Source organism: Hemiscyllium ocellatum, chromosome 39 (assembly GCF_020745735.1).
Source record: "Hemiscyllium ocellatum isolate sHemOce1 chromosome 39, sHemOce1.pat.X.cur, whole genome shotgun sequence".
Taxonomy (NCBI): Eukaryota; Metazoa; Chordata; class Chondrichthyes; order Orectolobiformes; family Hemiscylliidae; genus Hemiscyllium; species Hemiscyllium ocellatum.
This window is the reverse complement of record NC_083439.1, coordinates 25,902,490-25,974,578: the sequence shown is the minus strand read 5'-3', so window position 1 is coordinate 25,974,578 and position 72,089 is coordinate 25,902,490. Positions and strand designations below refer to the sequence as shown.

The 72,089-nt window shown below is 40.8% G+C and overlaps 1 protein-coding gene across 1 annotated transcript; it reads left to right on the top strand.

Moving 5' to 3' along the window:
- The first annotated feature begins 40,964 nt into the window (after positions 1-40,964).
- Positions 40,965-49,024, top strand: LOC132834287 (arrestin domain-containing protein 4-like). The gene is made up of 8 exons (XM_060853009.1): positions 40,965-41,487; positions 43,561-43,630; positions 43,722-43,869; positions 45,481-45,583; positions 45,662-45,918; positions 46,113-46,275; positions 46,456-46,610; positions 46,763-49,024. The coding sequence occupies exons 1-8, from the start codon at positions 41,217-41,219 to the stop codon at positions 46,820-46,822; spliced, it is 1,227 nt and encodes a 408-aa protein (XP_060708992.1). The 5' UTR covers positions 40,965-41,216; the 3' UTR covers positions 46,823-49,024.
- The last annotated feature ends 23,065 nt before the right edge of the window (positions 49,025-72,089 follow it).

Genomic DNA, 72,089 nt, shown 5'->3' with positions numbered 1-72,089 from the left:
TGTAAAATAGAATCAGGTTTAATTTCAGATATCATCAGCAAATACACAATGAAATTGTTTGATTTTGTTAAATCCAGCAGTTAGAGATAAAGTAAATGAAACAAACCTGGTGGTACAAAGTTTAAATGTTTTAAACCCATCAACGCCAAGATAATCAACAATAAGGAAGACTTCAACTGGTGTACTGCAAAGAGCAAATATAGAAAATTTATTTTAACTATACTATACATCATATAAAGTAAATAATGAGCAAATATACAAACATATTATATAAAACACAGTCTGGAATTCAAGGTTTGTGTAAAGATTTGTAGCTCGGGTGCCTGTTGTCATGGTTTTGGATATTCTCACCGAGCTGGGAAGTTGATTTGTAGACATTTCATTCCCTGTCTAGGTGATATCATCAGTGCTTTGGAGCCTCCTGTGAAGTGCTGCTGTGTTCCGTCCTCTGGAATTTATTTGGTTCCATTTCTGCTGCTTCCGGTTGTTCATTGTAGTGGCTGGTATATTGGGTCTAGGTCAATGTGCTTGTTGGAGTCCATGGATGAGAGCTATGCTTCGAGGAATTCTCTGGCTGTCCTCTGTTTGGATTTTCTTACAATAATTGTGTTGTTCGAACCAAATTTGTGGTTCCTGCCATCTGTGTATGGCTACTAGGGACAGCTGGTCATGGCATTTAGTGGCTAGTTGGTGTTTGTGGATTCACATTGTTAATTGCCTACCTGTTTGTCCTACGTAGTGTTTCATGCAGTCTTTGCATGGAATCCTGTAAATTATATTAGTGTTGCACATGATGGGTATCGCATCTTTTGTCATGGTGAGTTGTTGTCTGAGCATGGCTGTAGGTTTATGGGTTGTCATGGATCCCAGTGGTCGGAGAAGTCTGGCTATCACTTCCAAGATTTTTTTTATGTAAGGTAGTGTAATGTGTTAGGTCATGGCATGTCCTTGTCACATTGCTTTCTGTTAGGCATCTGCAGGCGAAGTTGTGGGGATATCCATTCTTGGCGAATACACTGTAGAGGTGTCGTTCTTCTTCCTTTCACAGATTGAGAGTGCTGCAGTGTGTTGTAGCCCTTTTGAACAGGGTCCTAATATACCTTCTCATGTGTGTCTGGGTGGTTGGTGTTGTTATTCGGACATTGGGGTGTGTGTCTTTTGTGGTGCGTTCACTGTTCCATGTTCTTTGTACAATATGTAACATTTTATATATATACACACACACACATCTTTAGGAATGGGAGTTGATTGTTGGTTTCATCCTCCCTCATAAATATAATCCCTGTGAGAATGGCATTGATGATCCAATGTGTGTTCTCGATTTCTGTTTTCTTAATAATAAGAGTGTCGCCTACATATCTGATCCAAATGTTGGATTGTGGGAGGGCTGTTTGGATCAATCTTTACATCGCTGCTTCTGCTATGAGCTCAGAGATGGGTGAGCCCACAGGCATTCCATTGATCTGTTCATATCAACATGTTAGATTTTCTGAACAAATGCAACTCCGCACATTACACAATAACAAATAGTGTAATTTTGTTTTAGAGGCATCAAACTAGGCATCACAAGCCACCATTGTTTGCATGCTATGGCCAAATAAGTTAATCTAAAAAGAATATAATTGATAACTTCCAAATTTACCAAGAGACAGCAGCAATTCACTTTTCTACATAATTCATTCTTTATCACTTGAAGCAGAACAATTAAAGTAATCAATCTGTTCTTTATGGATATTACAGAATCTCATAAAGATCCAAGACTGTACACATTTCTGTATACATGAATATATTTGGTAATGTAGTCCATAGCCTCTGAGTTGACTCTATAATTACTGGTTGATTAAGCTTTGAATGAAGTGCAAGGATTTTTGGTTTCATGCAACATCGGATATTGTAGTACTTTGGGATGAGACAATATTCCAAACTTAACAGTTTGGAATTATAAATTACTTCAGATTGGATAGAAAATTGGAAACCAAAATTAGACTGAAGAGAGGATAATCAGAAGGAATACACTTCCATTCCAGTTGACAGATTTAGAACCTTTATGTAAAGGAGATAATCTTGTCTTTTCTAAAGGGAGCTTTCAGATTTTTTGAATCTGGAGTCTTAACTCTTTTTCTTCTAGAAAAAAACTTTATTCTCATCTGCATCAAAATTACAATGAGATAAGTTCAATGACCTGAATCTTCAATTGTAACAAAGCCATTCGTATGAGCAGATTAGGAATTTCAATAGAATATGGAGGCAGATGGAGTTTAATTTAGATAAATGTGAGGTGCTGCATTTTGGGAAGGCAAATCAAAGCAGGACTTATACACTTAATGATAAGGTCCTGGGCAGTGTTGCTGAACAAAGAGACCTTGGGAGTGCAGGTTCATAGTTCCTTGTACTATGGGCCTGTGCAAGGTAGATAGGATAGTGAAGAAGGTGTTTGGTATGCCTTCCTTTATTGGACCAAGCATTAAGTATAGGAGTTGGGAGGTCATGTTGTGGCTATACAGGACATTGGTTCAACCACTTTTGGAATATTGTGTGCAATTCTGGTCTTCCGCCTATCGGAAGCATATTGTGAAACTTGAAACGGTTCAGAAAAGATTTACAAGGATGTTGCCAGGATTGCAGGATTTGAGCTATCGGAGAGGCTGAATAGACTGGGGCTGTTTTTCCTGGAGCGTCGGAGGCTGAGGGGTGATCTTACAGAGGTTTATAAAATTATGAGGAGTATGGATAAGGTAAATAGACAAAGCATTTTTCCTGGGATGGGGGAGTTCAGAACTAGAGGGCATAGGTTTAGGGTGAGAGGGGAAAGAAATAAAAGGTTCCTAAGGAGCAGCTTTTTCATGTATAGGGTGGTACATATATGGAATGAGCCGCCAGAAGAAGTGGTGGAGGCTGGTACAATTACACCATTTAAAAGGCATCTGGATGGGTATATGAATAGAAAGAGATGGGAGAGATTGGGGCCAAGTGCTGGTTAGGATATCTGGTTGGCATGGATGAGTTTGACTGAAGGGTTTGTTTCCTTGCTGTACATCTTTATGACTCTAATATGCGCAATTAGCTGAAGTTCCTGACTGGGAACTCCAAATTGCCTGAAGTCCTGGAGGCTTGACATACAACCATGCCAACAAAGATCCCTCCCAGTTGGGGAACACTTCAGTGGTCCAGGACATTCGACCCCGGACCTTCAGGTGACCATCCTCCAAGGCGGACTTCGCAACAGGCAGCAGTGAAAAGTGGCCGAGCAGAGGCTGATAGCTAAGTTCTGTACATATAGGAGGGCCTCAACCGGGACCTTGGGTTCATGTCATACTACAGGTGACCACCATTGCACTATATACACACACAGAGACACTCCTACACACACATACACACGGACACACATATACACAGACTCGCACACAGACACTCACACACACCCTTACAGACACACACTCTCACACTCACACAGGCATCCTCTCAGAGACATAGACCACTCTATACTCATGCACACACATATACACTCTCTCACACAGACACTCACAACCCCCCACCCCAGACACACACACACACTTCCACACTCACACATGCACCCCCTCTCAGACTTAAGACACTCTACACTCACTACACACACACATATACACTCTCTCTCACAATCACAACCCCAACCCAGACAGATACACACACAGATAGACAAAAACCCACATGCACACATAGATTTTGTGGGGTGAATTTGTACTTGCAGAGTTACATTGTACTTTGCTCAAAAACTGCGTGAATTCATGTAAAACTCTGTTATCTCACTTTTTAGAATCAATCTAAACATCATGGCATAGATAGAGAACACAGGGGGCAAACACCTTCAACATATTGTCTTGCTAACACCATTGTTACAGCTAACCTGGGAATGCAACTTTTAAAAAAAGGGTTTGTGATTTACACATGAAAGAAGTGAAACTATCATGGTATTCAAATAGATGAAAGACTCAACAGACAATCAAGGTATTTTTCAATGTGTAATTTCAGTTAAATTTTTGCTATAAATTCTGTGCCTTACAATTGTGTCCTCCGCAACCACCTGATGAAGGAACGACTCTCCGAAAGCTAGTGTGCTTCCAATTAAACCTGTTGGACTATAACCTGGTGTGTGATTTTTAACTTTGTACACCCCAGTCCAACACCGGCATCTCCAAATCATGTTAAGCCATGTTAGAGTGCAAAATGATGGGCAAACCTACACAATGGCTGCAAAACAATCTCACCCACATCCTGAATGAGAATGCATCAACAGACAAGTTTAATGCAGATGAAACAGAGCTGTTTTCCTGTCTTTTATATTTGAAGATGAAGCCTGTAATTTGTGGATGACCCTGAAGAGTCCAATGGATGCCTATCCTTTCACTTGCCCACTTCCTTGATTGAAGCTACAAATGCTGGAATTTCACACTGCAGCATGAAACAAAGGAAAACATCGATGGCATAGTGGACTCAGACAGCACACAAAACAGATCACATTTACTGAGTTTCAGAGTTTCTCAATTCCATTTAACGTACAAGGTCAAGCCATCGTAAAGCATCAACAAATTGAAAAATAGACTACTTTTCACAAATTGATAGCATTGGGAAAGCAAATCTTAGCAGGACTTATACACTTGAATGTAAGGTCCTAGGGAGTGTTGCTGAACAAAGAGACCTTGGAGCACAGCTTCATAGCTTTTTGAAAGTGGAGTTAAGGTAGATAAGATAGTGAAGAAGGCGTTTGGTATGCTTTCTTTTACTGGTCAGAGTATTGAATACAGGAGTTGGGGGGCCATGTTGCGGCTGTACAGGACATTGGTTAGGCCACTGTTGGGAATATTGCATGCAATTCTGGTCTCCTTCCTATGGAAAGATGCTGTGAAACTTGAAGGGGTTCAGAAAAGATTTACAAGAATGTTGCCAGGGTTGGAGGATTTGAGCTATAGGGAGAGGCTGAACAGGCTGGGGCTGTTTTCCCTGGAGCGTCGGAGGCTGAGGGGTGGCCTTATAGAGGTTTACAAAATTATGAGGGGCATGGATAAGATTAATAGGCAAAGTCTTTTCCCTGGGATCCGGGAGTCCAGAACTAGAGGGCATAGGTTTAGGGTGAGAGGGGAAAGATATAAAAGAGACCTAAGGGGCAACTTTTTCACACAGAGGGTGGTACGAGTATGGAATGAGCTGCCAGAGGAAGTGGTGGAGGCTGGTACAATTGCAACATTTAAGAAGCATTTGGATGGGTATATGAATAAGAAGGGTTTGGAGGGATATGGGCTGGGTGCTGGCAGGTGGGACTAGATTGGGTTGGGATATCTGGTCGGCATGGATGGGTTGGACTGAAGAATCTGTTTCCATGTTGTACATCTCTATGACTCTATTTGTGTTTTCTGTTTTTAAGGAGAAAAAGTGCACATTGGTCAATGAATCAGTGTACATACGGTTTCCTCAAATACCTTAAAGTTCCGCACAGCACAGATTCATAGATGGGTTCCCTGCAAATTGACTTATTACAGTTTTACTTATAAATATCTAACTGAAAGCTGCTGTATTAAAAATAAATTCTAGACTGCAATATAACAGGTATAAACTGTAGGGTTTCTCGCAGAGGGTGGTACGTGTATGGAATGAGCTGCCAGAGGAAGTGATGGAGGCTAGTACAGTTGCAACATTTAAAAGGCATTTGGATGGGTATATGAATAGGAAGGGTTTGGAGGGATATGGGCCGGGTGCTGGCAGGTGGGACTAGCTTGGGTTGGGATATCTGGTCGGCATGGACGAGTTGGACTGAAGGGTCTGTTTACGTGCTGTACATCTCTATGACTCCAAGATTGTTTGAGAAACTGAGGCACAAGTTCTATGGAGACCTTTTTTGAAAAGCTTTTGCTTGTTCTTATAGTTAAGACATTTTAATAATGTTGCAAATCCAAGTCTGAATTTTGATTGGTCCCGAGAGTAAACCATAATGCAGTTGGTGAAAGGCAAACGAAAACAATCCCGTTTACCTGGATGCCCAAGACGATCAACAGCACTCCATTTCCAACTCTCCTTCCACCCTACCTCTCCTAAGAGGTACCAAAAAGCACTTTCAGCTATTCTTCCCATACCCCATTGATTCCTCACACTATGGTTTACTATTAGTCCTTCCCAGATCCACCTTCCCATCAATATTCCAGCACCAGGAGGGGCGGGACAGTTTTTGGCATTCCCTACCTCAAAAAAGACTGTGGTGGCAGAATCTTTAAAGTATTTATAAAGGCAGAGTTAGACAGATTGTTGGTTACCAAGGGGATGAATGATTTACTGGGATATACAAGGTTAAAAAAAATCAGCCCAGCCATGATCTTATTGAATGGAGGAGCAGGCTTGAAGTGCCCTGTTCATAAGTTCTAATATTACATCCAAATGGTCAGAGACCCTAGGCTGCGAACCATACAGATTAATGGCCCGTCTCCTGGTATCAGATATGATGCCTTTCATTCTGTGGCAGTCCAGATGCGTTTGGTCGCCGTGGACAACACAACAAACAGGGGTTATTTGGTGGTGGCATGGCTAACAACTCTGGCACACAACCCATATACCTTTCTGCAGCCTGCATGCATGCAGTATAAGGCATCTGCATTCTGAAATGTGAAAGAGCAGATCATTGGTGAGCTGAAAAAGAATGTATTCATTGCCTAGATGGCTGAGAGAGAGCACCCTATATTAATTAGCAGAACAAATATGAAGATGTACAGTGGCCACCCATCTGCTGCATTATAAAGGGTCAATGTTTATCATGAGCCACATAGTGAGCAGCTTAGGTGTAAAAGCATGTGGAGGGGGAAGAAGAAGTGCAAAAAGGAGGTGGCAAGCTAGAGGTGGCACCATGGGCAGCACGGTGGCTCAGTGATTAGCACTGCTGCCTCACAGCACCAGGGATCCAGGTTCGATTTCAGCCTCAGGCGATTGTCTGTGTGGAGTTTGCACTTTCTACCTGTGTCTGCGTGGGCTTCCTCCGGGTGCCCCGGTTCCTCCCACAGTCCAAAGATGTGCAAGTCAGATGAATTGGCTGTGCTAAATTACCCGTAGCGCTAGGTGCATTAGTCAGAGGGAAATGGGTATGGGTGGGTTACTCTTTGGAGAGTTGGTGTTGACTTGATGGGCCAAAAGGCCTGTTTCCACACTAATCTAGATGATTTTTTTTTTGTGGCCCACCTTTCTGTGAAGAATTTATCGAAGTATAATAGCAGTAACCATAATCCCATTCACTACCAGTCTCAAAGCTCGCTACCATCTGCCATTGACCATCATATTGACTGGTTAGCACTGCTGCCCACAGCACCAGGGACCAGAGTTTGATTACAACCTCGGGCGACTGTGTGGAGTTTGCCCATTCTCCCCGTGGCTGCGGGGGTTTCCTCTGTGTCCTCTAGCTTCCTCTCACCATCCAAAGATGCCCAGATTAGGTGGATGGGCCATGCTAAATTGCTCATAGCATCCAGGGATGTGTAGGCTAGGTGGATTAGGCATGTGAAACACAGAGTTACAGGGCTTGTGAAGGTGGGTCTGGCTGGGATGCTTTTTGGAGAGTCGGTGTGGACTTAATGGGTCAAATAGCCTGATTCCATACGGTAGGGATTCTATGAAGCATTACTTTGGCCATAATGACATAATAAATGCCACCTCAAAATAAATATTCTGAGTTTATAAAAGAAACTATGCAATAGCACACACTAAAATCAAGAATCTCACTCATTCGTTTAAGCTTGTTTTCCATGTGCAGTTTTGTCTTTCCTAGTTTTCCAATCCTGTTAGCTGCAGCCTAACTGGTAGAAAGCCACATTCAGTATTGCAGCCTGCTGATTGAGGCCTCGAAAAGATCCTAGGCCCAGTTGCAGATTGCATCATTTCAGCTTGGGTAGCAACATTCTGGGCTGATTGGCTTACAGACAATACCAAGGGCATTAGAAGAGGGATAGGGAAATGTTGCAAACACTCAACAAGTCTGACATTGGGAAGTTTTCTTTTTAGAAAAACAGATGTAAAATCAAAGGTCCAATTGCCTGTTCTGACAGACATTAAAGGATTTTATGACACTATTTGATGATAACTGAAATACTCTTGGTGTCCTAACCAGCATTTTGCCTGGAAAAGATTACCATTAAAAACATCATTCATGGCTCTACGACTTCTGTACCTTTGTTATGCAACATTACTGACAGAGCATTAGGAACTGGAGCTTCGGGTAATTCATTATAATTGAAGTATCTTGGAAAATTCTGAGAAATGTGCTAAGGGACATGTGTTAATGTATTAATGAGAAAAACATGATGACCTGCTTATAAAGAACTTTCAATTTATCATAGACTACGACAAAATTGTCGAGTATCCCACTGCTTCAACTCCCCCTCAAAGTTTGCAGAGTGAAGTGAAAAACATTAATAAGATTTTATACCCAAGTAAATATCATAACTATGAGTGAAGGATTATATTATGATCATATTAAAATCCGAGCTCCCAAATTAAATCCAGCCAAAAAATAATAAGACTTGACAGATCTGGTTCAACTTGAGAAATATACACAAATACAGTAAATTGGTATTAAGTCTCCAAACTAAAGCATACAAATTTAAAAATAAAAATAAAAATAAAGTTACAGTTTGAGGTGATAATAACAATAATTATTATTATTAATGTCCTGGTACTCCATAATATGGTAATGAACAAAAAAAGTTAACACAAGAGGAAGTAACTGCTCTTGACATTAAGACAGCATGTGACAATGTGCGTCATTAAAGATCCCTAAATAAAACTGGAGGTGGTGGCACTCAGGAAGACAGTTCTCCATTGGTTGGAGTCATACCTAGCAGAAAGAAAGATGGTTACGGTGGTTGGAAGTTAATATTCCAGTCCCAGAATATCACTGCAAAAGTTCTTTAAAATAGTGGCCGAGGCCCAACCATCTCTAGCTACTTCAACAATAACCTTCTTTCTGACTTATGATCATGATTGGGGCTATTTACAAATGATTGCTCAAATGTTCAGCACTATTTACAACCCTGAAGATACTGAGGCAATCCTTGTCGATATATGACAAGATCTGGGCAATACTTTAACTTGGGCTGGTAGGCAACAAGTAAAATTCATGTCAAGCCACCACTGTCTCCAACAAGAGAAAATTCAACCATCTCCCATTGACATTCAATCGCATTACTGACACCGAATTCCCCCACAACCTAGAAGTAACCACTTTATTGACACACCATGCACTACTTTCACTCTAACCCACTGTGTCTGCAGTATGTACTATCTACAAGACACACTGCAACACCTCTCCAATGCTTCTTAGATGGCTTCTTGCAAACCTCTGACATTTACCTCAAAAGACAAGGGCATCAGATGCTTGGTAACACCATTACCTGCAAGTTCCCTTCCAAGTCACAAACCAATCCTGACTTGGAACTTTATCACCATATCATCACTGGGTCAAAAAATCTCCTCACTACTACCTTCCGAAGAGCAATTAAGGATGGGCAATAAATTGTGACCTAAAAACTGAGGCACACACTATCTCCTCTTATTTCCCAAATTGTAAGATAGTGAAAACTAAATATGAAAGCAAGTAGTCATGTTGTGAGAAATTTAGCAAATGAAAGTTACTATTCAAATACTGTGTTGCAAAATCATAATCTATTTGACAATTTTTAAAAAGAAAGTTTGAAGAATTGGTAGTTAAGATGCAAATATTTTCATTATTTATAAACAATGTATTTTTAAGTTTATCATGTTAATCAAAAATAGGCATGGAGCTGGAAAAATAGAAATACAGTTAAGTGCATGGTGAAGATGGGTAAACCTAAGAAATGATTGAGAAGAGAGGCGTTTAAATGTTTTTATCAGATACTGTCCCAAACAATTATTTATTAGCAGTGTTCTCTGATACGAACACAAAAGAATAGTGCTGTATTTTTGGAGAGAGTGCAGGATGCATATCCAAGAAATGGAATGCGTATTGGACTGAGACATCATTTCTCTCCTCAACAGTTTCCCTCAAAAACACTAATGGGCATTCTCCTCATAGGGAATGGTGGCAACCGTTAGTCTCACGAGACCAAGGATCTGCGCCTGGGAAGTCTTGCTTCAATCTTTGTTTGTAGAGCAGAGTCTGTTGTGGCTTTAGAGGCCAACACGGGATTGGCAGGCTAGGCTGCAGCAGCTGCGCTTGAAGGTGCTGTCCTCCGGTGTTGTCTGGTGCTGTTTTTTTCAGTGGGTGCATTCTTCTTTAGCAGCAAGCCTCAGGTTCTCTTCTCCTCTTTTTAGACCTCCATGTAATTCCATCCTCCAAAGAGAGCGATCGCTTGCAATGTCCTCCCACTTCACGACATTCATGTTCAATGACTTCATGTCTCTCTTGTAGACATCTTTGAAGCAAAGATGGGGCCACCCTTGTGCTCTCTTGCCGGAGGCCAGTTCCCTGTACAGCAGTCTTTCAGGATCCTCCCGTCAGAATGTTGTGTACATGGCCCAGCCAGTGGAGACAGCACTGTTGGAGCAAGGTCAAGAGGCTGGGTATCTGGATGCAGGTCAGGACATTATAGTTGGTGACTTGGTCAGTCCACTTGATGTCCAGGGTGCGTCTCAGGCTGTGAAGGTGGAAGGCACTGAGGTACCGCTCTTGTCTGGGGTAGAGGCTTCAGGTCTCACTGCCATAAAGCAATGTGCTGAAGGCGCAGGCCCTGTAGACTGCAACCTTGGTGTGTGTCATCAGCTTTCTGTTCTCCCAAACTCTTATTGTCAGCCTGACAAACATTCAGGCTGATCTGTTTGTTGATCTTTGAGTCTAGGAAGGGACTGTCTGTGATGATGGAGCCAAGGTATGTAAACTCATGGACCACCTCCAGTTCGTAGTTGTTGCTGGTAATGGCAAGAGGGTGCTCAATGCCTTGACTCAACACATTGGTCTTCTTCAGGCTGATGGTCAAACTGAAGTCCTCGCAGGCTCTTGAGGAGCTGTCCATGAAGTACTGCAGTTGCTCGAGTGTGATGCCAGTCCCGCGTCATCTGCAAACAACATGTCGCTGATGAATACTTCACAAACCTTGGTTTTCGCCCTCAGCCAGGACAGACTGAACAGCCTCCCGTTTGAACTGGTATGGAGGTAGACATCATCAATTGATGTTCCAAAGGTGTGCTTCAGCATGACTGCCAAGATGATGCCAAACTGGGTGGGTGCTACAAATGCTGAAGGCCTCCGAAGAAGAGCCAACAAACAGATCCCTGTGTCAGGGGATGTGAGCACTAACAGATCCCTCATGTCAGGGGGTGTGGGCACTAACGGATCCCTCGTGTCTTCAAGGCAGAGATTGATAAATTCTTGATGTCACAAGGAATTAAGGGCTATGGGGAGAATGCTGGTAAGTGGAGTTGAAATGCCCATCAGCCATGATTGAATGGCAGAGTGGATTCGATGGGCCGAATGGCCTTACTACCACTCCTATGTCTTATGGTCTTAAACTGAACTACACCTTTCATGTCTGTTTGGAATGACTGAACTATCCTGAGGAGCCTCGGGGAACATCCAATCCTGCCAAGGATTTTAACAGGCCATTCTGCTCACAAGGTTGAAGACCTTTGTGAGGTAGCTGAAGGTGACATACATTGGTTGTCTTTGCTCTCTGTATTTCTCTTGTCGCTGTCGAAGGGAGAAGATCGCGTCAATCATGGAGGGTTCTGACCTGGGGCTCAGGATATACTCTTGGCAATTTTTTGCAGTTTGTTCAGGACCAGTCGGGCGAAGATCTTCCTAGCAATGCTCAGCAAAGAGATCCCCCTGTAGTTGTTACAGTCGCCTCTTATCTCTACATAAATAAAATTTACATATTTTAATTTATTGTAGTTTATGACTAGATTATGTTACGTGTAATTTGATACATATTTCTTTCAAAAGAAGTCATGTTGGATTAGGTTCAACTGACACAAGAAGGATTAGAATAAAGAGAGACTCTGAACCAGACTTAATTACCATGAAGAAGAACAGATTAGAGTCTTCAAACATTTAAAAGTGTGTGTCCTAATGACTTAGCCAGTTCGATAAGTGAGTAGAGCTCAGGAAGGTGCTAGGTTTTCTATGCAGGTTATCTTGACTTAACTGAACTCAGAGTGGTGACAGCCGGGTTACTGAAAATAGAGTTGATACAATTATCCAGAAAGTTAGCACATGAAATATAGGACAAGATTCTCAATTCAAATTAACTCCTGATGGAAATATGTGTGTGAATATACAGTGGACACGGGATGGAGCTTGGCAGTGATACGAACCATGATTATATAGCCTGTTGTTATTGAGGACTGAGCGGAGACTGGGGCGTAGTGCTGCCTGGAATCCAGGCACATCGTTAAAAAAATTCCCCCTCCCTAGGAATGGACTTCCTAGGGAATGCGGGTCTCAATATTCTGGGATCATTGCTGCCTTCATCCCTCTGCTAGAAGTCGTGTAGCCCTATTTTACATGTAGATCAGTGATTAAAGATTTAAAAAGAGCCTCACTTATATTATTACTGTCTACTTACGCCAAGAACACCTTCCCTCTTAAGAATGTGTTAAAGATTTTGTGATGGGAATTCTGAATTTCATTGTAATGTCAAGCACTGAGTAAAAGATATAATATTCTTCAGCATGTTGTGTTCCTAAGAAATATTCAGTGTCTGCTAGAGGTTAAGAAAATTAACCTTATTTTTAAAAAAAACGTTAATGTGGCTTCATCTTGCCACAAGGCTACAAGAGAGAGCAAGATTATGTCATAATTCCTACAGTACTGTATCCTGTGTCTTATTATTTACCACACAGTCAGGCTTACCCTTTATACCTCCAAGGGCATCAGTGATACTCACAGAGTAGATGCTGCATCCTGTACTGCATAATAAAGTTCAGTAGAAAAGGATTATGGAGGATGTAAAACCCAATTTCTATCAGGCATAACTCCCAGATGGAAAATAACTTGCATGGAAGCTTGCATGCACTTATGCTTGCAATTCCTAGGATGCCTGGGATTCATCTCATTTAGTAGTAGAGCTGAAAATGTGTTGCTGGTTAAAGCACAGCAGGTCAGGCAGCATCCAAGGAACAGGAAATTCGACGTTTCGGGCCAGAGCCCTTCATCAGGAATGGTTCCTGATGAAGGGCTCTGGCCCGAAACGTCGAATTTCCTGTTCCTTGGATGCTGCCTGACCTGCTGTGCGTTAACCAGCAACACATTTTCAGCATTCATCTCATTTATCTTGCCAACCTATGAGACAACGGTGACCTGCTCACTACTTCCCTTGCTTGAGGTATAAATATTGCCTCGACCACAAAAACAGTGTACTTTACATCCTACATCTCTCAGGCTTTGTCACTGAATGGGCTTTTCCATTCACACTCCTCCGTGCAAGCCAGGCTTCTGAAATTTCAGTTCCATTTAACATACTAACTACTTCTTAAAAGCTGAGTATTCCCATCTTCCAACCTTTGGCCATTAAGAAGGACTGCAATAGGACAAGTGCAGCAGAGACATGGGATACTCAATAGGTGTAAGTTCCCTTCCAAGCCACACACCAGCCAAACTTGGGACGATATTGCCATTCATTGTCACTTGGATCAAAACCATGAAGTTCCCTTCCTAACAGCATGTTGGGAGTACACCATATTGAATGCAGTGGTTCAAGGAGGCTGCTCATCATCACCATTGCAAGTTATGATGGATAGGCAACAAGTATCTCACACACACACATACACACATTGCAAAAATCAAAAGAAATCTCAAAACATCTCCTGAAAGTATCACCACGTTATGAAATTCCGTCATTGCACACATGCCATCATTGTAAGGATGTCATAACATTACAATGACGTTTATGCATGTCATGATGTCATCTGTTGATGGTATCATATAAAATGTCTTTATACAGTTAGAGTGGATCATGTATTACTGCCCATTTGCAAAGAATTTTGCTGCAGGTGTACAATAAGATATGAAGGGCAAGTACAGTATTAACATTAGTGACAAACTGTAGGTGGGTTATTTCATATGATGGATCCTCACTGTTGCTCACCATGTTGTATGAACTAGCTGGACTCTTGGTCACCATAATGCCGCCACATCCTCTGTTTAGGTTGGGACCTGAAAGATCTGCTTTTTCCAGTATGGAAGAGAAAAACAACAATATAATCTGATTATATATCTTTGTAGCAAGATATATTGCATGGTACCAACTAGGTACAAGTTGTGTTAATAAAACTAAGACTAGACCAAGAAATGCATCACTCTGTAGGTCTATCCCCTATGAGATCCAGGCATGTTCTCTTGGTTAAGTCCATATGACATCATCATATTGGGGGAAGGCTAATGGTCTCCTCAGCATTAACCCTTTGAGAACCAAATGCCTTACACAAGCAGTTGCGGTTGATTGGAGATAGAGTTTTAAAATTAAGAAGTGAACTAAAATTGACCCTCAGGTCACACACACACTTCCCACTGAAATGGGGTGAGGAGAATGACAGAAAGTTGTGTTTCAGAAAGTTGTGTTTCCATTTTTATTTTTAATCCAATAAGGCTGCATTTCCCAGGACTCAGGAAATTAGAACAGGTGAGAAACATTTAAGAAAGAACCAGGTCCATGACGTAAAAGCATTTTTAGTATTTCTTGTATCTGAGGTGGAAAGGAGCATTTCCTCTGGTTCCCCAAAGCCAAGCTCTTTATAGCCCATAGGAGCAGATCTCAGGGTGTCAGAATCTCATGGTCTCCAACATTCCTCTTCAGCATCAGGCAAGAAACCTACTGAAAAAAATTAGAAGACATCCTAAAACTAATTTCATGAGGACATCTTGGGAACCCAGGCTTGTGGATTTTTAATTCCTGACAAGATGCTAAAATTAAGGACCAAATATCATAAAAATTACTGACAAATTCACACTTGTAAGTGCAATGGTATTCGTTAACAGCATTGTCCAAAGCTAAATTCAAAACAAACCATAGAAAAATTGAAGCAGGAATGTCCATTCGGCCCTTCAGGCTTGCTCTGCTGTTCAATATGATCATGGTGATAATCCAACACTGCACCCTGCTCCTGCTTTCTCCCCATACCCTTTGATCCATTTAGCCTTAAGAACTAGCATGGGGGTTGAGAGGTGACATTATAGAGGTTTATAAGGTAATGAGGGGTATAGTAGATGAATGGCAGGTGCTTTTTCCCTTGGGGTGGGGGGAATATGGGAAGTGTTCAAGACTAGTGAACATATTTTTAAGGATCAAGGAGAAAGATTTTAAAACTACATGATGGGCAATTTGTTTTTTTTAAAACACAGTTGTCTGTGTGTGGAATGAACTTCCAAAGGAAGTGGTGGATGTAGTTAAAGTTACAACATTTCAAACGTCTATTGGATAAGCATATGAATAGGAAATGTTTGAAGGGATGTGGGCCAAGCACATGCAGGTGGGACTAGTTTAGTTTGGGATTATGGTCAGCATGGACTGGTTGGACCAAAGAACCTAGCTCCCTGCTGTGTGACTATATTTATCTCAGACTTAATAACTTTGGCCTCAACCCATTTCTGTGACAGAGAAGTTCAAGGTTAAAATGTGAGATGCTGTTCAGGCAAAGCTGAAATGCAAGCAAAGGTAGACGTCAGACAACCACCTGATGAAGGAGCTGCGCTTCGATAGCTAGTGCTTCCAAGTAAACCTGCTGGACTATAACCTGGTGTTGTGTGATTTTTAACTTCAGTTAAGCTGCATCAGCTACTTTTTCACAGCAGTAAATACTAAGTGTAAATTGTCTATTCAAAATATAATGGGGTGTTAATGATTGGAGAATTCTGAAAATATTAAATTAGGTACATTCCAGAACAAAGTCCAAATACACACGATTTGTGGAAAACATACCACACAATTAAAAAAAATTAGAAGATAATAGGAGCGAAGATTCTCTGCTTTGCTAAACACAGAAAAGTAGTGAACCAACTGAGAGTACATTATCAAGAAATTGCACACTATGCATGCAGTGATTTTTTTTTCGTCCTTTCATTTGAATGGATGCAAAATCACTGTTTCCCCAGTTGCAATCCCAAGAGGCAATGTTCTGTGCATCAAAGCGAAAAGTGACCCCAGGGTTTTTCAATATTTCATGGTAATAGGCATCATAGGACGCAATGCCCCTTATATTTAGAATTTGTGCCTTTTATTTTCAGGTTAACAGGCAAGCCATCTGCAGACAACTAGACACTGCGGACTAAACTCACCCCAGTGAGTCAGATTTTCAAAAGCTGGGATGCGAACTCAAGTTTCTAATCAAACATTAACTGTTGTTTACTGTAGTGACCATGCTCCTTAATATGGAACAGTCATTTGATTATAACGTCCTTGTTAAATTATGATGTGAATCTGCCAGTGTTGGACTGGGGTGGACACAGTTAAAAATCAGACAACAAAATCATCAACAACAAAATCAGTCCAACAGGTTTATTTGGAAGTACAAGCCTTCAGGCCCAACCTGTGAGCAGTCATAGTTCATGTGACATTTTGCGGACTCCTACTTTGGAAATGGAGCCAGTCTGACTCAAGTTTGGAATACATACGGATTCTAACCTCATACCTTTAATGCATTGTCCGAGCTGAGATGTTCCCTTGTTTTATAAAACCTTAAGTTATATCAGGAATGTGACTTGAAAAAAGTTCTGGGATTTACATGTTAATGAACTGGAACCTGTAACCCATTCTAAAGAAAGAAAGGCTTAACAGTTATCTAGGGTTATTCAATATATCGCATCAGTATATGATATTAACGATTTTTTACTATAAATTCTGTGCCCTATGATCCTTCTCCTACCTGATGAAGGAGCAGTGGTCTGAAAGCTTGTACTTCCAAATAAATCTGTTGGACTATAACTTGGTATTGTGAGATTGTTAAACCTTGTTAAATGGGTAGACACAATGCATTTCTGTTAATAGTACTTGAAATACTTAAATACAGGACCAATTGTACTCTGAACACAGTGTACTTGAAATGATACAAGTATTGAATGTCAATAATTAAACAGGAAATAGACATTTAAACATCACCTTGCATCTGGTATAATCACCAACATAAAAAATAAGTAGACATTATAAAAAATGTCATAAGTATGGAAAATCATAAATTGTCTCATGAAATGTAATAGACATCTCAGAACAGTATGTGTGTAGATAAGCGTAGCCTATCAGAATGTTTTCAAGATGAGGCTGCAGTTCTATTGCCTCAGGAAGGCTTTGCCAGGGATCAAATGGATTGGCAACATTTTGTACGAACATGAGATGGCGCAAGAGAGCTGCTTCACGTAGCTAATTCACGTAATGTCCACTAGGTGGCATATTTGAACAAACAGGGAGAACAAAATTTATTTTTCAGACACCAGTGGAAAAACAGTATCAGTTCTGGGTCTTTTATTGCACTCTGAAGAAAAGTGATTTACCTCAAATAGAAGAACGACATATAGAATGAATATACCACACACGTCCTGTCTTCAACTCTTACATGATGAGTAGGGTCTGAATATGGGATGCAAAATGAAAAGTACAGGAATCCTTATGAATCTAGTTAAACAATATGATCATCTGGATTATTCAGCTGCCTCTCTTTAAATCCATCTCCAATAATAAAAAGGATTGACAGGTTTTACTTATCAATTTTTTGGCACATAATGTCAGCAGTCATGTTCTGCAAAAGTCGATTTGAACAAGTTTTGAAGAATAAGACATAAAAAAAAATCAACTGGCAATGTTCACATAATTAACTTACTGACAGCACAACCTTCAGTGAGCATCCCTCCTGGACGCATGACTCCCAAAGTCAATGTATACACTTGCAAAACGTTTGGGAGCAAGAGCATCAACAGAAGATCCAAAACAGGTTGACAAAACAACTATTTCTAAGAATTATTATACAGGACTCAAAATGTTAACTTCATTCATCTCTCCACAGACTTGCTGAGTTTCCCCAGCATTTTCTGTTCTTATACCAAAATCAGTCACTCAGTAAATCACCTTTCTACTGTTGATTTGCTGGAGAGAACAGCATCATGTTGAATTGGCTGCATAGCCTAGCTACCTATTTTTCTGGTTTTTTTGTTATGGTAACCCACTATTTATCAGCTGATCTGATCAAATTTAGAGCTGGGTCTGCTGTCAAGTAAAATAGTCTAGATCTCTATGACTTCCCACACCTTCCAATAAAGGAGAATCCTCCAACCTGATTGCAATGTGAATTATTGGTCTACCTGAAAGTACTACTGCTTCAGGCTGTCTACTACTGAAATGTTGATTCTCCTGCTCCTCGGATGCTGCCTGGCCTGTGCTTTCCCAGCACCATGCTCTCAACTCTGATCTCCAGCATCTGCAGTCCTCACTTTCACCCTGTCTACTACCCTGCTCAAATGAACCCAGCGAAAATTTAGACCCACACCCATTTCCAATAATTCAGCTAATGGCTGTATTCTAGTTATTTCAGACCTCAATTTACGTTTCCTCTGTCCGTCCATCCATCTTCCCCCTCCCCCACCTAGAGTTCCTTCTCCAACACAATGAGACTCTAAGCTGCTGAGCAGGTTACTCTTGAATGGTGCAGTCTGCATCAAATCCCAAATCCTTTTTTAGCAACAAAGCATTTTACAGGCCTAATAGAAAGGGTTCAGAGAAGATTTACAAGTATGTTGCTACAACTGGTGGGTTTGAGCTATTGTTGTGTCACCATAGCCTTACCAGACCATAGGGGCTACTCTCTTATTAGAGAGAAGTGACTGGTGGTGATTTTAACCTGAGGGCCCCAGATCTCAGGCAAGGGATGAGGTTGAGAAAGAGAGTCCTTCATGGTAACTTCAAACCGGTAATGGGAATTGAACCCACGCTGTTAGTATCTCATTGCTTTGTAAACCAACAATCCAGCCAGCTGTGCTAAGCTGGTTGGTTTGAGCTATAAGGAGAGACCAGATAGGCAAGGGCTATTTTCCCTAGCGTGTCAGGGGCTGAGGAGTCACCTTATAGAGGTTTAGAAAGTCATGAGGGTCAGCGATAGGATGAATAGCCAAGGTTTTTAGAGGGCATAGGTTTAAGGTGAGAGGGGAAAGATTTAAAAGGGACCTAAAGGGTAACTTTTTCACGCAGAGGGTGGTACGTGTATGGAATGAGCTGCCAGAGGAAGTGGTGGAAGCTGGTACAATTACAACATTTAAAAAGGCACCTGGATTGGTATATGAATAGGAAGGGTTTAGAGGGATATAGACCAAATGCTAGCAAATGGGACTAGATTAGTTTAAGAAATCTGGTTGGCATGGGATGAATGGGACTGAAGGTTCTGTTTCCATGCTGTACAACTCTGACTCTAACACTCGAAGTTGATCATTAACACATGACGGTTCCAGTGGCCTTGTCTTCTAGTTTTCAAGCTATGAAAAAGGAGCTTCAAACAATTGAAAAGCTGTGTCTTTCATTTAAAACATCCTAATGGTATAACAAAGCTGCAAATTAGTATTCAGATAAACATGGCAATTTTGAATTGATGCTCAATGGGACCTAGATGGACCAGAGAAATCAGAATACCAATAATCTCGGAATGAAAATCTTCTTCTTAAGCAGTCTTTTAGGGTTAAGAATGACTTGCTTCCACACCAGTTCATTGGGTGGTAAATCCAATGCATGATTTGCAGACTCTGTTGGAGGTTTATGCTCCTGACACATCAACATCATCTCGATGTTCCCAATTGTAATGAAGACATCTCTAAACATATTGATTCGAAAATATTATTCACTTGAACCAAGGCCACCTGGTTCAAAGATTGGAATACACCACAAAAAAAGAAAAAAACCCTCCTATCATAGTGATTTTACAATGTCAGCCAGGAGGACCTCTTAGAATACAAGTTCCTTGAATGGACCAGGTTAACAGCCCCAATCAGGGAGCACTGGCTGACAGATATAAATAGGAGTGTGAAAGGTTCTGTTCACTCAAAGAAAGCCAGACCAGTGTTAAGTACAATGCACATATAAATAAAGGGAGACAGGATAGCAGCCTCTGTGGAGTTATTACATGAACCAATAAGTCTTTCCTGACAATATTTTAGCCATCATCAGATTCACTTTTTTATTGATTTCAAATTTCACCATCTCCTGTGGCAGGATTCAAACCAGGGTCCCCAGCACATTATCTGAGTTTGTAAATTACCAGGCAATACCTCTAGGCCATTGTCTCCCCACCCAAAATGTTTGTGATTTGCATCTCTCTAAATTCTATACACCTGCAAACTCCACCTACAGTCAATATATTATACACTCAAATTTAACTCCAATTACACTTTGATGAAAGGTGAATGAAATAAGATTTGAACATAGCAGGATTGACAAGCTGCTGAAGTTAATCACTGTGAGAAAGTGAGGACTGACTGAACAAGGGTTATGCCCAAAATATCAACTCTCTTGCTCCTCACATGCTGCCTAACTTGCTGTGCCTTATCCACATCACGCTTTATCATGCCTGAGATGCAGACAAATGCTGAAAAATATAAAAAGTGTGAAAATAAAACACTGTCAGTCCAAGTTGAGAATGAAAAGTGAAATGAAAGATTAAAATGCCAGAGGGGTACAGGCTGTGATATCAGCAAAGGAGATGAAAGATTTCAAATTGGCTGCCGTATCCTCCAGACTACCAAATTCCTGAGAACAACATATAAATAAATGTGATATAAAAACACCTTATTATGTGGGTTCTGTAATGTAGGTTTAAACGAATGTCCAATTTATTTTAGACTTGCACTGAAGCAAAAAAAAAACCACACATTGGAATATTAAAACCTCAAAAGACTAAGTCAGGGTACTTCTGATTTCACAAGTAATCCCTCTAATAATTGGTAATAGCCAAAGAGTGGTAATTACTGCCTGAAAAAGGCGGTTGAGTCAGAAATTACTTGCGTTGTCATGGCCCATAGCCCTGAAGGCTAAGAGCTGGAAAACAAGATTAGTGTAGTCAGACAAGGTGTGAACATTATTTGTCGAATGGCCTCCTTCTGAGCTGTAAATGTCTATAAGCATGTATATTATACAGAAATTGATATTGCTTATTGGGAGAGGGTTCTGGCCAAATCATTAGCAACCTGATAGAAGGAAAATAGACCCTGGGGGAAACAGGCCTAGTCAATACTGATTATGTCTGCACTTGCTGATGCACTGCCCGTGTTAGCATGTATGAATGCAATGCTATGGGTATTTATGACAAATACTTCCAGTATAAGAGAGCTTGTTGAAATATTGTAATTTTTCTTCTGTAAAGTATAATTCAGCCCCTGAATTTAATCTTCTCATAACTTTCACAGAAGGCTGCCCAAGGCTGAGGTGAGGGCTGGAGATTCCTGGATCCTCATTTAGTTAGAAAGCAGATAAGACTGGAGACCTACGAGATGATGCATGGGGTCTTAACTGGAGGATTTGACCAAGGGAGCAGCTTGTGTCTGTCCAAAGGAAATAAAATATTTTATTTGGTGGAATTTCAATTCCAGCCTCCATATAATGGCTTTCAGCAACTAATTGGAGAAAATTCAGGCTTGGAAAAGCTGAAAGTAGGAACAAATGCAAAGATTAGTGATATTTGTGCAGTCTTCAGCTCTTAAGAGTATGGTATGAAGTGCAGAAAGGAAGGAGGGAGTGTGGTTGACATAAGAATGAGAAATGTTGCAATTAACCCATATTATTGCGTGCTAAAGATATATGATAGACGAGAAAGGATACTCGAGTATTGTCGAGGAGGGGAAGAAAGGTTTGTTCCCAGCTATTGTTGTGAGAAGGGGAAAGGTCAAAAGGTTGTACTCACCCTCACTGATTCTATGAAGTCACTCAACCATTTCCCATAAGTGCAACTCTTAGGAGTGATGTCGCTGACTCAGACCCCCTCAACCAGTTCTACATTTGAATAAATATGCATCTGTAGGTGCTCTTGTGAGTGCTAAGTAACAGTACTGCCCTTCCTTCCTGCCAGAAACACATTTGAAACACCAAAGAGTAACTTTCTAATTTACCTTGAGCAAAGTATGATGAAATTCTCGTCAATTACACAGATGAAGGATTTCAAATACTCTTCCAAGTTCGTATACAATATTAATCGTATCTTTATAAACTTTTCACTGCACTCATGTGAGTACATCTGACAATAAACCTAATTCTAATTCACATTCTAACAGCATGAACTGGTTCTGTACATATAGCAATGCACTAACAGTAATACAATTCTAACATTATGGCAACTAACTGCAATAATTCAATTATAGTACTAAAGACTTTGGCAAAACACTAAAGGGAGTGATTTTTGTTAATAAAATAAAATGCCTGTTTTCATCACAACTAAGGCTCTAAGAAAATTGCAACCTCAGAAATAACACCTTTCCAAGCTACACATTCTGTGATTTTGTGATTAGGTTGTTAATTACAGAGAAAAGTGAACATTCTCTCACTTTTAAATTAAAAGAGCAGTACTGGCTCTAACTAAGTGACTTTTCTAAATGACTACTGCACATGTAATTAAATATAACTGTCACTAAAAAACGATTGCCTGTCACTTCAACACACTATCATGTTCACACACCAACATTTTTGTTGCAGACCTACCACAGTGTTCCAGTGAGCCTCAGTGCAAGCTCAAAGGATAATGCCTCATTTTCCACTTGGGGAACCTGCAGCCTCTAGGACTCAACATAGAGTTCAATAACTTTAGAGCCTTCTGTGTTTTTTACCCACCCCCACGCCCAGTGTGAATATGACTTGGCCTGCTTTTAGCACAGTCACACATTCCCACTCTTAGGCCCACTATCACATTATATGGTAAAAACAATGACTGCAGATGCTGGAAACCAGGTTTTAGATTAGAGTGGTGCTGGAAAAGCACAGCAGTTCAGGTAGCATCCCACTGCCTGAACTGCTGTGCTTTTCCAGCACCACTCTAATCTAGAATCACATTATATGGGTTGAATTTAATAATGCTCACCCATTTTTTCTTTGCTGTTGGCGCTTACTATCACTTGTTCAACTTTTCTTCTGTATGACCTCCTCTCCATAATCTCCTTGTTTATCTGCCCCTTTCATATCTCTCTCCCTCTACATATCCGCTCATCATTCCCAGCAACATCCTGGTAAATCTTTTTGTTTTTACCAAAATGCAATACCTCCCATTTATCCAAACTGAACTCTACCGACCACTCCTCAGCCCATTGGCCGAACTAATCAAGATCCTTTTGTAATCTTAGATAACTTTCTTCATTGTACACTATACCACCAATTTTGGTGTCATCTGCAAACTTACTAATTATGCCTCCTAAATTCTCATCCAAATTGTTTATATAAATGACAAACAAAAGCAGACCCAGCACTGATCCCTGTGGAATACTTCTCAGTCCAAAAAAAAATCCTCCACAACCACTCTCTACAACCTACCATCAAGCCAATTTTGTATCTTATTGGCAAGCTCTTTTTGAACCCCATGTCTTCTAACTTTACTAAATTAGTCTACCATACGGAATCTTGTCAAAGGTTTTACTAAAGTCCATGTTAACGACGTCTACCACTCTGCCCTCCATTGTTTTGGTTCTGTCCTCAACACTTAATCAAGTTTGAGAGACAGTTTTGCAAAGCCGGGCTGACTACCCCTAATCAGTGAGGTCTGCAGATGCTGGAGATCAGAGCTGAAGAAGGGCTTATGCCCGAAACATCGAATCTCCTGCTCCTTGGATGCTGCCCGACCTCTGTGCTTTTCCAGCAACACATTTTCAGCTACCCCTAGTCAGTCCTTGCCTCTCCAAATGCAAATAAGGACACTCCCTCAGATCCGCCTTCAACAACTTACCCACCACTGATGTCAGCCTCACAGGTCTATAGTTCCTGGACTTTTCCTTACAGCCTTTCTTAAATAAAGATACATTAGTCAGCCTCCAGTCCTCCGGCACCTCAGCCGTGTCTGTATAGGGTAGCAATATCTGTTAGGAGCTCCACACTTTCTTACCTAACTTCACAAAACATCCTAGGATACACTGGATCAGGTCCCAGGGATTTATCCACCTTTATGTTTTTCAAGCCCTTCAGCACCTCCTCTTTTGTAATGAGGACTGTTTTCATCAATATTTATTTGCTTCAATTCCCTAGCCTCCATTTCTTTCCCCACAGTAAAAGGTGTCACGAAATATTTATTTAGTATCTCTCCCATCTCCTGCAGTACCACACAAAGATGACCTCGTTGATCTTTAAGGGGCCCTATTCTCTCACTAATTGCTCTTAATGCACTTGCAGAATCTCTTTGGATTATCCTTAACCTGATCCGTCAAGATTATGTCTTATCCACATTTTGCCCTCCTGATTTCCCTCTTAAGAATTCCCTTACACGCCATATAGTCTTCAAGAGATTCACTTGATGCCAGATGTCAATATCTAATATATGACTTCTTCCTATTCTTGACCAGAGCCTCAAACTCTTTATTCATCCATTTTTGAGTTTCTCCAGCAATTTCTCTTTTTATAACTGTTACTAAGTTCTGTATTTAAATATCTAGTTACTTCAAATAAATGTAAAGCTACTAGAAACTGAATTAAAAACAGGACGTGGTTCCATAGTGTAAAAAATAATGATGTATAAAGAAGGGTCGGTAAATGAAAGGTTATATTTATGTTAATCAAGGATTATGTGAACATACTACAAAACAATATACATGCAAACCATGTCATTCAAGCTCCACCAACTGGAGTTGAAGTAGCAGTGAATGTTGTCCAGAGCCAGCTAGACACTAGTCAAATTTCGTAAAGACATGACTGGCAACAATTATCTGAAACTTGCCTGAATTATCCAGCAAGTCTTGTGCTGACATCTGCAGCCATACATTCATATATCAATTCCCTTTTCCCACCATTTTCTGCTGCTACATGAATTTCCTCCCCACAATTTCAGCTACTACTACCTTCAGTGTGACTTATCAACTGTGAACTGACAATAAATATATCAAAAGAATTGTTAAAAAGTTTGCAGCTGATTGGAAAAAAGTCAAATTTCTTGAATTCCCTGCCATAGCTTCAACAATAAAATAAGATACATTATCAAAGTAGACTGTTACAATGCTATAAATTTTATGCAAAATTATTTATTTTTCATTCATGGGACATGCGTATTGCTGGCAAGGCCAGTACTTAATTTCCTTCCTGAATCATCTATCAGCAGTGAATATGAATCATCTTTCTTAAACTACTTCAATCTGTGTAATGCTCCTACAATGCTGTTATGCAGGGAATGCCATGATTTGGTTACATTTGAAAACGAATGAACAAAGTTCTATTTCCAAATTTAAAATGTATGTAATGTTAGTTTACCATTCGGAAGAATTAGAGACAAAAAATGGAAATTATTCCTTTGGTGCCTGACACCCTTTAACCTGGATAATGAGACAGTGACATCAATGATAATACAACAGCAACAATGTGCTAGACTCCAAAAAGAGTATAACAACAGTCAGCTGTACTAACTCAGAGTATGCATGACAGTGTAAATAAAGTTTTGCAGAAACCTTCTGGAATCAGGCTATTGTTTGTACAGACATTAGAGTTATATAGCTGATCAGATAATTCTGCACCACTTTCACCACTATTCTTAAATCTCTTCACGTCAATCAGAACTAGAATTCTATCATTTTTCACGTTGGACATGTTAAATTGAGCATCAAAAAATATTCCAAAATTAATTCAAACAATCATGCTTAAGGAAGTACCACAAACAGGAAAAACATTTTACAATACGAGACAGACAATCTTCCAGACTTCAAAAGATTTGATTTATCATTGTCACGTACCTAGGTACAGTGAAACGTTTTGTTTCGCATGTAGAAAGGCCATGAAAGTGGAAATTCTTCATAGAATCCAGGATATTCACTTAGGAAGCGTACAGCTCAGGCACGTAACCTGCCTGGTAGTCAGAAATTTCCAAAGCTGTTGAAGACTTCACAATTAGCTTCCCCACGTGTGCAATTAGTAGCTAAGCACCAACAAAACCTCTATTACCATCAAATTCTCCAGAAAGGACTTGGTAAAGGTTGGGACTTGAACTCTAACTCTTTTGATGGTTTAGTGTTCAGGATGGTTAGAAAGTACCAGATTACACACTATAATAGTTAAAATCGCAATAAAAGCATTATAAAATAGCTTTATCAATCCATGGTCTTCCAGACAACGTTGCCTCTGACAATTAGATTACTTACAGTGTGGAAACAGGCCCTTTGGCCCAACAAGTCCACACCGACCCGCCAAAGCGCAACCCACCCATACATTTACCCCTTACCTAACTCTACGGGCAATTTAGCATGGCCAATTCACCTGACCCGCACATCTTTGGACTGTGGGAGGAAACCGGAGCACCCAGAGGAAACCCACGCAGACACGGGGAGAACGTGCAAACTCCACACAGTCAGTCACCTGAGTTGGGAATTGAACCCAGGTCTCAGGCGCTGTGAGACAGCAGTGCTAACCACTGTGCCACCGTACAATGGTCCACAGTTCATGAATGAATGCTTCAAAAAGAGGAATGTGGCATTAATCATGTTACCAGTTCTGTTGTTCACTGGCGGGCCAATGATAACACTGAAAAAGTGGAGAAACAAACACTGAAATGCCCATGGCTGGCAGTAGTGATTGTGACTTCAGCCTTGCTGATCTACAGAACATCCCACTTAAGCAATGGGCTCTCACCAAGAGTTGCTTATATGCTGAAGGTTAACAATACTAGTGACATTACTGGAGAAGAATATAAGACCAAATATTACCTCAGCTGACAATAAGTAAGAAACATGGAAAAGATTCAATGAGAAAAACAAGAGAACAGGCATAACTCCAGACTTAGACTGAAAACTTTATCAAAGTTGGTACCTGATGAATAGCATGGGTCAGCAATCAAAACCTTGAAGGCATAGTTCCTAGACTGACTGAATATACCTGATCCTAACTCATTCAAACTGTGTTTTGAAGTGCAAAAGAAACAGCAATGTTTTCAAATTATTAGAGGCTGCAAGGGCAAATGAGTGTGAATATTGCAGGCTCTGGGATGATGTTAGGACACTGTATCAATCACATCATGGGATGGTGAGCTAATATACTGATTCAAGATTGTCACCCTCAATCAAGGAAAGATGTGAAGGACAAGATAATGGGGAGTTTTGTAAAAACCATAAAGGCTTGGATTGTAACGTTTAGACTTCAGCAGGCAGGCTGGCATGGCATCAAAGTTAATAATTCAAGCAAATAATTTAAGAAAATATCTTAACAAAGGTGATAAACGTGTGACTATATTGGGAGGAGATGTAGAATAATAGGATAACAATGTCTATTATGATTAACTGACATCAGCAGTCATGTGCTAAACATCAAGAATAGAGCAGCGACAGAGACAGAGCTACTTAGACTTTATTGTCACGTGTACTCAAGTACAAATGTACAGACGTACAGTTAAAAGTTTTCAATATCACCATACAATGCACAATCTTAAATACAAGTGCCTAGGTACAAAGAAAAGTAGAAAGAAATAAGAAACAAAGTTAAACATAACAGTTAAGTACAGTACAGTTATTAAGTTGAAAAATAAACAAAAAAAGCTAAAAGTTCAATCGTTGCAGTCTTTAAGTGCTTAGCCATACTGGGACTGCACTTCCTATAAGGGCTCTATCCCCTCGGCTTTAGCACATATTCCTCATGCTGACTCCATCTCCTCTTTTCTCATCATCACTGCAGATGTGAAGGGGAACCTCCACCACCGCATTGGGCTCGCTCCTAGGATCTCAGAATGCCAAAGTCACGATCCAGGCCTTCACATGCACACTGGACCGCCAAAGCCCTGATCCACGTACCATCCGCACCAAACCTTAGCCTCATCTTCAGTCTGTGCATTGGGAACGTACGGAGTCCTGGTTCAGGCTCCTTGGAGATCTAGCCAACATTCAATTTAATGCAAATGCAAATGAATTGTTCAATAACCTGACTATTGTCAGACAATAGTCAACCTTAGATAGAGACAGGCCACAGTTACCAGAAGAGACATCCACAAAGGATTCAAAAAGTGGAAACTCTTGGACCGTCAGTGTTATTGTCATTTTAGTCATTCTAACAGCATGACACAAAATTAAAGAAAGTTGAGGAAAAAAAAAATATCAAGGTGAAGTTATTACGGGATCAATTGAAAGGGTTCTTGGACCCTGGAGAAATTGCAGTAATGTCACACAATGTAATAATGTCTACTACCATACATAGTAGAATTTATTCTAAATACATATTAAAGTGTTCTAAGAAGGCTAAGCCTGAAAACAATTCTTGACTTCACCTTCTCCTTGAAGAATCTATCTTGAACCCTAAGTGTTGGACGTGGCCATAAAATCATGCAACACAAGAATTTTTTCCACAGATTATTTACATATTCCAAATTTTTTAATGCTCCTCATTTTAAAAGTATAACTTAAGAATTGTTATGTAGAATCATAGAAATTTATCAACTGAAGGAATTCTATTTACTTTAATGGTCTCTCTCAACCATTCCTTGTTTCAGAGCATTTCATATTCAGTGACTGGGGAAGCAGAGTGAAGGCTAAAATATTTGCATACATCTTCACCAGCTCCCATCATCAGAGAGACTAGCCTTTTATCAATTCCATTCATTCCATGGAATATCATGGAATACCTTTATTCCTGATGAAGGGCTTTTGTCCGAAACGTCGATTTCGCTGCTTGTTGGATGCTGCCTGAACTGCTGTGCTCTTCCAGCACCACTAATCCAGAATCTGGTTTCCAGCATCTGCAGTCATTGTTTTTACCCCAATATCATGAAATGGTCAAAGGTACTGGATACACCTAAAGCTATAAATTGATAACATATTCCAGAAATTGCTGCAGTTGTAAACAAATTGCTCCAGTACAGCAACACACTGGCAACCAACCAATAATGTGGAAACTTGTCTTGTTACATCCTATTCGCCCATTCCATATGTATACTCTCAATCGACAGCAAACTGATGGAAGGTGTTGTTGACAGTGACATGATTCGCCACTTTTTCAGCAATAACTTGCTCCTTGATGCTCAGTTTGAGTTCTGCCAGGGCCACTCAGTGGCTGCCAAATCACAGCTTTGCTCTAAAGATAGATAAAAGAGCTAAATTCCTGAAGTGAGATTAAAGTGACTGACCTTGATATGAAGGCAGTAATTAGCTGAGTGTGACTTCAAAGATCCACAGCAAAACTGAAGCTGGAAAACAAAAACTGTTGGGAATTGTAAACTTTCCACTGTTTGGAATCATTCTGAGTACACAGGATGTTTGTCATGGCTGCCTGCAGTCAGGGGTGTGGCAACATAATATCTAGATCCAATCATCGAAGGAATTACCTTCTCTTCACTTTAAGACCATACCCATATGCAGCAAGGCTTGGACACCATTCAGGCTGGACTGATAAGGAATGGCAAATAACATCCATGCCACACTAGTGCCAGGTAATGACTATCTCTACTTGGCATTCAACAGTATTGTCTTCACTGAATCCCTCACCAACACCAGGAAGGTGGACACTTTCATCCTGTTTCATTGATCAGAGCTTAAACTGACTGTTTTTAGTATTGCAGCTGCAAAAATAAATCAGAGCCCGGGAATTTTGTGGCAATTAACTCACCTCTAGATCCCCAAAATCCTCCCCCAGCCCAATTGTTAGCACTGTGATGGAGACTCTCCACTTGTCTGAATGATTACAGCTGAAACAACACTTAAAAATATCAACACCAATCAACAGCCAAAAGCAACCTGCATCCTATTTATTACCTTACGCATTCATTCCCTCCACCATGATTGCAAAGTTCTGCTGTTCCAGAATTACTAGTTCCTATTAGGTTGAAGAGCAGAATTGTTGATCTGTTTAATGAGCAGGCAGCAAATCTTTCTTACAGAGTGTGATTGCTGAAACAGGTGGGTAGAGGCACAAATTGCAATTGAGATCACGATGATGACATTATTTCTTTATTAGCAATCCCACATTATTAAGGATGACTTGCTTCCACTCTGATGAATGTTTTTTCTTTTTTTGAAAAATAAGTGAGTCAACCTTTATTTGTATTCCACCACCAGGAAGAGATGAAACGCCCGAGTGGCCGGTGACAAGCAGTGCCCTTCTTATATTTTCCCAGCACCCATGATGGGTGTGTGCATGGGTGAGACACAGTGCAAGACCACAGGTGTATAAATTTTTATTCAATTTCCACCACCGGGAAGAAAGGAAAACACCAGGGTGGCCAGTGACAAGCAATGTCCTTCTCATCAAAGGGCAACGCTGCTTGATCAACAAAGTGAAGGGAAGGGTAGGGATTAAATCAAAATAGAGTTGGAGGGGGAAATAAAGCACGCCACTCCTGTGGTGCCCACCTTTCCCTGAACAACTCGAGGGAGTTGATAGATACCGCGTGCTCCTTCCCCAGGGACACCCAGGCTCAGACGTTGCCGCAGAAGAGGTACAGGCAGTCCGCCATAATGAACCTCTCCATGGCCCACCGCCTGGACCTGTTTATGGTCAGTTTGGCCAGGCCCAGCAGTGACCCACGAGGAGGTCCTCTGACCTACCTACCCCCGCATTGGGTACTCAAAGATCAGGACCGTGGGATTGAAGTGCAACCAAAAACAGAAGAGAAGGTTTTTGAAAAAAATCAGAAAGGGAGTGCAAGTGCCCACACCCAATATATATACGGTCCACAGACTCCCCAGCACCACAGATCAAGCAGTTGGTTTGGGCATCCATGTACCACCGCAATCTGTGGTTGGATGGGACTGCCGCGTGCAGCACCCTCCACCCAGATCCCCGAGAGAAAGGGGGAGGACTCCTGCGTAGAGAGCCCTCCACTGAGGATCCCCATCACTCAGTGGCAAATGGGCATGCCAATGCGAGTCCGGACAGTGGATGAGGGAAAAGAGGTGGATGGTGTGCAGCAGCAGTCGATACAGGGCCCGTCGTTTTATGTCCCGAAAAGGAGCAAAACTAAAACTCCAGAGGCGACTAAGGTTGTGGGGCACAGGTACCCACGGGAAGTACAGGACCTTGGAGCCAATGTGAAATTCCGTCTGGGCAGGGGTAAGCGCAGATGGGATTCCACCGCACACCTGTGCATCCTCCAACTGGTACACTACGTCGGGTCCGAGCACTGCCGTTTTAAGATGTCAAATGGCAGTGGCCACGAACCAAACATCTACCGCTGCCCTGTTCACTATGTCCTGCGGCAGCGTCTAGCCCCGACTGCCACCCAGCATGCCCCTGACCCTGGTCACCCTCGCAGCCACGGCTCTCCCCTTCGACAGCCACTCGAACCCGCGAGTATGGAGGTGCGGATTCCTGAGCAACGGCTCCCTGACAGCCGCTACTCCTGCCAGAGGGTAGGCGAGACTCGATTCGACCATATTCCAGACAGTGATCAGGTCCTGGTAAAAGACAGGCAGCGTCCTGACGGCGACCTCCAAACAGTCATGTCAATGAACAGGAGCTGCATGTTGTAGTTGAGGTTATGACCCTGACAGAAAAAAATACGTCGCCAGGGCACACCACCTAGGAGGAGACTCAACGTAAAGGTATCGCTGCAAGGTCTGGAGATGGAAAGTCACCACATGGGTGCGAACGCACACCAGTGACTGACCGCTCTCCTCAATAGGGAGGCTCAGAGCCTGTGCAGCTACTCAGTGTGTCTTTTTGTCCCAGAAGAATGAACCAACATTCTTTGGATGTCAGCACCAAAACCAGGAGGAAGGACCAAAGGGACCAGCCAGTACCGCAGCATGGCAGCCACCAGCTGGTTTATGACCAGCACTCGGCTCCTGTAAGATAGCACTCGGAGCAGTCCTGTCCAGCGGCCTAGGTGAGCCGAGCCTTTGGCCTCCAGCTCCTGCCAGTTGGCTGGCCAGGATTCCTCAGCCGGTCTGAGGTAGACCCCCAGATAGAGGAGATGGGAGGTAGTCCAGCTGAACCCCTGTAACTCCTCCGACAGAGAGTCCACCTGACATGGACCGATCAGTAGACCAGAACATTTGGCCCAGTTGATCCTGGCGGAAGATGCTGCTGAGTACACGGCCTGACTCTGATGAGTTCTAGCTAATCAAAGTTCTTGTATGATTTGATGACTCTGGCACATGGGGTGCAGGTTGGATAGATGGGGTGTTTGAAGGCTTGTGCAGTAATTTAATTAACAAACATTTAAATAGAGCCAAAACTATCAAATAAAGTTGACTATTACTCTATGACCCAAATCACCAATAATAATTTGCATTCATATAGGACCTTTAACACAGAAAACTTCCTTAATGCTACACAGGCCATTACATAGTGGATACAGCATCGGAAAAGAAGTTGGGAAATAAAGGGTGCTTAAATTGATCGTTGCTCATATCAGAAGCAAGGATTGCAATGTATAATTACAATTTGTTTAACCGGGTTACGCCATCAGCATACAAACAACTTGCCCTTTTTGCTTGTGTCAATGGTTATTACTTGCTGACCAGTTGAGAATACACTACCTTATGACTGCACACCTCAACACAGGACCCAAGCTCAAGAAAGGTTAGCCCCACTTAAAATTAACCTGTGCCACCTTTAACCAGCTGGCCCTGAATGAAGCTGCACATGTCAAGGCGAAGCAGTCTAAGGCCAAGGACTGCTTCAGGCTCGCAGTCTGTCCAAGCAAAAGGCATCAGACCTCCACGAACATGCTGCAGCTACTGCAGTAATGTTGAATAGGAGTACTAGGGCAGACACGAGTCCATGCAAAATAGGCACTATGGGAAAGCACAAGGGTGATTAGTTGTGCACTGTGCCTACAGCTGACTTCATGGTTGTGTCTGGAAGCAACATGGCATCAAGCTAAAGGATATTCGGGTATTCTTCTTACTACCCTGCTATCTGGGGCAGCATTCGACATGTGAAAATGTTGCAGATTGGTTCTGAGGTGTATTTGAAATTCTTCCCTTCACACATTCTTCTTCAGAGCTGTGTTACAACCGTGTGAGAAGAAGGAATCGGCTTCTCTGTTTTAGCTCTGCTCAAACAGTTACAACAAATATTACAATTTCCTTTTAGTACGCAACAATCATACATCAATTAAAATATAGTTTATTACATAAGAATGAAGGAACCAGTCACAAAGTTTCCTTGAGTTTGAAAAAGAAGACTTTTATTATGGTCACGACTGCATTCAAAAGAATGTACTGACGATTGAGCATCACTATTTGACGAGCCCCGTCACAAATACGTTACTAGCCAATTAAATGACGGAGATGATCAATTTGTCTGATTGATTGCTACTTACACCAGGTTTCAGCAGGATCAGAAAAATAATTCCACTTATTGTAAACAAATCTATTTTTTAACTATTTTAAATAAAAATGGATTAAGCATTATTATTATACAACTGAAGCTATACAGTCTTATATTTAGGATAGATATGGAAAAGAATAAGGATGGGGCAGAAATAAAAGTCCTAAACTTGAAAAGGCTCATTTTACTGAAGTAGAAGTCATTAAAGGATGAAATACCAAGAGTGTGAGGCAAATAATTTCCCAAAAAGACGAAAAGTGCAACCAAGACCAGGTAACCGTGGATGTCACGAGACAAAGGTTAGGATTAAGAAAAAAAAGCTTATTGCAAAGATCAACGATTCATCATGGCAGAATCCCTAGAGGAGCTTAGAAAGAGCAGGGAGCAAATTAGAAAGGAAATGAGGAAAGCAAAGAGATTGCCAGAGAAAACATTGGCTGGTGGAATTACAGCAAACCCAAAGGGGCATCCAAGTATACACAGAACAAGAGTGGGATAGTTTTTGGAGAGAATTCCGAGAGACTGGATCTTTCTGCATGTGGAGAGACATGGATTAATCAAGGGTAGTGACCTTGATTTGCTACAAGAAATCACACAACGCCAGGTTGTAGTCCAACAGGTTTATTTGGAAGCACTAGATGTCAGAGCACTGCTCCTTCATTAGAAGTACGACCAGAAGACACAGAATTTATAGCAAAAGATTACAGTGTCATGAAATGAGATATTGAAGAAACCTAGATTGCTGTTAAGTCTTTCATCTTTTAGAATGGTTTGCAGGTCACATTTTCGAGATAACTTAAGGTTTTATAAAAAGAAAGGTGACATCTCAGCTCAGACAATGCTTTAAAAGTATGGCTGTATCCTAATCTTGAGTTGGACTGGTTCTATTTCCAAAGTGGAATTTATAAAATATTAGATGGATTGACTACCTGCAGATTGTATGCTTTTTGAGCAAAATAGAATGTATCTGCAAATATAATGCTGCAAATTCACCCCATAGACACATATGTGTGTGTGCATGCATGACAGAAAGAGAGGGACAGAGTGTGAGCATGTATATGTGAATGTGAATGTGCATGAAGATACACAAAGCCAACACACCTGGACATCCCATCGTGTCAGGCAATGGGACCCTGCTTGAGAACCTTTCTGGCTATGTCGAGGGCACTTTGAAACCCATTGTACAGGGGACTCCCAGCTGCTGTCACAACACTATAGATTTATAGAGCCATAGAGATGTACAGCATGGAAACAGACCCTTCAGTCCAACACGTCCATGCCGACCAGATATCCCAACCCAATCTAGTCCCACCTGCCAGCACCTGGCCCATATCCCTCCAAATCCTTCTTATTCATATACCTCTTAATGCCTCTTAAATGTTGCAAATGTACCAGCCTCCTCCACTTCTATCAACAAACACATCGACCTGGACACAATATATCACCCACTGCAGCGGATAGCTGGAACTGACAACTGGAAGTGGCAGAGACAAACCACTATAAATGCCAGAAGAAACATCACAGATACACTTCACAGGAGGCTCCCAAGCACTGAGGAGTTACCCAGCCAGGGGACGAAACATTTGCAACACAAATTCCCAGCTCGGCGAACAGAACCACAACTCCTCCACTTCCTCTGGCAGCTCATTCCATACACGTACCACTCTCTGCGTGAAAACGTTGCCCCTTAGATCCCTTTTATATCTTTCCCCTCTCACCCTAAACCTATGCCGTCTAATTCTGGACTCCCTGACCCCAGGGAAAAGACTTTGCCTATTTATCCTATCCATGCCTCTCATAATTTTGTAAACCTCTATAAGGTCACCTCTCAGCCTCCAATACTCCAGGGAAAACAGCTCCAGCCTGTTCAGCCTCTCCCTACAGCTCAAATCCTCCAACCCTGGCAACATCCTTTCAAGTTTCACAACATCTTTCCGATAGGAAGGAGACCAGAATTGTACACAATATTCCAACAGTGACCTAATCAATGTCCTGTACAGCCGCAACATGACTCAATACTCTGACCAATAAAGGAAAGCTTACCAAACGCCTTCTTCACTATCCTATCTACCTGCGACTCCACTTTCAAGGAGCTATGAACCTGCACTCCAAGGTCTCCTTGTTCAGCAACACCGCCTAGGACCTTACTATTAAGTGTATAAGTCCTGCTAAGATTTGCTTTCTCAAAATGCAGCACTTCACATTTATCTGAATTAAACTCCATCTGCCACTTCACACAGTCTTTCATGCACACTCTCTCACGCACACACTCACACTCTGGCTCTCACTCATGCAAGCACACATACATATGAGTCTACGGGGTAAATTTGCATTTGCAGCATTACATTTGCAGATACATTCTATTTTGCTCAAAAAACACACAATCTGCAGGCAGTCAATCTATGTAATATTTAATAAGTTCTACTTTGGAAATAGAATCAGTCTGACTCAATATTGGGATACAGACAGACTCTAACCTCACACCTTTAAAGCAATGTCTGAGCTGAGATGTCACCTTTTTTATATAAAAATTTATTTTATCTCGAGAATGTGACTTGAAAGAAATTCTGGGATTTACATATTAATGAACCAAAACCTGCAATTATTCTAAAAGATGAAAGACTTAACAGCAATTTAAGTTTGTTCAACAGATCATTTCAGTTGCATGACACTGTAATCACCCTCACCCTATTGCAATAAATTGTGTCTTATGGTCTTGCTCCACAGCTTCCTGATGAAGGAGCAGTGCTCCAAAAGCTAGTGCTCCCAAATAAACCTGTTGGACTATAACCTGGCATTGTGTGATTTTTAACTCTGTCCACCCCAGTCCAATACCAGCTCCCCCACATCATTGTTACAGGATGGTCAATTCTGACAAATTTGATGAAATCTCTTGAGGTGGTAACAAAGTCCATTGATGAGGGGAACTGACGCTGTCGACATAGCCTTTAGCGAGGGTTTTGCTGTTTGTGGTGTACAATAATGATTTGGACTTAAATGTACAATATGATCAAGGAGTTTGTGTATGATATACAAATTGGGAGGGAGGTAATGAGTAAAGAAGATTGCTGTAAACTGCAGACAAACATCAATGGACTGGTCAGGTGGGCAGAAAAGTGGCAAATGGAATTCAACCCAGAAAAATGTGAGACAATGTAATTGGGGAAAGCTAAGAGGCAAGGGACTACATTATGAATGGTGGAAATCTGGAAAGCACAGAAAATTTAAACGATCTTAGTGTGCATATCCAAAGATCTTTATGGTAACAGGACAATCAGATAAAGTTGTTAAGAAGGTGTAAACAAGGCTTAAAGAGTTGTAAAGAAGGCATGTGGTGTCTTGGCTTTCAGTAGCAGGGAGATTGAATTTAAGAGCCGTGAGGTTATGCTGCAACTCTACAGAGCCCTGGTTAGCCAAGGCTTGGAATACTGTGTTCAGTTCTGGTCATCTCATTATATGAAGAATGTCAAAGCTTTAGAGAGGGTGCAGAGGAGATTTACCAGGATGCTGCTTGGTCTGGAGGGCATGTCTTATGAAGTAAGGTTAAGGGAGTTAGGGCTTTTCTCACTGGAGTGAAGAAAGATGAGAGGTGACTTGATAGAGGTGTACAAGATGATAGTGGATAGTCAGAGACTTTTTACTAGGGTGGAAATGGCTATCATGAGGGGGCATAATTTTAAGTGACAGAGGGAAAGTTTAGGGGAGATGTCACAGGTAGGTTCTTTACACATAAAAAGTGGTGGCTGTGCGGAATGCACTGCCAACGGTGGTAGTGGAGTCAGATACATTAGAGACATTAAAGCGACTCATGGATAGGCACATGGAAGATAGTACAATGAAGGGTATGTAGGGTAGTTTGATCTTAGATTAGGATAAAAGGTCAGCACATCGAGGGCCAAAGGGCCTGTACTGTGTTGTACTGTTCTATATTCTAAAGCAAATGGATACTTGTTTTTATTAGAATTAGAATCCCTATTGTGTGGAAACAGGCCCTTCGGCCCAACAAGTCCACACCGACGCTCTGAAGAGTATCCCACCCAGACCCATTCCCCTACATTTACCCCTGACTCAGGCACCTAAGCTATACATCCCTGAACACTATGATCAATTTAGCACAGTCAATTCACCTAACCTGCACATCTCTGGATTGTGGGAGAAAACCTGCACAGACACAGGGAGAATATGCAACCTCCACACAGACAGTTTCCAAGGTTAAAACCATACCTAGGTCCCTGGTGCTATGAGGCAGCAGTGCTAACCACTGTGCCACCAAAGGCTTGGAATACAAATGCAGAAAGGCTAAATCTGCATAAAATGTTGACTATTGTGCGCAGTTCTGGTCTCTTATTTGGAAGTATGAGTTTGCACGAGGGAGCATGCAAACAAGATTTACCAGGATGCTGCCTGAACTGGGGGGTTTGAGCTTTAAGAAAAGATTGGATAGGCTGAGGTCGTTTTCCTTGGTGCAGCAAAGGTTGAGGGGGATCTGACTGAGGTGTATAAGAATATAAGGGTCATGAAAAAGAATGGTTAGGAAGATACTGCTTCCACTCGCAGTGATCAAACTGGGCACACGGACTTAAGGTAACAGTTAAAAATCTAAGAGGAGAATTATTTTTCACTCAGAAAGTGATGGGAGTTTGCAATTCACTGTGAAAGAGCAGTTGGTCAGAAACTCTCATCACACTTCAGCAGTATTTAGATTTCCATCTAAGTTGCTGTAGTCTCCAAAGATCTGTAGCTGGAAAATGTGATTAGTGTTCACAGATCTTTGCTGACTAGCCCAGACACAATGGGCTGAATGGTCTTTTTCTATGCTTCTATGACTCAATGAGGCTATATATGCGAGCAAAAAGGGGTGTATCACAGTTATGTGGAGCAAGAATGTGTTGTTGGATGGATTTGGCATGGAATGGTTGTCTTTGAGAAATTTTGAGATTGCAAGGTCAGTCGCAAGTCAGGATGGGTAGTCTGAGAAAAGTGATTTATCCAGAAGTAGTCAGTTGTGAGTGAACAAAAACCCCAGAAAATCACACTGTATGACTACATATTGCTCTGAAAAGAATGTAAAGGACACTTGCCAAGGTATTGTTCTGGATACAGCATTTCAGCTCTAAAGAGGGATACATAGGTCAGTTAGGGTTGTTTTCCTTGGAGCAGATAAAGCTGAGGACCTGATTGATGGCTCCAAAGTCATTAGACGCATAGATAGCATCAGCTAGAATAAACCCTTTCCCTTGTTAGAGGGGTCAACTATCAGGGTGCATAGAGTTAAGGTAAGAGGCAGGATGTTTAGAGGGGGAATTTAAAATTCTTTTTTCACCCAGAGGGTAATAGCTATCTGGAACTCACTGCTTGAAAGAGCATCTGAAAAAAGGAGCGAGACTCTAAAAGCTTTTATTTTCACATAAACCTGTTGGACTGTAACTTGGTATCATGTGATTTTTAACCTTGTCCAATCCAGAACCTCCACATCATGCCTGAAAGAGTGATAGAAATGGAATAATTACAACATTTAAGAGGCATTCAGATGAACACTTGAAATGCCATAGCTTACAAAGTTATGGACTAAGTGCTGTGAAATAGGATTAAAGTAAACAGATGTGAGATGATCAGCAAAGACTGGATAGGTATAGCATTTCTTTCCATGCAGTAATGATCTAAGACTCAAGATCAATTGAGAAGGTAAACAGGAGATCTGACAGAAGTATTCACTATCCTGACAGATCTGAGCAAAATAGATAGGGAGACAACTGTTTCCAATTGTGAAAGGATCAACAACAAGATTGCACACAAATAATTAGCAAAGGATGGAAAAATATGAGCGGCTTGGATGCACAGTCAGAATAGGACTCCCCCTCCCACTCCACCAAGGACATGCAGGTCCTTGGACTCCTCCATCGCCAGAATATAACAACACGACGGTTGGAGGAAGAGCGCCTCATCTTCCGCCCTCCAACCACAAGTGATGAACTCAGATTTCTCCTGTTTCCTCATTTCCCCTCCCCCCACCTTGTCTCAGTCAAATCCCTCAAACTCAGCACCGCCTTCCTAACCTGCAATCTTCTTCCTGACCTCTCCACCCCCACCCCACTCGGGCCTATCACCCTCACTTTGACCTCCTTCTATCTCCATCGCCCCTCCCCCAAGCCCCTCCTCCCTACCTTTTATCTTAGCCTGCTGGACACACTTTCCTCATTCCTGATGAAGGGCTTATGCCCGAAACGTCGAATTTCCTGTTCCTTGGATACTGCCTGACCTGCTGCGCTTTTCCAGCAACACATTTTCTGCACAGTCAGAATGCATGACAGTTGAAGTAGTTTGTTGTTTTATGTCAAGGAGAAATATGCATACATCTATTAGTTAAACTTTTTTTGTGACAATGTAACATGGTCACCATCAAGCTAGATTTTGTTGAATTCAAACTCCCACCCACACCAGCTGGCAAGTTAGATTCAAACCCTAGATTCAAGTCAGAGGAGCAGAGGGGGGGGCTCTGCTACTCAATGACATCTTGACTGACCTGATAATGTTCAATTCACTTTCCAACCTTTTTCACCAAACTCTTGAATCATTTACTGCAAAATCCATGCATTTCAGCTTTGAAAATACTTAATGACCCAACCGCTACAACCCTCTACAGTAAAGGATTCCACACATTCACAGCACTCCTCAGCCCTGCCCTGCCCTAACATTGGCAGGGCTGATTCCTTACATTGACATTATTCCCCCAGTTCCTAGACTGACCTCTTCACATCTACCCAGTCAAATCAGTAGGTCTATGTCAGCATCCATCAGGTGCCAGACCTGATGAGATTCTTCAGCAATTTCCATTGTTTGGTTTCAGATTTCCAATAGTTATGCAGTTCTTTGTTGCCGTCCTGCCCAGTCCACGGCTCCGGCTGGAGGCCTGGAATGATAGGGAGGAAATGTCCATTGGTAAAGCCCTGGGGTCGGACCACGATGGGCTGAATGGCCTCCTTCCGCGCTCTGTGTAGGTTCTGCGAACTCGGCCACGAACAGGTCAAGAGGTGGAGTGCGCAAGAAAAAAATCCGAAAACAAATCCCTAAGTCAAGAAGCCGCAGGCATTAAACCTCGACAAGAAACAGAACCGAGGTGCGGGGCACATGGCTCCATCACTCCTTCTTCCACCGGTTGCCAAAGCAACGCAAGCCCCGTCCCTCCATCCTCCGTCGCCACGGCAACTCCGAATCACCGATGACGTGACGCTTGTTTACGCTCAGCGGCCGAGTCGCCGTGCACGAGTCGGAAGCCGCCCGCCATTGGCCGGCGGTGGCGGCGCGTCTGCCCGCCCGGCCAATGGCGGCGCTGTGCACGCGGCGGGCCGGCACGCCGATTGGTGATCACGCTCCGATCAGCTGGACCGCAGCTGGCGCTCACTCCACCCCTGAAGCTCCGCCCACCTGCACGGTGCAACCTAACTCCGCGAAAAAAAAACGGCTGGCTGATTGACGCGTCGGTTCGCCAATAGGAGGCGGAAGGTCCGGGGAAAGGGGCGGAACGAGGTGGGAGACAACCAATGGATTCGAACGGAGTGGCGGCCGGCGGGCCGTCAGGTGAGGTTACGCCGAGAGAGAGGGAGGGCGGTTTGTTTTCGAGCATGGTCGAGGCTGAGTGTGAAACTGATAGTCAGACGGAGGAGTTCCGCACAGTTGGGAGATAGCAGTGATTTGTTTCAGCTTGTCCTCTGGAGAGGCGACAAGGGAGGCGCTGGTATCGATGTCCGGATCAGCTGAGTCAAAGCGGCTCGGTTTCTGATCGAAGGGCTGTGTTTATTACCTCAACCCCAACCCCCCCCCCCCCCCCGCCATTACGGGAGAGCGGCCATGGGGGTGAAGCTGAGGGATTTCGGCATCGTCCTGGTCGGTGAGGAGCTCGGCGGTTACTCGAGCGGGGACCTGGTGTCCGGCCGGGTGCTGCTGGAGCCCAGCGAGGGCCTGGCGGCCACGGCCCTGCGGCTGGAAGCCCGAGGCTGCGCCCGCGTCAACTGGATCGACAAGGCGGTGGCGGCTGGCCCGGGCTCGGCGGCGGTGCCCAGCAGGTACCGGGAGGAGGTGGTTTACCTGCAGCATCGGCAAACCCTGCGGGAGGCGCCAGGTGATGACCGAACCAGAGATATTGGGGAGGGGGGTGGGTGGGTGGAGTCTCTCTCTCTTTCTGTGCAGGTCCCAAAGCCGCGACAAGTGCAGAGTGGCCACTCGGCCCGTCGTGCCCATGCTGCCCCCCACCCCCGCAAGAACAGTTCAGCTAATCCCCCCTACCCTCCATCACGCCCTTCTGTTCTCCCCCTCGTCTCTCCCCTCTTCCTTCACCCCCCCCACATCTCACTCTTCTCCCCCCCCCCCCCAGGTCTCTCCCCCCCCCCCCCCCAGGTCTCTCCCCCCCCCCCCCCCCCTCCAGGTCTCTTTTCCCCCCCCCCCTCCAGGTCTCTTTCTCCCCCCCCCCCCCCTCCAGGTCTCTTCCCCCCCCCCCCCCCCCCAGGTCTCTTCTCCCCCCCCCCCCCTCCAGGTCTCTCCCCCCCCCCCCCCCTTCCAGGTCTCTCCCCCCCCCCCCCCCTTCCAGGTCTCTCCCCCCCCCCCCCCCCCCCCCCCCCTCCAGGTCTCTCCCCCCCCCCCTTCCAGGTCTCTCACCCCCCCCCCCTTCCAGGTCTCACCCCCCCCCCCTTCCAGGTCTCACCCCCCCCCCTTCCAGGTCTCACCCCTGTCTAATCCCCCTCTTCTTCCCCCATCCTCCTCTCCTCCCCACCCCACCCCCCTCACTGGCAGAGCATTCCAGATCCCAGCTGCTTGCTGCTATGTAAGGAAGTTCCCTTCGTGTCACCTTTACCCTATGGGTCTCTACTCTTCTGCTAGTGCCAGGAGTATTTTCTTTCCACTATCTGCTCTGCTGTATCCGGGCTTCTCCTTATTTTGAAAGTGTCCATCAAATTTCTCTCAACCTCTTACGCCCCACCTCAGTTTTCTAATCTTAACCCACGTAACGGAGGCTTTCTGATGCCTGGAATCATTCTCTTGAATCTCTCCTGCACCATCGCTCCTGTCTTTGACCTTCTTGACGTTTGGTGCCTGTGGCAGAACTTGGGCAATAACTAGTTTTGTAAAAGACTAAAGTTGCCATGGGCTATTGCAACAAGTCAGTTTGCAGGACTTATCAGTATAAACAGAGTAACCCTGTTTCTTGCTTTGCTATCTCAAAGAGCTGAATCATGTTTTGCTTCTGTTTGGTTATTTATGAGCTGCTTTGTTATTTTAAGTGATGTATCCTCTACTTTGTAGACAGGGAAGAAGGTGCAGTCCCTAGTCCTGTCTCATAAAGTGTTTTTCTGCTCTTCTGTACAAGGGTACAGTAAGTGCAGCCCTGTCAAACTACACTTCATAAATGTTAAATAACCTCTACAGGCACGCTTGATACACCTTTGAGCAGACGGGTCACTAGACTAGAACACTACATATTTAGTTCTATTTTTGGCAAACTAATAATCAATCTTTAAAGCTGTCTGTAGTTCAGATAGTTAATCTTTCACTTGTGTGAATCAACCACTGATCATATTTTAATGCAAATTCAGTAGATGGCTCATGTAGTCACTCCTACAGTTTAGAGATGGGGCCTCTTGCAGATTTGAAATGCAGTGCAAAGTACACTGCATCAATATAACTGTCAAAAACCACACTGCTGGAAATGTTGATATGTGGAAAAAGATAAGCTACTTAAGTCCTGCTTTAAGTTCTGGAGAAATAATGCAAAGATGAAAATCAACAGACAACGCAACAAGTTTGAGTCTCTTCTGCAGCTCATCACTACTGGAACATAAAGTTAAATTTTTTTGTTTCTTTTTTCTGTCTCCTCCACATTGCAGCAACAAAGTTAGGAGAAGTCAAAAAATGCCCAAACTCATTGTCATTAACTTGAACTTGTATATGCAACGTTTAACTCATTAAAATTACTGCACTAATACAAAGAAATGCACTCTCATTCTTCCATGTTCTCTTTGGCGATCACACTGACCGAGTAGCACCTAGCCTTGTTTCCATATATTTACTGACTGCTCCCCCTAAGGAAAGCTCTGATTGGAACATTTCAGTACTTTGAAAATTTAAGTTGCTGACCTGGTATGTACTTCTACAGCTTTCTAAATAAAAAAATTATATAGAACCTCTTTATTTACCTCAGGTAATCAAGGGTACTTCATATTGCAACCAGGAAAACATGAATTCCCATTCAGCTTTCAACTACCACAGGGGTAAGTAACAGGCATGTGCATATTCAACATGTGACATCTTTTAAAGAAATACAAATGATGAAGATTCTAATGTTTCATATTTAAAACATAGGCCTTTGGTTACATCCTTCAAGGGGAAACATGGTAGTGTTAAATACTGGGTAACAGCAATATTGGAGCGGCCATGTGTCCCAAACCAAATTGTGAAAAGAGAATTCTCTGTGACAAGTCAAATTGATGTTAATGCACCAAATTTTCTGGTAAGTTGAGTAGGGTTTTCTGATACTATTTTTGTAGTTTTTATTTGGGCAGCTGTCATAAGGGGGCCTATGTTTGGCTATTGTGTATTTTCACCCACTTGCCAAGGTTTTCTTTCTGTATTCATAGAGAGGTACAGCATGGGAACAGACCCTTCGGTCCAACTCATCCATGCTGACCAGATATCCCAACCCAATCTCGTCCCACCTGCCAGCACCCGGCCCATATCCCTCCAAACCCTTCCTATTCATATACCCATCCAAATGCCTCTCAAATGTGCCAGCCTCCACCACTTCCTCTGGCAGCTCATTCCATACATGTACCACCCTCTGCATGAAAAAGTTGCCCCGTAGGTCTCTCTTATATCTTTTCCCCTCTCATCCTCATCCTAAACCTATGCCCTCTAGTTCTGGACTCCCTGACCCCAGGGAAAAGATTTTGCCTATTTACCCTATTCATGCCCTTATAATTTTGTAAACCTTTATAAGGTCACCCCTCAACCTGTGACGCTCCAGGGAAAACAACCCCAGCCTGTTCAGCCTCTTCCTACAGCTCAAATCCTCCAACCCTGACAACATGCTTGTTAATCTTTTCTGGACCCTTTCAAATTTCACAACATCTTTCCGATAGGAAGGAGACCAGAATTGCACGCAATATTCCAACAGTGGCCTAACCAATGTCCTTTACAGCTGCAACATGACCTCCCAACTCCTGTACTCAATACTCTGACCAATAAAGGAAAGCATATTCATCACAACTGTTCTCATTCTTCCATAATAGCTCTACATTCACATTGAAATATTTGTTTAATATGCATAAACAGCCAACAAACATTAACATGTTACAATTTTATTGTACTGGCCTACTAACAATACAGTTAAGTCGATGATGCTTTTGCCTTCTCAGCATTGAGTCCACCAAAATGTGGTTCATGTGCAAAATCTGGAGTGGTAGTTGTACCTGCCACTTGTTGATTTGCCTGTTTGCACAGATGAAAAAATTGATGATGTTTGTTGACCTGTACAAACTTCCCAGATTTCATTGTATTGGTGGTCAGACTCAAAGTTGACTTTGAAGTTTTAGAATCTGCAGTAACATGCACATGAGATCCAGGGCAGTCCAGTGACATTGATCCTGAAATGGCTCGACAAGAAGAGGTGCAGTACTATCCAGTAGATGAGATGAAAACAATCTATAGTGGAAACTTGTTGGCCAGCTTTTGAATATAATCAGGTAGAATGTAAATGAAGTAGATCTAATAGGGTGGAAGTTCTTAGGTCCCCAAAATATACTTTTACTTTTTCCATTATTCTGTTATATATTGAACTGTTAAATCTGACCATATGTAATCAGCTCAAAGTTGAACACTTGCTGTTGGGTAGATTTTTTAGATTGAGTAAAGACTTTGGCAATTAACTTAAATTGACTTGGAGCTATTTTAAACTAAACCTCCACTCTACTAAGCTGTGGCTATAAAGTGGACAGTTCAGTTTAGCATTAATGATTCAGTTTATTGTTTATCTGTAGAGAACATTTCTGAGAAAACTGTAGCTTTTAGAAAATAAAATACTGTGATAAATACTGAGTCAGTAACTATCACTTTGCTTTTTTAGTCTTCAGTGTCAAAAAGTAAAGAGAAGACAATTGGTTGTTGGTTTTTTACCTCTGGACCAATATCCCTAAGTGCCAGTATTGAAAGAAGTGGATTCTGTAATGGTGAGCTATATACATTTATTTTTATTTCTTTTGATGTAGGACTTCCATTGTTTTTAATCACCTGTTATTTTGCAACAGGTGAAGCAATCCCAATCTATGCAGAGTTTGAGAATTGTTCTTCACGCCTTATTATGCCAAAAGCTGCAATTTTTCAAACACAGACTTATCTTGCAAATGAGAAAACAAAGACCTTTCGACAAGTGATCGCAAATGTTCGTGGAAACCATGTTGCATCTGGTAGTACAGAGTCATGGAATGGGAAAGCTCTTAAAATTCCACCAGTTACTCCATCCATCCTGGATTGCCGTATCATCAGAGTGGAATATTCTTTAGCTGTAAGTATACCAATGAGATTTTTGGAAGTACCTGTTATGTTCTTTCAACCACCCTGTTGATAAACTTAAGATCACAAATTAACTTGCAGTTAAGGCTGCAAAAGAATAATGTAATCTCTCAATCATCTCTCTACAAAAAGGCTATCTATTTTTTCTTTAGTGGTTTAGTCCTGACTACATTTCTTTTTGTACAGGTCTATGTACACATTCCAGGTTCTAAAAAACTGATGCTTGAGCTTCCCATAGTTATCGGCACCATCCCATACAGTAGCTTTGGAAGCAGAACATCAAGTATGTGTAGCCAGTTCAGTATGGACATGAGTTGGCTTCAACTTGCCCTGCCAGAACAGCCTGAAGGTAAGAGTCTTCTCCTCCAGTTAACCTGTTACAAATACTGTACAGTAATCTAAGGACTGCATCTATACATTTCATACTTGTGATGTTCTGTTGCTGAGAGCTAGTAAAGTATTGTTTCTGGTGATTTCTTATTGACAGTGATGTGGTTTGTCAAACTGTCTTCATATTCTCTCTCCATAGCTCCGCCCAACTATGCGGATGTTGTACCTGAGGAAGACCTTGCCAGGCAATTTCCATCCCTCCCGCAGGCCGATCATTTGGAGCATGAATTTGGGAGCCCAATGTTTGCTTACATTCAGGAGTTCAGATTTCAGCCACCACCAATTTATTCAGAGGTTTGAACACATGAACCTTTTAATTAATTCTGAGTTTTAGTTATATTTTAAAACTAATTTGTTACATGCAGTAATATGATTTGATCCTCCTGTATCTGAATTGTCTATAAAGATTTGCTGCAATTTCTAAATTTCATGTCTTTTTTCTTCAGGTTGACCCATACCCTTCCTTCGCAGAAGAGATGCAACGAGAAGTATCATTTGAAATTTGACAGTTTTATATCTTTTACATTCGTTCATCTTTTGGTTGGTTTAAAACTAACCATTGAAGAAGTACAGAGCATCTTCAGCATTGCAAAAATATTTGAAAGGAAATGAATGGTGGCCTGTGGTGGGCTGATCGATAGTAGACTGAATTGCATAAGAGAATTCTGTTTGGGAAACGAAGGGGCTGAAAGTGGTTGACATATTTGCAAGAAGTGTAAGTGTAAAACTTGCACCAAATATTGGAAGTAAATGCAAAGCTTAGTCAACCAAAACACTACAGAGCAATAAAAACCCCTCCACTCTAAAATGAGTCCCTGACAGAACCCAAGCTTTCTTTTCATTAAGCAACAATTTATGCTGAATGGAAGGGGATATTCTTGCAATCACTGGTACAGTAATAACTATTAATGTGAGGAAGGGTTTACTGCCACTAAATGACCACTATGTCAGTTAAAGGGACAGAAAGCAGTCTGGACTATTCAAGACAGTTTGTTGGGAAAGCTGAAGATTAATGTTTACATTTGTTTTTCTGTGTCCTCTTAAAACACTCGTACAATGTTGCCTTTTACAAAGGGTGTTTTTCCAGTTCTCAAAATTACTGTCAATACTTTTTTAATGTCGAGCAAAAGTAATCACCATATCTGTATTTGTAAAGTAACCAAAGAGTACGATCTTGGGCCTTTTTCAGTTATGAGTTTGCACTCCTGTATCTTAAAGGAAATACTGTGTATAATTATCCATCTTTTATTATCTTTACAAATAGTTGTAAATTGCAATTTTTGAGTGCAAAAAAATTTGTCTAAATTCTGTCCCAGTACAGGGAAGTGGGAGTTATTGATTGAATGGTTAGAGGGATCGAGGAGGTACTCAGGATGGTTATGTATGATGTTAAGTCGTTCATTACAAAGGACTATCGAGTGTGCGGCTGTGTTTTTGCCATGTTTTCTATAAAGGTGTTTGCATATTGGTATTTGCAAGAATGTTCTTTTGGCTACATAAGAATTATTGGGTGATGACAAAGTACTTAAAAGGGCTGTCATTGAAATATAGGGCGAAATGCCAATGTTACATTTAAAGTGTCCCCCTAAATTAATAGTATGCAACTTTTTTTAATAGAAAAGCCAAAAACTGAAACCTTGCTGACCTTTTTTTCATTTAATATGATCTGAATTACAGTACTACACTTGCTATATTAGTGGCTGAGAAACAGAAGACTTAATTTGGTTGTTAAAACTTCACGTATGAATGTTATTTTACAATTGAGACTCTTTTCTTTGAGGGAAGGCACTTGTGTGAATGATAAACTTGCATTTGAGCATCTATGAAATGCGTAATTGCATCTCGTAGGAATGCTTTTAGTGAGAATTATTTTACTGTTTGCTACTTTATCTCTGTCTTGTACTGCTGATTTCTGTTCTTAACTCCAATTTGATTTCTGATTTGTATGTTTAATGGTGCAATATTGTGTTTCTCAGGGCTTTGGTGCAATGCATTCTTGGTTTCCACTTCCAGCAATAAACTAAGTTTTCAAGTTGGTGAAAAATCTCCTTCCTGACTTGCTAGACTTAAAACTTCATGGGTGATGGTCAGTCATACCACTGTCAGGAGGTGAAACCTCTTCAGTCAGTTGGACAAGTCAATATTTTCATAGCATCAGTGCAAGTTGTCTTTTGCACCTTGAATCTGCTTATCAAGATATCTTTTTCAATTTCTCAATCCTGTTTGAAAATATTGGAGCCAATTTTGAACTGGATGTTCTTGAAGTTAGGATTAGAATTTTTCAATCTTCATGTATAAATGTGAAATGAAATGTCTTAAGCAAATTGAAATAAAACTGAGCAATGCACTTGGGCTTTAGAAAGTTAAAACTTTGACATTTTTTTGAACGGAATTGTATATAGAATCAAACTTTGTAATTTCATAGCATTGTTCATGCCCCATGTAGCTTGTATGTCACTAATTGGCAGTCTGTTTTGGCAAATGTGACCTTTCGTGTCAACTGGCAACTAATAAGGAAGATGAGCATTTTAAGTGGAATAAAAAGCATAAGCACAAATATGAGTATTACTTGAATGTGCAATTATAACTTTTTATAATAAGCTAAATGTGCATTATTCAACTTGCCATTAAAACTGTGATTTTTTTCAACTTTTTACTTTATAATGTAAAGAGCAGTGTGTATTATTATTGTATTATTTAAATCTTTTTTTTTGTTAATAAAAATTCTTTTGGCCAAAGCATTAACAGTTGTTCTCTCTTAATATACTGTCAATGTTCATAGGCAAGGGGATGGAATCTAGATTTTGGTGAACAGAGGAAGGATGATGTGGGAGAACCTGTCATATCTCTAGCAAATAATGTAGGTGTATTAAGCTCCAGCACTTCATTGTACTGTTGCTAATACATTTCACTTCGAATTATTGGAAATTTGGCGATACAATGCAATTGGTTCAGTGTTCTTGGTGTTTAGACAGAATCATTTTAAACAGAATTTCCTGATGCCAGTCCAGGTACTTGTGTGCACAGGATAGGTTTTAACTATGACTCTTCATAATGGAATGTCTTGATATTCACCATCAGGAGGTGCATGTCAAAAGTAATAGAGATTATGTACTGGAGCATGACCAGTCCCTGTGGAACACTACCACAATCTTTTCCACGCACCCAAAAGTACAAGTTGGCATAGATTTGCAGGAAACAGGAAGAAAATATTATGCCTGGACTTTTGATATTCATTCCATGTACTCCCAAGTCATTATTGAAATGTTACATTAAAATTACACTTTTGACTCCAGCATTGATTAATTCAAACTGTAGATGTCTGATCCTAATCCAATCATTTGAACCAATATGAAAATGTAACTATGATAAATTCCTGTTGGAATTGAATGCAGCTGAACTTGCATGAAACTACTTTTTTCACAGGTTGTACTTTTTTTTTGATGCTTCATTTGAATTTATCAGAAGTAGGTAAGCTCTATATTTTGTGTCAAGAGTTTATTTTGTATGTCCAATTATGTTTGTAGTTATTATGTAAATCAAGCTTAAGTGGTTAGTGAGTTGGTTTCTGGGGGTTGTTGAAAGAATATGAGAACAAAGACTTCCTTCATCACAGCATCATGATCTAGAAGAAGCTGACACGGTCACGAGTTACATCTCTTTTGAAGAAAAAAATGTGCTAGAGTAGATTTAGTATAATGTTGAGCTAGTTTACTACAGAAGCCTCTATAGTAATAAGAATCACCCTCCTGTTGGGTGCCCTACTTTTGACTGACAAGCGCTATGGAACCTCCTTATGCCACTGTGAGGTAATGATAAAATCATATGCTGTGCTGGTGACCATGCTACTTAAGTAATCAGTCAGACATAGTCTTAATACAATTCTATTTGCGAATTACCAATAAGATTGTCTTCAGATTGGGAAAAACAATTTTCAAAGTCAAGTCTAAAAGCTGGCAATTGCGTATATAAGCTAAGCTTTTAAAAATAAAACAGTACGCTTTTGATATTATCAAAGAACAAATGAATTAGAATGTAAGTTAAAAGTTCTGTCTGCTAATGAAATAGATTCTACAGCTGTATGGAGATAAATGTTTTCTGCTTTCCCAGAAATATAAACAGTCTGGTGCAATTGTGTGTAGGGAATGTATACATAAGCAATTGGTGTGACTGTAAGCTGACTTAGCCAGCGTTGCACTTTTTTTGTTGCGTGATGCTGTGGTTTCTTGATTCCCTCTTATCTATTCCTACAAACTATAAAAGCAGCCTAAACTGAAAATTCATGTTCTGTATCAACTCTATTCTTAAATAATGGCATTGAACAGCGAAGGTATTCCTCTCGAACACTTAATACACAAGTGTCATTTTTGCAATTTTTATATAATTTTAATTGCCTATGTTTTGTAATGGTTTGTTCTGAATTTGGTATTTTAGCATACAACAGTAAAAGCTTTCACTGTATTCTTGCAAGATCACCCCATGTAAACCTTTCACAATACTTTTCCTTCGCTTATTATTTCATTAAAATAATCCTGATTAAACTAATTCAGTAGTTTTCCATGATGCAATCTTTTTGTTACTTCTGCCACTGAATTTGGACAGAGTTGATGTTTTCGCCCCAGCTTTTTAGTCAATTTGAGCTGCATGGTTAATAAATAAGCACATGAATTTTGATGAAACTTTGAATATAATAAGGTATGGTCCAATGAAGAACTAATAATTTTTGAAGATGTGGATCTGTGTTCAGTATTTTTCAAAGGATCCCTTAACATTAAGGGATGCAGCAAATTATCTTTGTAAAATGTTGTGGCTTGTTTTTATTTTGAATGGTGAATGTTTTGGATTGTCAACTGTTGAAACCAAACAGTTTTCAGAGCAGGTCATTTGATTACCCTAAAGGATCCTCCGTGAGATGCAAACTCTTGATTTTAAAAAAAGGTTTCTTTCCAGCTTTGATGTGAAAACATCAAGAGTTGGAACAAAAAACATCAAAATTAAGGTTTGCACTCACTGGGTTCTCTTTTTCAGAATATTGTAATTTTAGTATGAAGGTTAAACATTATTGCAAAATTATTTCAGAAACTGTTTTACCAGTTTTCTGTGGCTTTTAAAAGTTTAATTTTATGCATTACTGTCTAGATTGTGATCTTTAGTAGAAATCTACCTTTTATGTAGATACATAATGTTCCTACTTTCATAGTTCACTGACCAAATGAGTGTGTACATTTCATTAAACTATAGTCACCTAAGGCAGCTTGGGGAGTGGGCAGGAGAGGAGAAAGAGACTCCAAAATGGCTGTTCTCTTGTGTTAATAATCCAATAAATGGCAGCTGAAGTAAAGAATTTGCAAATCCTTGGTATATTGAATAAATATCTCCATGTTTTCATAGTTCTATGATCTGGCATACTTGAAACTTCAAATTATTGAAAAAGTGAAACAAAAGCTTCTGTGGTATTCAATAGTATGAAGCAATTCCTGTTAGTACTTCATAGCTTCCCTATGGTGCGGAAGCAGACTATTTGGCCCATTGAGTCCATACCAACCCTCCAAAGAGCATCCCAGCCCCTACTTGCTCCCTGTATCCCTGCATTTCCCATGGCTAATCCACCTACCCGACATATTCCTAGGTACTGAGTAATTTAACATATCCAATCCAGCTAACCTACACAGCTTTGAACTGTGGGAAGAAACCCAGATAGACACAGGGAGAATGTCCTTAACTTCTGAATCAACTGCTTTGGAAATTTAGTTTCTATTAACTTGCATTAATTATGTGAATCAACAAACCCAAAGCATACTTGCTCAGCTTGCAAACTATACAGGAGAGGGCACTCCCATCTAAGAGCAACCACAAAATCAAAGATTAAAACCTCCTGGATTTCATCATGTAATTAGGTTCACACTTCAGTCAGTGCTGAAGGAGATCTGTAGTGTCAGCAGTGATCCTTGCAGATGTAAATGCAATGCATCAAAGACCTGTTCTGGCAAAAAGATTTCATGCAAAATTTGAAAACCAAAGGAATTCTGTTATCCATTAATTCAACCTCAGCAATATATGTATTGCATTGAAATAGGCTCTTCTATAGACAAAGTAAAATTGAACTAAATAACAATGTTACTCCCTCTGTGATTGTAAATAAGTTGTGTTGCAACCATACTGCTGGTAGAATAAAGGTATCTTTTTTATATTTTTATTTATACCTGGAAATACACAGCAAAAGCACCCAAGTCAGAAAAGACCAAGTTAATTAGTTGAGAGGTGAACATTGAAATTGATTAAGGAAGATTAACCTTAAAAGTCCTTCGAAACTGAAGTTTTAGACATAAGTACTTCTGAACTGTGGAAATTAAAGATTACAATCATTTTGTAGATCAGGCAGAATTAAGAGGAAGTTGTTTAATTTTGTGGATATTTTTGGGAAAGGTGCTTTTATGACAGAGTTATTGATAAAGAGTAGGTCATTAACATTTTTTAACTTGCCCCATAGAATGCATTTTCATTGAGTAATTAAGTCAAGTCCCTAGTTCACATTAAATGTCAAATAGCTTTTCTTCAATACCTAAATTTCCTATTTCACTGTCATTGGAAGTTCTTGGTCTGATACCTATTTATGCTCCATTATGACTTAACTCCAAAATGAGTTCAGTAAGAGTGGAGTCAAACTACATAATAATATTATAAATAAGCAAATTCACATGCTTCTGTCTGTGGCAATTAATGTTCTGCAAAGAATCATGAAAGAACATAGAAACCACCAAAGTAAAGACTGAAGAAATGTTCATGGTGATGAATAGCTAAGATAAACGGAGTCTAGAAATTCGAAGGCCTTCTAGGTTTAGCAAACAAAAGACTGGAAGTACCATTTCTCACACTGCGATATTAATCTGAAAGTTTGTCAGCTAGTCAGATATAAAGTAATCCATGACACAGTCCATGGAATTTCCTCTGTTCCTGGCAAGCAGTTATCCAACTAGCATTACAAAAATAGATTAATTTGTTACACGTCTCATTGCTGTGTATATCAATCTTGTCACATACAAATAGTTTGCCCTGAATAGGCTACATAACACGAACCACAATTTAAATTAATACATTGGCCATGAATCATGTCCAGGTACCTTGGGAATGTGTAAACAAATTCAAATGAATGCAAACCCTGTGAATGTGATGCCTTAAAAGTTTTATCATGTTCTGATATTCTTTACTGTAAAGATAATTTTTGAATTTTTTTTGTCTTTCACTCATCAGACAGTTTACAAGAATACTAGATCGAGGAAAGAAAAAAACAGCATTGTACTGATTGAGAGAAGAATGATGATTGGTTGGCAAATGGATTCTGGTTGGTAGAGATAGTACTATGAATAAAACACCAGTTTGAGCAATGCCTTGTTTAATCTATCACTGCTTTAAAATTTAAACACAGCCATTAACTACTACCATTCCAGGAAAATGCGTTGACCAATCAGTCTACTTGCCAATCAAACTGCACTCTCTTCTCATACACCTATAAATGTTGTTTCTTTCCTTTTAAAGTAGAAGTCCTGCAAATTATCCTCATAATTAAAACACAAAGTGTTGACTTTTTTTTCCACGCAAATGCTAAAATTCTGTCCAACCAAACTATAAGCTTGGTTTTCTTAAATTTTAATTCAAGTACATCATATTTGTAACTTTGAATGTGTTCCTTTATTTGAAATCATTTAATGCCTTTACTAAAATAACAGAAGGAAATGTCATACAAATGTGCCAATATATTGGTTATCATTTGGGTACAGTGCCTTCTCCAATATTTCCAATGTTAGTTCTGACTTAATTGGCACTCCCACTATGTCACAGGCTCCCATGTTTCAACTCCCACCCCAGAGCTTGAGTACAGAAAACAAAAAGACCTCTCCAGTGCATTCCAGATTGGGCCCCTCACTGATAGAGGAACCATGCTTTGGATTAGTCTTTAGTTTAAGTGCCATCTGCCTGTTTTGGGGAATGGTAAATTGACACTTACAAATAAGAAGAGTTACAGTGGTTGTGTTCACCGAGCCGGGAATTTGTGTTGCAGACGTTTTGTCCCCTGTCTAGGTGATATCCTCAGTGTTTGGAACCTCCTGTGAAGCGCTTCTGTGATCTTTCCTCCGGCATTTGTAGTGGTTTGAATCTGCCGCTTCCGGTTGTCAGTTCCAGCTGTCCGTTGCAGCGGTCGGTATATTGGGTCCAGGTCGATGTGCTTATTGATTGAATCTGTGGATGAGTGCCATGCCTCTAGGAATTCCCTGGATGTTCTCTGTTTGGCTTGTCCTATAATAGTAGTGTTGTCCCAGTCGAATTCATGTTGCTTGTCATCTGTGTGTGAGGCTACTAAGGATAGCTGGTCGTGTCGTTTCGTGGCTAGTTGGTGTTCATGGATGCGGATCATTAGCTGTCTTCCTGTTTGTCCTATGTAGTGTTTTGTGCAGTCCTTGCATGGGACTTTGTGCACTACATTGGTTTTGCTCATGCTGGGTATTGGGTCCTTCGTTCTGGTAAGTTGTTGTCTGAGAGTGGCTGTTGGTTTGTGTGCTGTTATGAGTCCTAGTGGTCGCAGTAGTCTGGCTGTCAGTTCGGAAATGCTCTTGATGTATGGTAGTGTGGCTAGTCCTTTGGGTTGTGGCATGTCTTCGTTCTGTTGTCTTTCCCTTAGGCATCTGTTGATGAAATTGCACGGGTATCCGTTTTTGGTGAATACATTGTATAGGTGTTCTTCTTCCTCTTTTTGCAGTTCTGGTGTACTGCAGTGTGTTGTGGCCCTTTTGAATTGTGTCTTGATGCAACTTTTTTATGTCTGTTAGGGTGGTTGCTTTCGTAGTTCAGGACTTGGTCTGTGTGTGTGGCTTTCCTGTATACCTTTGTGCTGAATTCTCTGTTAGGTATTCTCTGTACCATCACGTCTCGGAATGGGAGTTGGCTGTCCTTTTCTTCCTCTCTCGTGAATTGGATTCTTGTGAGTGTGGCGATGAAGATCCGGTGTGTGTTCTGTATTTCTCTGTTTTTAATGATTACAAAGGTGTCATTCACATATCTGACCCATCTCTGGGCTCATAGCAGAAGCGGTAGTGCAAAAATTAGGACAAACAGTCTTGCCGCAAATTCAACCTAAACGCTGGGTCAGATATGTGGATGACACCTTTGTAATAATTAAAAACACCGAAATAGAGACCGCACACCGGATCATCAACGCCACACTCACAGGAATCCAATTCACGAGAGAGGAAGAAAAGGACAACCAACTCCCATTCCTCGACGTGATGATACAGAGAACACCTAACGAAGAATTAAGCACAAAGGTATACAGGAAAGCCACACACACAGACCAAGTCCTGAACTATGAAAGCAACCACCCCAACAGACACAAAAGAAGTTGCATCAAGACACAATTCAAAAGGGCCACAACACACTGCAGTACACCAGAACTGCAAAAAGAGGAAGAAGAACACCTATACAATGTATTCACCAAAAACGGATACCTGCACAATTTCATCAGCAGATGCCTAAGGGAAAGACAACGGAATGAGGACATGCCGCAACCCAAAGGACTAGCCACACTACCATACATCAAGAGCATTTCTGAACTGACTGCCAGACTACTGCGACCACTAGGACTCATAACAGCACACAAACCAACAGCCACTCTCAGACAGCAACTCACCAGAACGAAGGACCCAATACCCAGCATGAGCAAAACCAATGTAGTGTACAAAATCCCATGCAAGGACTGCACAAAACACTACATAAGACAAACAGGAAGACAGCTAACGATCCACATCCATGAACACCAACTAGCCACGAAACGACAAGACCAGCTATCCTTAGTAGCCTCACACGCAAATGACAAGCAACATGAATTCGACTAGGACAACACTACAATTATAGGACAAGCCAAACAGAGAACATCCAGGGAATTCCGAGAGGCATGGCACTCATCCACAGATTCAATCAATAAGCACATCGACCTGGACCCAATATACCGACCGCTGCAACGGACAGCTGGAACTGACAACCGGAAGTGGCAGATTCAAACCACTACAAATGCCAGAGGAAAGATCACAGAAGCGCTTCACAGAAGGCTCCCAAGCACTGAGGATATCACCTAGACAGGGGACGAAATGTCCGCAACACAAATTCCTAGCTCAGCGAACAGAACCACACCAATGAGCACCCGAGCTACAAATCTTCTCCAAAACTTCAAAGAGGAGTTACCCTTGGTGTCCTTGCCAAGTGGTGTTTCTTATCAATATTACTACAACAGATTTACAACAGGCCAATTATTACATTACTGTCTGAGATTTTGCTGTTTGCAAATTGGCTGCCATGTTTCCTCCAGTGGCTATATTTGAAACAAAATTATTTCATTGACTATGACCACTTTGTGGTTATTAAAAGTGCTAGAAAATGCAATTTTTTGTCAAAAATATTGGCATTAAGTTTTATTTAATTATCTTATACTACTCATTCTTTCAAAAATTGTCTAATCTCATCATTTTATCCATGTATTGTAAATAACAATTTCATTTTTTTTTGCAATCAAATATCATTTGCAAATAAGGATGGATGCAAGTTGTTTGAAACACAACCTGGGAGATGTTCTGATGTGCGCGTTAATCTAAATAACATCTGTCTCACTGCTACTTTAGTTTCACTGCTACAGTACATAGTAGAGATGCTTATGAGATAAAGTTTCTAAAAGCTTGCACATAAACAACACTATCTGTCTTGTATCCAACAAATATTAATAGTTGTTCCATGCCATCATCATGCTTTACTGTATGAGCCAAACTTTCTGACAGCTTTAATATGATTTCAATTTTCATTTATTCATTTGTTAACGTAGAAATTACTGTGATAATGGTTTGCCACTAATGAAAAGAAATAACTTATAAATTAATAACATTCATTAATTTCCCAGGACCAAATGTTAGGTAAGGGGCAAATGTAGGGGTATGGGTGGGTAGCGCTTCAGTGGGTCGGTGTGGGCTTGTTGGGCCGAAGGGCCTGTTTCCACACTGTAAGTAATCTAATCTAATCTAATCCAAAACATTTATGATTGGAGCATTAGGCCCTTTATTATTCTAATTCCCTCTTAAGATATAAATGATAATTAATAGTGATTTTGAAGAGATTCAAGTTTTGTTTTGTTATTTGCAAATTGGCTGCCATGTTTCTTCCAATTAATTCTCCCATCATCTTTGTCTCGGTGGAGCTGATTTGCTCTTTGTTGCCTATGGAACCACGTCGCAGTACCTCACTCAAGCATTGATTACACTGAGTATCTCTTTGTTAAAAATCACACAACACCCGGTTATAGTCCAACAGATTAATTTGGAGGCACTAGCTTTAGAAGCACTGTTTCTTCATCAGGTGGTTGAGAAACAGGACCATAACAGACAGAATTTGTAGCAAAAGATCACAGCGTCATGCAGCTGAAATGGTAAACCTAGACTAAATCTTTCATCTTTCAGAACGCATTTGTTCATTTTGGTTCTTTAATATGTGAATCCCAGAACTCCTTTTAAGTCACATTCTCAGGGTAACTTTAGGTTTTCTAACGAAAGGTGTCATCTCAGCTCAGACAATGCATTAAAGGTGTGAGGTTAAAGTCTGTCTCTGTCTCAATCTTGAGTCAGACTAGTTCTATTTCTAAAGTGGGGTTTGTAGACTATTACATGGATTGACAATAGGTTATGCATTTTTGAGCAAAATTGAATGTATCTGCAAATATAATTCCACAGATACAAATTCACCACATAAACTGTGTGTGGGTGTTGTAATCTTTGTTGTGATCGACTCTGGAGAGCACTAGAACTACTGTACATTCAAATGCTCTTTTCATTGGCTTCCAATAGTAATCAAAGGATCATGATCAGCAAGAGCCCATATCCATTCCTTTTCCAAACTCAAGAATGTGTCAGCCAATTAAAGCATCCCTTATTGCTGTGAAAGTTGTGTTGTTCAACACAGACCAGGAAACCATTCGAAAGGAGACAAAGGTTAACTTGTCTAAACACATACATGAGCCTATATACGTTACAAAAATGGGAACAGGTGTAATTATAGCAAAATAAAAGGTGTAAACTGTGCAGGATTATCACCTGTTTGCACATTTTAAACTTATTACGAAACATTTTGAGAGTGGCACTGTATTTATTTTGTACCATAGACAATGAAGTACTTAACATTTGACTTTGAGAGAGTAAACTTGTAAATTGTTACTGTGGAGCTTGCTTTCTGTTGCATTGTTCATTTCTTTTGGTCTTTTAGTTGTTTACTTTGCTTCTCAATTTCTATAAGCCAGCTCTGTCAGAAAGATAGAACAACACTGAAGGATAGTGCAGTATTTTCTTTTGCAAGTATGGATCGAATTTCTTTTTGAAAGTTACTATTGGATTTGCTTCTAGGTTTTTGTTATTTATTCATTCACAGGATGTGGCTAGGTCAGAATTTATCGCCTATGCTAATTGGCTAGAGCTGAAAATGTGTTGCTTGTCAAAGCACAGCAGGCCAGGCAGCATCTCAGGAATAGAAAATTCGACGTTTCGAGCATCATCAGGAATGAGAGAGAGTAGCCAAGTAGGCTAAGATAAAAGGTAGGGAGGAGGGACTTGGGGGAGGGGCGATGGAGGTGGGATAGGTGGAAGGAGGTCAAGGTGAGGGTGATAGGCCGGAGTGGTCTCACCAATATAGAGGAGGCCACATCGGGTGCAGTCTCACCAATATAGATTTCCGCCACCTCCAATGACCAATCATTGAAAAACAGCAGGCAAAACCTGCCTATTTGTGACCACTTTCACTCAGGTGGCAGTCTCACTCTCAGACCTGTTTCAGTGTGCAGCTCTTCCCTTCAACCATCCTCAAGCAAAGGTATAGGTGCTCAAAAAGATGAACAGATTGAGGACATCCGCCAATTGTGGAGGAAGAGGAGGATGGGAACACCCGGAAGGGAATCAAGTCTGCACAGTTGCCCCATGACACAGTGACCACCCATAACCTCCCCCAAAAATGCCTGACCCTGATGCACAGAATTTCTTGCGTCTGTCTATAAGTTATAATACTCCACAATTGCTTTTAGTATTTTATTCTATTAATATTAACTTCTGGTTGAGATGTCTTAGTGTTTATTATTTGAACCCAAAAAAATAATTTAGGAATCTAGAACCTTCGCCTATTTTTACCATGTTATTAAGCTCTGCGCTCGTGAATTCATAATTCTCAGGGGTTTTCAGGAACAGAACCCTCGCGGATATACAAGAATGACTATATTAAGAAAAATAAAAACATTGAAACTTTCTAAAATGCATCAGATTTCTATTACATGGCAGAATATCCAGTCAATTGTACCCTAAAATAGCAGGGCTTGCAGAAAACATTGAGCTACTATAAATTTTATAGATACGGCATACAGAATGTCTCCTAATTCTCACCGTGTGGGTGGCACAGTGGCACAGTGGTTAGCACTGTTGCCTCACAGCGCTAGAGACCCGGGTTCAATTCCTGCCTCAGGTGACTGACTGTGTGGAGTTTGCGCATTCTCCCCGTGTTTGCGTGGGTTTCCTCCGGGTGCTCCGGTTTCCTCCCACAGTCCAAAAATGTGCAGGTTAGGTGAATTGGCCATGCTAAATTGCCCATAGTGTTAGGTGCATGGATAAATGTAGGGGAATGGGTCTGGGTGGGTTGCGCTTCGACGGCTCAGTCTGGACTTGTTGGGCCGAAGGGCCTGTTTCCACACTGTAAGAAATCTAATCTAATCTAATCATTACATTGGACTTAGAGCCTGAGTTCAGTCCTTCAAACCTTCTCCACCATTTGATATGCTCATGGCTTTTCTGTTTATGGTCCCAACTCCACTTTATTGTCTGCACCGCCATAAATCACGAATTTCACTGAAAAGCTATCAAACACAGCCTCCATTGCTTTCTGCAACTTCATACCTCTTTCTGACCCTGATCTCTTGGCATATAAGTCACGTCTTAAATTGACTCAAGAATCTCACCCTGGCTATGCATAGCCATCTCCTCATCATTACGTCCTGCTCTCAGTCTGCGGAGTTTTCATGTGCATGGTAGTAATGGCTGTACTATCGATCATTGCTCAGAAAAATAGTTTTGGACAGGATATCAGGTGGTAAGTCACAGCCTCAGTCATATGGCTGTATGTGTGTAGACATCGAAATACCCTGTTTAGTTAAAACCACCTTTTTTATTTAAATGAGGTGATAATGGCAACGGTCTAAATTCTTGCCCCTCGTAACACCCTCTTTGTCTAAATGGTTTTGAGCTAAAGATGACCATATCACAGTTGGTTACATTTTAAACAGGTATAGTCATGAGGTATATTAGAAAAGGAAGACTTTATAACATTAAAGAATTTCACAATTTGTCAAAGTGATTGGTGATCCTTCCATAAATTTTATTCATCAAGACCATTTTAGTTTTGTCATGTAAAATAGTGGGGTTTATTTGTGGGAGGAAATCTTTAAGACATTTAAGTATTTACAGTCAGTTGATTTTCTTTAGATATCTTCAAATAATTGCAATTATATCTATTAAGATTTGACCTGCTCCCTGCAGTTTTTCATCTTGGGAAATTGTAATTAGCACTTATTAGTTGTATAAATGCTTGAGGAAAGAAAGTGCCTTCAAAATAAAAATGGGAATAAATCACAAAATGAAGCTGAACAAGCATTTTTCAGAAGTTAATAAAATGTCAACTTATATATTTGACAAAGTTGCAATGGGATTGTTAACTTCTCTGAATAGCGAGTGTGAAGAGGGTAAACTGGGGACAGTGTTGCACTTGTACATGGATGAACCTGGAAAACTAGTCATTCTGGAATCTTCATTTTATATCACAAAATTAGCTCAAATTTCTCAACTTTGATGATCAGAGCTTATTAATGTCCACACTTAAAATAAACACAGAATGTGCTGAGTACCCAAATAATGATGGTATTCTGAATGGTTGTAATTTTGGGCCACATTCCAGGTGGCTACCAATTTTACAAACATATTGATTATTGGTCTGAAATAACTTGATTTATTTTGGTAATATTGTCATGCTGTAGAACTAAGAGAAACCAGCCAAGAATGGCTTCAAGAATATTTTGAGTACCCTCATGATTCTGTCTGATGACTATAGCCAGAGAGCTTTTGGCATTTGATAAGTGTGATAAAGGGCCAACATTTGACAACTCCACATAATGCAGCACGTATTTTTATTATGTTGGTCTACTGGCAAGTCTCCCAATTCTTCCTACATGTCCCATATCCTACTCACCCTTCCAGGATATGCGGTCAGAAGCAACATCATTGTCCTCAGGAATTCTGCCAATCCCATTTTCAATGCTACCTTTGTCCGCAACATTGCTTCAGCTGCTGGTAAATGTGTGACCTGTGACTTCATCAAATGACAACTTTGAGCTTATGTAAGTTTTTCAATTCTGTCATAGCAAAAATAGGTAGCTTCTAATGTTACAGCAGGGTGCTGATCTGACATTCCCATTCCCGTTCCAGGGGCTTGCATGGTCCATGCAAATGATTGCAATCCAAAGTATTGTCATAACAAACTAGCAGTTAGATATTCTGTTCCATTCCATTTCTGAAAATTCAGGCCTGGCTATTCTGAGTCTTCTGTGTGACAGTCCTTCACTCCATTAGTAATCCACACTTTTAAATCATTCTGTGATAAAGAACTGCAAATCTATATTTTGGGGAATGGTTTCTTTCATCTGAAATCTAAGATGTTTCAAGTCCAGCAGTTTGCAAATCTCCAAGTTCTTCTTTCTGAAACTAAATATTCTTTGACATTCTACTTAACAGTCAATGTCTGGTGCCACTTATTACTCTGCAACTTGTTGGTTCCTGAAACCTTAATTCATTTCATTTAAACTTCTCAATATGGGGCAGCATATCCTTCCCAGGCTGGAAAGTTACGGCAATTGGCAAACCTTCAAAGAGATTTCCAGTGGGCAGGCCCACAGATTTAACTTTTCCAAGAGGAGACAGAGTCATTTTTTTCTTTTCCTGTTTTTGGTTCAGCACATCATCTTTAGCTATTATAATCAACCTGTTCAGAAATGTAACAACACACCTCTGAAGCAGGCAGGACTTAAATGCAAGGTTTCTGATACAAAGGTAGGGTCATTACCATGGTAGCACAAGACTCCTGCATGCCATCTTAAATGCAGGTAGCTCACATTGCGTAGAAAATGAGTGGGACAAGTGCCAATTAACAAATGCAGCCCAACTTGATAATACATTTACATTCTAGCTTGCTGGTGATTGGATGCTGCTACTTTATGACTGAGTATAGGTGTAACAACGCACCATGGATCTCACCAATTCCACTAGCTCTGGCCTGGGACATTCGGGATCCAGGGGCAGCAGGAGCTGGACGTAGGAGTTTATAGGTATGAGTGAATCCTCTTTTACCCAGAACAATCCAAAATAAAGGGAAAGGTCTTATTCACAGTTAGGAAAATGTAGACTTCTCACATTAACCTCTTTACGCAAGAGGTAAGCTTGGGTGCTCCAGTTGATGAGTGGTGATTTGAAGCAGTTGTACGCATGTTCTAATTGAATGAACTCCATTTGGTCGATTTCTCATTTTTCAACAGTTGCTCCTCTTCGCTGCCCAAACTGTGCCCTCCAATTCACTTGTGCCATGCATCCAGCTCTCCATGATGTTATTCCCACCGACATCTCCTGAAAAGTGTCCAGCCCAAGTTGGCAACTCTAGCCTGTTCTTCATTGCAATCTTCACTCTACTCTCTAATCAGCTTGTTGGCAGATTGTTTCTCAAGATCACATGACAACGTTCTGGCTCCTGCAAAATACCTGTGACACTGTGGTTGCATCTCCTGTTATTCCATCAACAAAAGCTTTATACTGTTGAACTTGCTGATTTCACACAGTAGTTGCAAATTTTTCTCCTCAAACTGATTTTCTGCCAATACACTATAGTTAGCATACATTTTAATGTTTAACTCCTGAGTCATAATCAGTGACTGAAATATGTGCAATATTGTAAAACATATTAACAAATATTAATATATCAAATAACTCACTATTCTGTGTGTTACAGGTTATATTTCATTTTTGTTTCGGCAGTAACTTTAAATTCATATAAAATAATTGGTGAAAATTAAGGTCAAGCTTGCTAAAATAAATCATTAATAAGTTTGCAGATGACACCAAAATTGGAGGTGTAGTGGACAGAGAAGAAGGTTACCTCAGAGTACAACAGAATCTTGATCAGATGGGCCAATGGGCTGAGGAGTAGCAGACAGAGTTTTAGATAAATGTGAGGTGCTGATAAATGTGGGAAAAGCAAATCAGAGCAGGACTTATACACTTAATGGCAAGTGGGAAGTGTTGCCGAACAGAGACCTTGGAGTGCAGGTTCATTATTCCTTGAAAGTAGAGTCACAGGTAGATAGGATAATGAAGAAGGCGTCTGGTATGGTTTCCTTTATTGCTCAGAGCATTGAGTATAGAAGTTGAGAGGTCATGTTGTGGCTGTACAGGACATTGGTTAGGCCATTTTTGGAATATTGTGTATAATTCTGGTCACCTTCCTATTGGAAAGATGTTGTGAAACCTGAAAAGGTTCAGGAAAGACTTACAAGCATGTTGCTAGAGTTGGAGGATTTGAGCTATTGGGAGAAGATAAATAGGCTGGGGCTGTTTTCCCTGGAGCGTCAGAGGCTGAGGGGTGACCTTGTAAAGGTTTATAATATCATGAGGGGCATGGAGAGGGCAAGTAGACAAGGTCTTTTCCCTGGGGTGTGGTAGTCCAGAATTAGAGAACATAGATTTTGGGTGAGACGGGAAACATATAAAAGGGAGTTAAGGTGCAACTTCTTCATGCAGAGGGTGGTGCATGTATGGAGGAGCTGCCAAAGGAATTGGTGGAGGCTGGTACAATTACAGCAAATAAAAGGCATCTGGATGGGTATTTGAATAGGAAGGGTTTAGAGGGATATGGGCCAAATGCTGGTAAATGGACTAGGTTAGGTTAGAATATCTGGTCAGCATGGATGAGTTCGACCAAAGGATCTATTTCCATGCCATACATGTTTATGACTCTACAAAGCTAATTATTACTAATTTATATAATAAATGCTGTGAAGCTATGGTTTTTTTTGTGTGAATAGGGCATACTCCATTACATAAGAGTTCAGTACATAAGGATTTGTCGTAATTTCGCTAATGTGAAGTTTAGAATTGATGAGAACACAAAATTTAACACTGGAAGAGAAGCTTGGGATTTTATAGCACAAATAAGCCATTCAACACATCATATTTGTACTGATACATTAAGTAATTGTTGAGTTCCATTCTCTTGTCCTTGCCTCATGCCCCTTATATTCTCCCTTTTCAGCATATCCGGAACGAAACCATGTTACACGCAAAAGAATCAATGGTCACATTTATTTTTAAAATTAGAAAGCTCTCATCACTTTTAATAACTTAACGAACTTCATGAATTGATTTATGGAAATCTGAGTGCCAGACAGCATTGCCTTTTACCTAATGAAGACCATTGTGATGCAATGTTTGAAATTATGTCTGTTGGATAGTTTCCAATCTGGCAACCAGCAGTATGGAATATTGGACACAGCCCAGGAAAGGAGATGCTAATAATAATAGATTTTTTTGACTAATAGAAATAACAACTTTTAATTATCAGACATAGACTTCAAATTTTTCGATTTGTAAAATGTACTGACATTTCTGGAAACTTCAGGCGAGGATGGATTTTAATTTGAACAACAAGTACACAAAAGCACATACACTGACAACTATTGCAATGAGGAGTCTATGGCTCCATTTGCAAGCAACTAATGACTAGTGAATGCAAAATTGCCAATGTGATGAATACAAATGAAAACTAGCAAAAAACATAAAAATGGGCTGTGAGAACATCTATAGTGCATAAAAAGGAAACCTTTGGCTAAGATGAATGTTGGTCCATTACAAACAGAGTCAGGAAATTTATAGTGGGAAAAAAGAAATATCAGAGAAGCTAAATCATTACTTTGTGTCTTTTCACTGAGGAAGACAAAATAGGTTTCCCAGATTTAGAGATCCAAGTAATTGCAGAGAAAGTAGAGATGAAGGAAATTAGTATTGGTAAGAAGATGATACTGGAAAAATTAAGTCTCGAAATCTGAGAGCCCAGATCTCAGTGTAATGAAAGAGGTGGCTATAGAGATGGTTCAACACATTGGTAATCATCTTCCAAAATTCCATAGATTCTGCAAAGATTCCTGCACAATGAATGTTTGCAAATGTCAGCTCACTATTTAAGAAAGGAGTAAGAGAGAAAACCAGGAACTGCAGTGCTATACACCATACATCAGTCATAGGGAAAATGCTGGAATCTATTATGAAGAATGCAATAAATGGACATTTGGATGATCAGATTGCGCATATTCAGCATCGATTTGTGAATAGAAAACCAGGTTTGACAAACTTGTTGCAGTTGATTGAGAATGTTACTAACAAAACTGATAAATGGATTTGATGGATGCAGTAGCTATCTTTAATCAACCTATTCAGACATGTTACAGCGTCTATCGGGGGTAGGTGGGACTTGACACATCTTCTGGGCCACATGATTTCAGTTGATGATGCATGTTGTGTATTTGGATTTCCCAGGGTTCCCCAGAGGTTGGTGATCAGAATTAAAATACATGAGCCCAGTTATAGGAAGGATACTATTAAGTGAGAGAAGTTTCAGAAGAGATTTCCAGGAATATGCCAGATATGGAAGGTTTGAGTTATAAAGCAAGCTGGATAGGCCGGGACATTTTTCACTGGAGCAGAAGAGGTTGAGAGGTGACCTTATAGAGGTTTATAAAATCACAAGGGGCATAGATAAAGTTAAAAGTAGGTGACTTTTCCCTGGGGGCAGAGGAATTCAAGACTACCAGGCACAATTTTAAGGTGAGAGGAGAGAAATTTAAAAGAGAAATGAGGGGCACATTTTTTACACAGAGCGTGGTTCACGTGTGTAATGAACTTCCTGAGGAAGTGATGGATGTGGGCACAATTACAACATTTAAAAAACATCTAGATAAGTACAGAAAAGTGAAAGGTTTGGAGCAAAATGGGCCAGGAACAGGCAGGTGGGACTAGTTTAGTTCGGGATTTAGTTATAGCATGGACTGGTTGGATCGAAGGGTCTGCTTCCCTGCTGTATGCCTCAATGGCTCGATGACTTCCTGGATTGAGGATTGACTCACAGACAGAAAATAAAGTGAAAAAATAAATGGAGTATTCTTGCATTAGTAGATTGTGAATAGTTGGGTTCTGCAAGGATCAGTAGATTAGACTTACAGTGTGGAAACAGGCCCTTCGGCCCAACAAGTCCACACCGACCCGCCGAAGCGCAACCCACCCATACCCCTACATTTACCCCTTACCTAACACTACGGGCAATTTAGCTTGGCCAATTCACCTGACCCGCACATCTTTGTGACTGTGGGAGGAAACCGGAGCAAACCCACGCAGACACGGGTAGAATGTGCAAACTCCACACAGTCAGTCGCCTGAGTCGGGAATTGAACCCGGGTCTACAGGCGCTGTGAGGCAGCAGTGCTAACCACTGTGCCACCGTGCCGCCCGTACTTGGGCCTTAGCTGTTCCCTTTAAACATCAGAACCAAATGTAAGAGGTTTGTACGTAACTTTGTACGTGATAGGAAACTAAGCAGGATTGTGTATTGTGAGAAAGGGGTAAAACATTTTCAGGAGGATTTGTACAGGGTATGACAGAGAATGTATTGGAAGTGAAATAGACGCAAATGGTATTGCAGACTGGCATATTCTAAAGTCCAGGACTACAGGGACACGTTAAAGCTTAGGGTAAGAAGGATAAAGAAGCAACGGGGAAACAGCACAATCTAAGGCTCTCCCACCATAATACAATTAGAACCTAAAATCTGTCAAAATCATGCCAGATTTTAAAACTTTCATTCATTTGATGTAGGCATCACAGGAAAGATTTGTGCTTGTTACCTTTCATTAATTGACTTCATTATGAAATGTCCATGTATTTTATGAATATAACCTGCAATTGTAAGTGTAATGAAGCATCTCAAAGTGCTGCAGACTGTATTGAATTGAATTGAATTGATTGTCACGAGTACCGAGGCACAGTGAAAAGCTTTATCTTGAGAGCAATACAGGCAGATCACAGGGTTCAGTAGCATAGATATGTAAATAATAGGTAAACAGCAGCAAATACAAAAACACAGGTACAGGTGAATGTTCAGAGTTTGTGAGTCCATTGGTATTCTAACAACAGTAGGGTAGAAACTGTTACAAAACCAGCTGGTACATGTGTTCAGGCTTCTGTACCTTCTCCCCCATGGTAGAGGTTGTAGAAAAGCATTGCCAGGGTAGGATGGATCTTTGAGATTGCTGGCAGCCTTTCCTTGTCAGCAGGTCTGGTAGATGGACTCTATAGATAGGAGGTTGGCCTTTGTGATTGTCCAGGCCAAGTTCACCACTCTCTGTAACCATCTCGAATCTTGAATGGTCCAGTTGCCATACCAGGTAGTGACTGTATTAGAAGAAATGGAGGTGTATTTTATGCAATGTGAAAATGGGATTTGTAACGTAATGTACTTTCACAAATTTTATGAATACAGTAAAAAATGTTCTTAGAGAAGAAAACATTCCTGCCCTCCTGGGAATGTACTGGAAGTTTAATGGATTTTCAGCGCTAGTCAAAAACATGAAAACTGTCTTAACTAAGATGACTTCCACAATTGGATAACCGCACAAAGTTGATTGTGTAGTCTATTAAGCAAGCAGGGAAACATAATAGAAGATGTTCACAGAATTGTAACCCAGAAGGAATAAATATCCTGACAAATCAACTGGCTTAGTAAAACAAAATAGCAAACTGCGTTTTAAAAATTTTATCAATCTCACATACAGTGGTCTCCTGATCGAAGAAATTCTCAGTCAAATTATTTTCTTCTAATACTGGCAACTGTCTATGCCTCCAAATACACAGACTGGGTAATCATTTGTTGTACAATATCTCAAGAACTTCAGTCTCTCAAACTTTCATGTGTATACAAGATAATTTGGATATTAACTAGTTAATCCATAAAATCTTGCATGTAATACCTTGACAATTATTATCAAGATTTAGACCTATTTGTATGTGAATGTGTTGTGAATTGAAAGTAATTACAAAATATTTGAGTTTTGATGTGTAACAGTTTTTTCTAAGAGTATTAAATTCTCCACTGGTCAATATTTTCCTATTATCCACCATCACCAACCAAAATTAATTGGTAGCTCATTTTGTCCCTTTTGTGGGATGCTGCTGTGCACAAATTGTCTCCCATTCTCACTTGCAGGATAACACTATCCACACTTCAAAAATAATTCCGTGGCTGGGAAGCATTTTATGACATCTTAAGAATGTAAAATCTGTTATATAAATGAATTAATTGTACTGCCATAATATTGAATTTATTTTCTGTTCCAACATTTTATGGTTTCAAACTGTTTTCACAGCTGACACTCACAGTATATACTCTATAATGCCTGTTATCTGTTTGTCAAACAAGCTGACTAAGTAGGTTTCACAATTTACTGGCTTAAAATTAGACAAAACAATAATCTCTCTTTTCAATGCATTACATAAACAGGAACAGAAAAGTCCAAAAGTGTCCACTTAATGAGTTTTAAAACCACTTGAAAACAAATGTCAAGAATGAAACTGGCACTAGGGTAAATGAGGAAAAGTGAATCACAGAATTCCTATGTATAGAAGCAGGTCATTTGGCCCATTACATCCACATTAACCCTCCTAACAGCATTCTACCCAGACCCACTCCCCTGCCCTAAAACCCTGTATATCCACTGAACCTGCACAGCTTTGGATTATAGAAGGAAACTGGAGCACCCGGAGGAAACCCGTGCAGACATGAGGAGAACATGCAAACTTCACACAGGCAGTTTCCCAAGGATGGAATCAAACTTGAGTCCCTGGCGCTGTGAGGCAGCAGTGCTAACTAACCACTGAACCACCGTGCTGCCTTCAACATTAAGGGCCATTCACACTCTGTCAGGTTGAAGACTGCTGTTTACCTCTGTCCCAATGTTAATGAATACCCTCCCCACAATGACACCTTCTTCCCCCTCATGACCCTTTGCCTAATCAGTCCTGATCACTGCCCGCCTTGCCCGTCCCACAAAGAGCACACATAATTCACATAAAAAAGACAAAATTTACAGCTGCTGAAATCAACTATCAGCTGGATTCAACTTGTTTAACCCATGATATCAGGCATTTTAATACATTACTTGCATTTTCCCTGTAATTTCTATTCAGATGCTTTTCACCGCAATTATCAGTTCTGTTTTTGGCATTGCAAACAGCTTAAAGTGTGGGCTTCTGTAAGATCAAAACCACAACTCGTGCTATCAGCTGGAGCATGAGTCTCCTAAATTATCAGAGAACACAAATACATTGTCTTAGATTAGATCGTCAGGGAATACAGATAAATGTTTAACACAAGATAAGGTATCACAAAACTATTTGTTATAAAAAATGATGAAGGAAACCATTTCCTTCATGTTAGCTCATCAATTCAAGAAAAAAAGAGCTCTTTACTGTACACAGTCACATTATTCAATTGGATTTTCAATCAGATGAAGATTTTTGAATCAATTTGTCTCAATCTGAAAGAACAGCAGGAAGCAGAATTCTTGACTCTTTACCTGTTATTCTCTTCCTCTTTCTTTTTTGCTCAGCTTGAACTGACTGGTTTATTTATTTTCCAGTATCTTATTCCAGTAGTTAAAGAGCTTACACGCAAAATGTTGTCTAATCCTTCCTCTTTTTTGATACGAACCTGCTGCATGTTGTTTACATTTTGTGCTTTCTGTGCCAGTGTTGCTAGTGTTTTTTCATAAAGAGGAATGCCCTGGCATCCAGTCTGGAAGTTTAGTCAATGCTTTCTTGTTCAATTGCATTGATTTACTCAGAAGTGCTTCTCTAGATTAATCAAATCTGTACATTTGATATTTTATATAAGACCATTCTGAGTTGCTGTAAACACCTTGGAATGTATAAAAGCTTTCATGTTCTTTTCCTGAGAACAGAACCTCACAGACAATAATGTTCAGCTGCCATATACAACAACAAAGGTCTGCTTTGAGGATGCAGTTATTACTGTACCGGGACACCAGGAAACCTTCCCTGTTCTTCTTCATCTTGTACAACGAAACATTTTACATTCACTTGAGGTCACAGTTTAACATCACAATGTATCATGTCTTAAGCATAGTTGGAAGTTTTGTTCCAAATCACATTCTCAAATTCAGTAATAGAACTTGAACTTATAACCATCTGTGGAGGTACTGTAACACGAACTGAGTCAATTTGACACCTTCAAAAGGAGCTGCCTCCTTTGAAAAGCTAAGGAAGTCTTGTTTCATAGAATCCCCACAGTGTGGAAGCAAGTCAGTCAGCCCACACTGATTCTCTGAAGAGCATTCCACCCAGAGCCACCCCATCCCTGTAACCCTGCATTTCCCATGGTTGATTCACACAATCTACACATCCCTGGACAGTTTACCATAGCCAATCCACCTAACCTGAATGTCTTTGGATACTGGGAGGAAACCAGAGCATCCAGAAGAAGCCCACGTAGACACAGGGGGAATGTGGAAACTCCAGATAGTCATCTGAGGCTGGAATTGAACCTTGGTCCCTGTGAGGCAACAGTACTAATCACTGAGCCACCTTGTTGGTCGGCTTGTCTCTCCAGCTTTTCTTTATAACTAAGTCCTCTAGTGGCTGTTCTCTGCACCTCTTGTAAGGTCAGAATAATATCTCAATGAGCACGAAATAGGACACACTTAATGTGCAATCTGACCATAACACTGATCCTGCCATTCCCTTCCTTACTCCACGGTGATTTAGCAATGTAGTTCAGCATTCTATTTGCTTGTTAGTTGCTGCTTCATTGCCCAACTGTACACACCAGAGACCATTACTGTTATCTCACTGAACTGACATTCCCATTAGACTGTCAGAAAACAGTTTTAGTACTTATGTGTTCAATGACTTTGTAGCACAATGCGTTGATGCACCAATATAATATGCCATTAAATTGTAAGCTACAGTTCATTGGCAACAGCTTCCAAAGAGAAGATTTCAGATTTTATCTCCTCTTTCGAGGGACAAATAAAAAGTAGGGTAAATATTTTCTCATCAAAGGAAAAGGTCAGGAAATTGAGAGTTACCTTGTCCAGCTCTTAAATACTTCCTAGCAACTAGTTCGAGAGATAGCTGGTAAAGAGTAGGTATACAATAAAATGAATTAAGTATGTTTCAACTCCAAGTAATTCTGAAAATCCATGAAATGAAAAGCTATCTGCAAATACATCTCACATTTACAATGCTGGCTTTTCTGTGAAGATTGACATCTTAGTCACTGAACTAAAATGACTCTGTAGCATTACGGCCAGTTATAAATCTGTAAAACATTTTAAACCTGGCAGAAGCTCACTCAGTGTTGTGGTCATGGCAGTAGTTTTACTGCTACAGTCCGCCTTTAATACAGATTTTCTATTTATTCTTCCAGCAATATTATTTTTCAGAGTCAAAACTTTTCAAAGCAGGTACACAATACTGCCCATGAAAAGAGGCCCAGGAATATAAATATGAATTTTGTCAAGAATCTGATCTTGCAACTGAAAGTCATGAAGTC

Bases quoted from the DNA above. Each gene is read 5' to 3' on its own strand.
- LOC132834287 (XM_060853009.1), top strand. From the start codon at position 41,217: ATGGGGGTGAAGCTGAGGGATTTCGGCATCGTCCTGGTCGGTGAGGAG. The intron at 45,919-46,112 runs GTAAGTATACCA...CTTTTTGTACAG, and splicing joins GAGTGGAATATTCTTTAGCT to GTCTATGTACACATTCCAGG. The intron at 46,276-46,455 runs GTAAGAGTCTTC...CTCTCTCCATAG, and splicing joins CCTGCCAGAACAGCCTGAAG to CTCCGCCCAACTATGCGGAT.